Source organism: Rhinolophus sinicus, linkage group LG10 (genome assembly GCF_036562045.2).
Source record: "Rhinolophus sinicus isolate RSC01 linkage group LG10, ASM3656204v1, whole genome shotgun sequence".
NCBI lineage: Eukaryota > Metazoa > Chordata > Mammalia > Chiroptera > Rhinolophidae > Rhinolophus > Rhinolophus sinicus.
In genome coordinates, this window is record NC_133759.1 from 74,558,448 (window position 1) to 74,626,819 (window position 68,372).

The 68,372-nt window shown below is 38.8% G+C and overlaps 2 protein-coding genes across 5 annotated transcripts; one reads left to right on the plus strand and one right to left on the minus strand.

Moving 5' to 3' along the window:
- Positions 1–25,604: 25,604 nt before the first annotated feature.
- Positions 25,605–29,376, minus strand: HINT1 (histidine triad nucleotide binding protein 1). Its single transcript, XM_019756092.2, has 3 exons — positions 29,148–29,376; positions 27,092–27,196; positions 25,605–25,926 (listed from the first exon to the last, which is right to left on the minus strand). Exons 1-3 carry the CDS (start codon positions 29,256–29,258, stop codon positions 25,762–25,764), a joined length of 381 nt encoding a protein of 126 aa, XP_019611651.1. The 5' UTR covers positions 29,259–29,376; the 3' UTR covers positions 25,605–25,761.
- Positions 29,377–33,322: 3,946 nt separating this feature from the next.
- LYRM7 (LYR motif containing 7) lies at positions 33,323–59,737 on the plus strand. Of its 4 annotated transcripts, none has more exons than XM_019756094.2 (5): positions 34,209–34,365; positions 38,863–38,935; positions 40,478–40,545; positions 44,438–44,519; positions 56,404–59,214. In XM_019756094.2, exons 1-5 carry the CDS (start codon positions 34,348–34,350, stop codon positions 56,472–56,474), a joined length of 312 nt encoding a protein of 103 aa, XP_019611653.1. In that variant the 5' UTR covers positions 34,209–34,347; the 3' UTR covers positions 56,475–59,214. The 4 variants fall into 4 exon arrangements, with proteins under 4 accessions (XP_074169565.1, XP_019611654.2, XP_019611653.1 ...); XM_019756093.2 differs by having other exon boundaries at positions 34,210–34,365; positions 40,475–40,545; positions 56,404–59,737; XM_074313464.1 differs by lacking the exons at positions 44,438–44,519; positions 56,404–59,214 and adding an exon at positions 40,728–44,431 and having other exon boundaries at positions 33,323–34,365.
- Positions 59,738–68,372: the final 8,635 nt, after the last annotated feature.

The window sequence follows — 68,372 nt, forward strand, 5'->3', positions numbered from 1 at the left end:
CAGCTACCATTGATATGGCTTATGAATTAGGCGCCCTGTGCAGACCTCATAACCAGTCTCTCTGATCATAAATCCTTAGCCAGAGAGCTCTGCGTTTTGATAGTCTTCCTTTGGGATTAGAGGGGATAACCCATGGTTATGGCTACAAGCATCCAGTCTGCAACAGGGTCATATAGTGCTGGGGCCCGAGGTCCCGTTGGATGCCCACCCATACTGCCTTAAGCAATTTATTGGAAGGATATTGGCATTTGTCATAAACTCAAAGGAAGAGCTGCAGGAACTCACACAGCTCCAAGAATCTCAGCAATTGGAACTAGAAACCAGATACCTCAATAGTGTTCTTTTTCTGTGTCACTCTTTCTCATCCTATCTCTAATCTTTGCTGATCTCTGCTTGGTTGAAACCTCTACAATAGCAAATAGGCTTTTGCCCCATGGCAGGGGGTGGGGAAATGAGTGCCAGAAATTCTGGTATCACATCCTCACAGCTCAAAACCAAGGAGAGGAAAAAATCCCCTTTCCCTATTTTCTCTGGTTAGAAGAATCCTGGGAAGGTCTCTGATTGCCCCCATTCAGCCCCTCTGGTCAGCCTGGACTAGTCATGGGCCCAGAGATTGGAGACAGATTGTCTCAGCATGTGTCATGTGTCTATCCATGGTCAGGATATGCTGGGTCTGTTACGAGAATAAATAGAAGCCAAGTTTGTTGATTAGATATCCTAAAGATGCTCCCAACACAATGACTACAAAAGCTAAATTGTACATAACAACCACCATGTTAAGTGAGTTGCTGAGAAGGCAAGAAAGGAAGGAATCTACAAAAGTCAAAAACAAAGTGAAAGAAGGAATCTCAGGGAGTGATTTAGCCTGAAAGAATCTGTCCAACCCAGGTGACCAAGGGCTTCAAGGTTTATCTTCAAACAAGCATACAGGGTTACGGGAACAAAGGATTGCAGGAACCCAGACTACCAGCATCAGAGCTGTTGTAACTTCAAAAGGTTGAGGGAGGGAAAGATTACCAGAACCCAGAAAAATAAAGAATCATAAAGAGTAGGCCACCTCGAGAGAAGGAAGGATTTTAGTTGAGGAACACAGCCTGTTCAGAAAAGAATCCAGGTGAGTAATTAGCCTATCCTCACTCTCTTTCTCTGCTCTCCAGCTGAATGTTGGTCAAACCCACACCCCAGAGGACATGAGAGCCCTGTTGAAGTAATCCATATGGATTAGACACTGAGGACAGAGTAGAAGGTGAGTCTATAAGAGCAAACAGAAAACACTCAGCACATATATGTCCTAACTGGCTTGCTTCTGACCTTCCCCCACCCCCACCTCTTCACCGCAGCCAGAATGATCTTTCAGTATAAAATCCAATTCCCGCCACAACCCTGATTAAAACCCTTCAAGTCTTCCCATTCCACTTAGAGTTCCATAATAAACAATCTCCTTGTCCTTCAGGGTTCTCTCAACATAATTTGGATCCCACACATCTCTCCAACTCATTTAGTGTCACTTTTCCCCTTTTATAAAGTAAGGTCTTTATACTTACTGTTCCATCTTTTTGGGCATCTCTTCCTTGACTTTTCATGTGTCTAGCTTCTTTATATTCATCCAATCTCAATATAAATGTCATCTGCTCAGAGAAGTCTTCCATGACCACCCGATTTCAATGCTTGGTTATTTCCTTAATAACATATAATACAATGTGCAAGTATCTATTGACTCATCTATCTTGCCTACCAGAACATAAGATCCATGAAGATGAGACATTTTCTTATGTTGTTCATCATTGTATTGACAAGTACTAACATGGTGCTTGGCACAGAGTAGGTGCTCAGGAATTGATTTGTTGAATGAATGAATGGTTCCTAGTCAAAGAGTCATCTTCAGTATCCCATACTGTGTGTCAATCATTTATTAACGTACTAATTTCTCAACAATGTGCTTCAGCCACCATGGTGGTGCTGTTATTTAGTCATCTGCTTAAAACTGACCAAGACTCACTAGAAATCACAGCATCTTAGAATCATCAAAGACTAGGAAATGTAGGACAGTTCGAGAGGGAGTAGTTTTGGAAGGGGACACTGAACAAGCACAGTCCTTTGGCTTGGGCTTTAAAGCAGCAGAAACAGAGGCTCAGACATAGTGCTCTTCAGTGAACTTCCTAAGAAAAGGAGAAACAGAGTAGTATTTGCTGACTCCGAATTCTTGCTACTGAGAACAAGGAAATTGTGTACATATTCTTTGATTATTATGAAATCCTAGCCTCACACTAAACCATCACCACAGTGTCAATAAAGCGTTCCTTTCCTTCCCAACAACAAGCATCTGAAAGGGGAGAGGACGTTCCTTTGGCTGCTGCATAGGAAACCAGTCATAGAAAGGTGGCATAATTAGAACTTCCACAAGTCAACTTGTTTGGTCAACAACCTGACAGATCCAAAGCAGTAATGATCATAGAAACTGAGCCAAGGAGAAATATCTTAACCATGTACACAGACAACTGGTTAGTAATAGAAGTAAGGTCTTTAGTCGAATTCTTCATGTCACTTTTGTGAACCACAGCACAATAAAACAATCAAAATAAAACAAAATAACTTTTCCATATTTCATCATGCTTAAATTGATAGTTACAAAATAGTCACAGGGATGTAAAGTACAGTCAAGGAATATAGTCAATAATATTATAATAATTGTGGTGTTAGATGGGTACTAGATTTATCAGGGTGATCACTTCATAAGGTATATAAATATCTAATCAGGTTGTTGCACACCTGAAATTAATATAATAAGGTATGTCAACTGTAATTGAAAAAATTTTTAATTATTTTTAAAAATATATTTCATCATGCTTACTCCATACAAATATACAAGCATATTATTGTCAGTAAAGAGGATACAGAGTGAGTTAGTCAGTTTCCCTCTCAGTCCCATTACCCATAGGAAGTTATTTAAAAGACCCTAAGTGCTGTGTGGACTTGAATGTGTGCTAATTTGAATCCTAAGGTAATTCTCATCATGCCATGCCCTTGGACACCTCTAAGGATAGAGCGCCTCCTACTGAAGCTGACAGCAGTAATGAGGAATATCTCACACAGGTTGGTGGAAATTTGTCAAAACCTGTTCGCTGAATGCAGAGGGATGCTTGGTGCCTTCATGGTAGAGGCATTTCCCAGAAGTCTGGGAAGAAGATCAAGGATTTGACTTTTGGTTTTCAATTTATTCTGGACAGGACAAAAGTAAATCTTGAACTCTCAGTTCTCTGTGACTGTCCTACAGTCTTCAAGGAATATTCAGAGACTTGAGGCTCGGAAGGACATAGGACTACAAGAGCCCTCTGGGCACTCCAGGAGAAATTTCCTGACTAATTTCCCAGGCCTGTAATTTCCTTCAGAAGGGCAGATGATATCTTCTTTCTGACTTGATTATAGTCCAGTCAAAGCATTTGGGAAGAACGTAATGCCGTTCTTGAAGTTTTCAGTGGTCAAAGTTATATGCAAGTCTTTGAGTCCAAGTCAGCTTGGCCTATCTTTTCATTCATTCTCCATTTACTAAATCATTCATTCATTTGGCCAATCAACAAATGCATACAGAGAGCTGCTTTATCTGCAATAGGAGATACAGACTAATGGACAGCCTCCATTTAAATGGGAGAATTATAAACATCATACACACAACAAGGCCATATATGAGCACAGACATTGCTGCTGATTCAGCCAATGGAGGGACCACTGTGTGTAGAGCAGTCAAGGAAGAGTTAACTGAAGAAAAAAAGATACCAGGGCTCAGCTTGCACAGATTATTAACTCTTGAATACAGAGAAAAACAGCAGATAAACAAGATGTGGAAGAGTGCTGAGGCACGAATGCAGTGCCAGACCTGCTGCAGAGGGTCCTGATAAGGGCATAATGGAGGACATCATTGGAAATGTGTGTTGGAACCAGACTGGAAATCCTTGAATGCCAATTTGGGCTTAATCTTCTAAATAACAGGGAAGTTCTCAATGTTGTTGAGTAATGAAATTATATATTTGAACTAGAAATGCCTTTAGAGATCTAAGTCATGCTTTCAGAAGATTAAGATTAAGATGAAAATGGTGGCTGGCTAGATGAGAAGATGGAGAGCCTGAAGGTGAGGAGGTAAGGCACAGGTGATAAGGCTTAAGCTTAGAGCAATGGCTTCAGAAGTCAAAGGAAGGAGGCTAGTATGAGAGAAATTACGAAGTAAGAATTGACAGGCTTTAGTGACTGATCATGAGATATAAGGAAGAATAAGGATTATAAGATAACTCAAAAATTGCAACCCTAAGTGAACACACAATGGTAGTACTTACCATTAGAGAATTCTATTGTGGGGAGAGGGATGTAGATAATGATGACACTTAGGATTAAGTTCAGCTGAGGTGAGCAGGATATACAAATGCATTTCCACAAAGTGGTTGAGTTTTATGACTACAATTCACAAGTGTTCAAAGCTAGGGATGTGGATTTGGAAGTCATTTGTGTAAAGGATTCTGCCAATATTGAAATTACGGTCTGAGAATAGCCACTGACTTCTGAGAAGCCACAGATATTGTGGCTCTTTTATGTGGACCCACAAGAAAATCATTCCCTATGTTTTTGTTATCCCGAGAGAGAAGAGTAGGCAGAATATATTCCACAATTAGTACTTTTCCTTAGATCACAATAAATACAATCAAGTCAATATGCGTAATGTAGAATAAGGCCTATTATAATTTATCTTTGCATCTGCTGTGTCTTGCACACAGTAGGTTGTCCCCCAAATACTTTTTGATTGAATTAAAATGAAAACTAGCTTTTAAGATGATTAATATATATTTAAAAGACATTGGGAGGAGTTTACAATGCTCAATTTTTATCCTAAGTACCTTTTGTTGAAAACATAGTAAAAAACCCACAGAAATTGGAAAAAATCTGGTTATGTTTTTTTACCAAAAGAAATGAAAAAGATAAGAATTCTTCCTTTTGTACCTTAATTTATCATTAGTAACAGTTTTTGGAACGAAAAAATCACCCTTGAACCATTATTGTCATCATAAATTTTCTGAGGCAGTACTTAGAGCTATGCCATAAAATTTAGCATCTGGTTATGTATTCATTTTCTCTATCCTCTAAATCATAGAATCAAAATTTTAGAACTGGAAAAACATTAGTGGTTATCCATTTTCAATGGTAAAAATTTAAATACTAATAGTTGTTTAACATCTATAGGTCTTATCTCCTATGCTTTATCTCTCAACCCAAAAGGGTACATTCATAACGTCTACTTTCTTTTTTTGTTTGAAATCCCCCATGTTTGCAGAGTGTTCAATACATGCTGTTTAACAAATACTTGTTGACTTGTATGCAAGTCTGCCAAACAAGCCCTAAACACACACACACACACACACACACACACACACACACACACACACTACATACACTATTTGCTGAAAATAGGGGTTAGAAAGTCTTTTTTTTTTTTTTTTGTATTAATTAAAAAGATTGGTGTCCATGAAAATCCTAGACTATGGAGAGCAAGGTAGCAAAGCAGATGCTATCTTTCATGGGAACTTGTCTGAAAGCATTGCCAGGATTGAAAAGAAAATTAATAGTAAGTGATTAGGGTTGCAACTAAATAGTCATTGGAACATTTTGCCCTTATATGTTCATTTACTATATTTATTTTTTATTTTTTAATCTACCAGTGTCTACACAAGCCCTACCTACAGATTAGTCAGGATGCAAGGAAAACCCCAACAAAATGTCTAGGTCCCCGTGTGTCAAACAGAGCCTGTGAAGATAATGTGTAAGCCTTGGATGCACTCATGCGTAATTTCGCTCCTCTACTTCAGGAGTGAAAAAACCAGCAGTAGCTTCAAGTTGGTAGTTTCTCAAAAGGATATTCAGTCACAACAGCAAAACCTGTGGTTGTCTCAAGCACAAGGCCAGGTTTCTCTTACCTCCCATGGAAGAACACATCAGACAAAATGACAGCCAGTTTTAAAACGTTCAGTTGTTGTCCTTTTGATTATTTTGACCCAACATACACACAAGGAGGACATGGAAGTTCTTTAGGAAGAACCGGTAAAATGAATACGCACAACTTCAAGCAAAGCACTCACAGAATCCAGGAAGGCCAACGCGGTTGGGCAGCTCCCCCGACTCATGTTCGTTTTGTGGTGCTGCTCTGCCCTGCTGTGGGCACACTGGGCAGTGCACGAGAAGACGGTGCTCAGATCCAAGAATCAGCTCAGATAAATAAATGCCTTTACTCAGAGAAATAGAGCACAAATGAAAAACAGAGGCTCCTCTTTTAATAGGAAATCCATACTGAATATCCATATTTTCTGAGTATAGTGTTACTGGATGCAAAAGAATAAGATAAAAATGACTAAGAGAGCAAGAAGTTTGCGAATGTCAGATGGTTTTTAATTCGTTCCCTTGTAAAGTTGAATTTAATGTTCCTACATACTTCTATTAATAATTTTTCCAAGGTGAAATGTTTGCTGGTGTAGAAGACATAGTATGGGTTTAAATGTGAAAAGCAGGGATAACAGTAATAATAATTAACATTAATTGAGCAAGCACTGTATGTCAGGCACTAGGCAAATATTAATTCATTTAATGTTCACAACAAACCCATGAGATGAGTACTAGCTCTTTATGCTTTGTAAAGTGCTTGCACACAGTGTTTCCTGTTGCTTCTTACACAGTGCTCTGAGGCAGACAGGGAACCTCGTGGTACACAGGACACCTGGAAGACCTGGCAGTCATTAAGGAGGAGCCAAACCACTCCTCCAGTGAGAGTCAGAATCTGAGTCTACGTATCCTAACTCCCAAGGCAGCATTGATTTTACCTACAAAAAGACACTTGGTTTACACCCTCAAAGAAAGTAAATTTACCAGCCTAATCTTGATGAAGAAATGCCTATCAAAACTGAATAAGCAGATTGGATTATGACTGCATCTGACAATTATGTTTTCTCTCTACTGTTTTTAACATTGGAAGGAAAAGGATGATGACTAAATTACAAAAACAATAAAGCATAAGTGTTTATTCCATTTTATATTAAACAGGCTTGGTTTAAGGTAGGTTAATTAGCATTAAGTCCCATCTGAAGGCCCAAAGTGAACTTGAACTTTCCCAAAGTTTTTGTTTCCTCCATCGATCTGATCTACTCAATTAAATCCTGTTCCTAAAACCTAGACATCTGTATGAGACTTCGCATGGGCTAATATGGCTTGGTCTTGACAAGCTATCCGTTTTCTGTCTGTTTTGTTTTGTTGTTTTGGTTTGTTTTGTTTTGGAGTTGCTTTGGGGCTAACAATGACCATCATTTAGATTTGTAACCTTCAGTCTTGTGAATTATATCTGAAAACTGTATCCTGATTTTAACTTAATTTCACTAGCAAGCTCCTCAAGATCAAGATATTTTACATATATTTTATATTTTCAAAATTTAAACTCCCAACTGCAGCCTGTGCTCAGATGACAGTTTACAGCTATAACCAGGGGTTAACAGACGCGAGGACTAGGATCAAAGTAACTGGACTTGGCACAACAGGGCTCCACATGTACACGTGGGTTATAAAAGTTTATTTGCAAGCTAATTGTATGGAAACTGTGATGGGTTTTCCCATTTAAAAGTTAATACTAATAGCATTTGTTTTTAATATAGCGATTTTTGTTACAAAATTCTTCATCATTAGACCCCTGTGAGAGGGACCTCTGCTAGTTATAAACCTTCACGCAGCTCACCCCTCTGCAAGGGGCAGGGATGTGCCCACCGAGAGTCTGCCCCCTTCTACCGTACCTGGGCTCCCCGGTTCACTGGGGGTGGGGGTGGGGGTGGAAGGGTCCTTTTCAGGGAGATGGAAGGAGTGTGGTTGGGAGAGCCAGAGTATGGGCACCCTGTGCACTGCCTCAGGTTAAACAAGGAAAGAAGGTGGTGGCCCATGGCCTGGAGCTGGGTTGGGGGCCACCCTCCCTACAGTGCCACATCCTAGAGAAATCCCATAAGAACCTGAAAAGTTCAAACCTCACCTTCCAGGTTCTTATGAAGGTATATCATCCAGAAAGGAGGCCAGAACAGAATATTTTACTCAAATGTTTGTTAACTAAACTTTTTTAAACAAAAGGAGCAAAAAACTTCTCAAAACACAGAACCAAACAACATACCTTAGAAGCACCAATAATAGTTACTAGTATATAAAATGTGTCAATCTGAGGAAAATAGAATGCAAATCAACCAATGAGACAACTTTTCTTCCTATCAGATTGACAATAATTAAAAGATTGACAAAAGGCAATGTTGGAGTGGAAATACCACGTGTAAAATGGGGAAAAGTATTTGCATACCATATATCTGAGAAAGGACTTGTATTCAAAATATATAAAGAACTCTTACAACTCAATAGTAAAAAGACTACCCAATTAAAAACGAGTAAAGTATATAAATAGACATTTCTCCAAAGAAGATATGCAAATGGCCTAAAAGCACACAGTGAAAAGATGCTCAACCTCATTACTCGTTAGGGAAATGCAAATCAAAATCACAATGCAATGCCACTTTATACCCACTAGGATAGTTAGAATAAAAAAGACAGACAATAACAAGTGTTGGTGAGGATGTGGGAAAATGGGAACCCTCATACACTGCTGGTGGGAATGTAAAATGGTGCAACCACTGTGGAAAACAGTTTGGCAGTTTCTCAAAAAATTAAACATGTACTTTCCATATGACCCAGTAATTCCACTCCTAGGTATATACCCAAGAGAAACAAAAACATATTTCCTCAGAAAAAACTTGTCAACTCTTTACTAACAGTTGTCACCCCAATAAACTTTAATTAAAAAACAACAAACAAACTTGTCCACAAATGTTTATAGCAGCATTATATTCATAATAGCCCAAAAGTGGAAACAATGCAAATGTCCATCAGTCGATGAGTAGATAAACAAATATAGTGTATCCATTCAATGGAACGTTATTCAGCCATAAAAAGAACTGAAGTGCTGATCTGTTCATACAACATGGATGAACCTTGAAAACATTATGCTAAGTGAAAAAACTCAGACACAAAAGATCACATGTTGTATAATTCCAGTAATGCAAAATATTCAGAATAGGCAAATCTATAGAGACAGAGTAGATTAGTGGCTGCCTCTGCTGGGAGACCAGGAGTGAGGGGCGAATGGGGGTTGACTACTAATGGGTACAAGGTTTCTTTTTGGAGTGAAAAACATGTTCTAAAATTAGATTGTGGCGATGGTTGTGCAATTCTGTGAATATACTAAAAAGACATTGAATTATATACTTTAAGTGGATGAATTTTTTGGTATGTGATTTATATTTCAATAAAGCTATTATTTTTTCCTGTAAATTAATATCTTTAATACTTGTACTTATGTACAATTTCAAGTTGTATTTTATTTGACTTTTTTCTTGATCCTATTTGACAAAAGTCCAACTGTTTTATTATTCCTTTCAAGAAAAGTTTTATTGAGTTTACTGATTAAATTAGTTCATCTGGTTTGTTTCTTTATGTCTTCAATTTCAGCTTTTAAATTTCTTTTTTTTTTAATTTCTTTTTTTAAATTAGTTTCAGGTGTACAAAACAATGTAATAGACATTTATCATTTATATCCCTCACACAGTGATAACCCCTTTCCCCCATCTATTACCCCTCTGACATCACACACAGCCATTTCATTTCCACTGTCTCTATTCCTAATGTTGAACTCCACTTCTTGTATATATATATATATATATATATATATATATATATATATATATATTCACACACATATAAAATTGTAGTTGACATTCATCATTGTTTAACTTCAGCTTCAGGTGTACACTGCAGTGGTCGGCATCTACATCATCCCTGAGGTGGTCTCTCTAATGGGACAATCAGCTTTTAAATTTCTTAATTCCTTTCTTTGTATTATTTTAGTCACTTTCTAGACTCTTGAGTAGAATGATTAGGTGTTTTATTTATTCCTAGTCTTCCTTCTTTTCTTTTTTGTTGACACTCAATATTATTTTATATTAATTTCAGGTGTACAGCACAGTGATTAGACATTTATATAAGAAGTGATCCCCCTGCGAACTGAGGACAGCTGCCACTAGTACCAGGCCTGGGATAACTCTACAAAAAGCCAGGATACCCAGAGGCCTGCTGCCACCTGCTGGCTCCCTTAAGGTGCAGCCACTGATAAAGCCTCATGCAGTACATGAGTTAAGTGAGGCAGGGTCTCCGGGAGTCACTAGAGTGGGAAGAGTTGTGGTCACCAGGTTAATGTTGACTCTGATTTGGTCCCAGTGCTGAGCCTGGAGGGACTCAGCAAAAGTCTCAGAGCACACCAAGGCCAGTCACCACCTGCCACGGGCCGGTAGACTCTAATAGTTTTCCTAGAGAGAGTGCAATGGGGGCGAGGCTGGCTGCTCATGGAGAAAGTTCTTCCCAACAGAGCACAAGTTGGGTGGGGTGGGGTCCCAGCTGAGTCAACAAGGTGGAGCTGTGGAGCTCACCAGGCCAATCAGATTCAGATTTGGCCTGTGGGAGGTCTCAACGTAGGAAAGATGGCTCCCACCTGCTGGCTGCACAGAAAGAGGACCCCTCACCGAGAAAATGCCAACTGTCCTCCAGTCCTCTTCCTAAAGTCACATTCCTTGTGGGGACGGAGTCCTGGAGAGCAGTTTCCAGGCTCTCAACCTCACGTGGAAAGGTGCTGTCTCAGGTAGTAGATTGCCATCAGCTGTGACTAGTTGGCCATCAGCTGTAACCAGTTAGCCATTGGCCACTGATATAACTGTTGTGGCTGAGCTTGCAAACGTGGATTGCAGTTAGCAAGGGGTTTGTTGGTTGGCAGAGAAGTGGAGGGCGGATTGCAGCTAGCAAGTGGGGTTGGTTGGTTGGCAGAAAAGCAGACGGCAGGCTGCGGATCATGTGGCTCCTGCTTCCTGTGTCTCCAACCCAGCCGCCAGCAAGAATATAGTGGTATGACTCCCCTATCTTTGGCTCCATAGGTGTTCCTTTTTGGCCACACTATATCCTGTGTTCTTGTGCAGGGAGCAGGACTAGAGTCCCTGCATGATACTCCTCAGTCTGCCTTCTGTGTGCCTCCGACACTCCCCGAGTCATTATCCCACTGCTGGAGCACAAAGTGAGTGGCTGTGAGCAAATGAATCTTATGTGTAGGCCGTTTAAGAGGACGTCTGGTTTTCCTGCAGCCTTCTGTCCCACCACAATGGTCGGAATTTCCACTGTTTTTCACAGCTAGATCTTATGGGGTTCTTCTTCCTGGCACCAGTACTCTGGGCTGGGGAGCCTAGTGTGGGTGTCTGGGGTCCCTTGCTCCTTTGGGGCGAACCTCTGAGACCAAGGTATCCCTCCTGATTCTCAATAGCAACAGAGAGGTTTGGGGCCCATTCCATGTCTCCACCCCTCCTACCAGTCTCCATGTGGCTTCTTCTTTACGTTTTTAGTTATAGGACTTCTGTTTGGCTAGACTTCAGATGGTTCTCCAGGTTGACTGTTCTATAATTTAGTTGTAATTTTAATGTGTTCACGGAAGGACGCAGGCACAGGGTTTGTCTACTCCACCATCTTGGCTCTCTCTCCTGTATAAGCTATTTTTTTTAAAATGCAATTTTGGTGATCACACTGGATAACAGATATCCTCATATACCACTATAAATGCACAATCTTTAAAAAGGGCAATTTCTCTTTCAATATGTAAAATATATGTGTGTTTTTACATAGAAATTCCAATTATAGACATTTCTTCTATTTGCACATATTTACCAAAAATATATATACAAAGATGTTTGTCACAAGATCTTGTAATAGTTAAATATAGAAACCAATCTAAATACTCATCAATAGGAGAGTAATAATACTATATAATATTATGGTACTTTCATACTACTGTTAAAGAGTGAAATTTTGTATTTTGTTTTAGAAACTAAATCAACTATAGATGCCAATTTTTTAAATTTGTTCAACTAACAAGAAGAAAAGGATATCTATGATTTTGAGTCCAGTATTTTCCATTACCTGGCAAGATGATTTACATAATTTATATATTGATGCATTCATTTTAAGAAAATGAGTGAGATCATATTAATGGTTAATTATCACAAGGTCGATGAGAATTTTTTTTTTCTTGAACAACAAATTAAAGCCTTTATTATTCTTCACACATATTCCATATGTGCCTAATTAACACATGACATTATACAAATGATTCAAATTGGTGCATCAATAGTTAAAGGTGAAAGAGTGCATTTCTTTTCTTAAAAGACTTATAATTTTAAAAATGTTTAGACCTATACTTTTAAAAATGGAAATTAAAACAACAAAACAAAATAAAAAAAATAAAAAATAAAAAAAACCCTTGAAAACAAAATCCCAGGTGAAACTCCTAACTTATTTACGAAAAGGTAAAATTTCTTCTATAGTTACAGAAATGGAATTGCTGAGTTTGCATATTGCATGGATTCTATTTCATGCAACCAATAGTCCTGATTAACACAGTAACAAGTTAATAAAGGTGAACAATCATGTTCTCTGAGGGCTTTGGCTCTGAATACAGGTTGGGAGAGAAACCCAATTTCTGATCATTTCAGCTTTAGCATAGGAAAATAGAATCATCTTCAGTTGTTCAGGTGTATTGTAAGTTAGAATGTTTGAGATGTCCCATGTATGAAGACAAGCCCTGGAGAAGGCGTGAGATACTGGGTCTCTAGCAATCCCCAAGCAGATCTCCACTGGCTCTGGTTTCTCCTCCAGTGGCTCTAGGACTTCACATGTCTCTCCTCTGATGAAGGTAAAACAGCAGAACTGCAGGGCAGAGGAAGTTCGTCTTTCAATAAATGTTCACAGCTGCTGTCATGCAGGGCGGCATGCGGAGTCTCTGGTCCCACTCCCCACATAAGCACGCAGGATATGGTGAGGCCAAACAGGAACACCCACGGAGCCATAGGTAGGGGAGTCACACCATTATAGTCTCACTGGAGGCTGGATTCACATGACGTGCGACCTGCTGTCCGCTTTTCTGCCAACCGACAGACTCGACTCCCCATTTGCTAGCTGCAATCTGCCTCTCTGCAATCCACAATCCACACTCCGCTGCTTGCTAGCTCAGCCACCACCTTCTTGCTAGCCCCCATTTAGAATTTTTTTTTTTTAATTTGGGAAGGGGAACAGGACTTTATTCAGGAACAGTGTGTACTTCCAGGACTTTTTCCAAGTCAAGTTGTTTTCCTTTCAGTCTTAGTTGTGGAGGGCGCAGCTCAGCTCCAGGTCCAGTTGCCATTGCTAGTTGCAGGGGGCGCTACCCACCATCCCTTGCAGGACTCGAGGAATTGAACTGGCAACCTTGTGGTTGAGAGCCCACTAGCCCATGTGGGAATCAAACCGGCAGCCTTCGGAGTCAGGAGCACAGAGCTCCAACTGCCTGAGCCATATGGTGGGCCCGGTCAGTGAGAATTTTTAATTTCCTGAACAAATATAATTGCCTAAGGCATATTACAGTCTATCCTGTATTTACTTAAGTTTATAGGTTGTAACCTTTAGTTGCTGGCTATCACACTTATCTAAATTTAAAAGACAGTATAATCATGCTTGAAAGAGAATATCTATAAAATTAAGCTTAAAATCTTTGTCTTGTCTCTGAGCACCTCTCTCTATAGTAGATGGGATTCTACCCAACTCACAAATCATTCAATAAAGCCAATCTTTAAATTTAAAAACAAAACAAAACAAACTCTGTCTTGGCTACAAGTTTTGTCTGTTGTGTTCTTAAGATTATCAACTCTAAGCATACTTTAATTTTCTTCTTTTGGAATTAACCTTGTAAATGGCTTCATCTTTTTTTCCTCAAGATTTTTTATTAAATACCATTGAGACTTGGAAACCATGTTTTGTTTTATTCTTATTTTAATCAAAGCTTAACTTTGAAGGTATAAGTTACTTGTGACTAAACCAACTTGACAGGACTCTTGCTGAAATTGGGCAATTCAAGAAGGACATGGAAGTCCAAACGTCGGGACCTAGTTGAGAAGAGAGTTCCAATGAGCCTGACTGAAATGTGGTCAGGGAGGGACTCTTTTAGTCTGAGAAAAGAGTATGTTTCCTAAAAGCCTTGCATTCTGAGGTACACCATGAATAATAGGAACTTCCTGTTTTCCTTTACCAAAACAAAGGAACATCTTTTTTTTAAATCAAAACTGACCTAAATGCAACTAATTAGAATTGTTGACTGCCATGTATTGAGCTACCAATAGTTTGTTCTCTCAATTTAGTGAGTCAGCGCACAATGCAAAGGGAAAAAAAAAAAACCCTTTAGTTCTTGCTGAAATTCATCTCTGAGGTTTTTTCTAATACCTACATAATATTCTTGAATGTAGGACTTCCTGCCAAGACCTGATCAATGCTTATGGAACAGGAAGCAATGTCTATTCCCTATGGAGAAACAACACATTGATAGACTAAGTGATAGGGATCTCGAGACAAATTTATTCATTAAATAAATGGTCAAGTGTCACTGGGGGGTGCATTTTGTGTAATCAGCAGAAGAAGCACAGGAACTCACACTCTTGTAAATTCACTGAAACGATTGGCAAAGGTACCAAGTCATAAGCAATACCTAGGGGGAGAGAGAAGTTCCCTTGTCCCCAAACTGCCACATAGTCCCTAGAGAAAAGGAGAAGGAAGTGAGCTTGGGCTGCCCTGCGTATCTCCCCAATGTCCAGGCCACACAAGCTGGCCAGCTGGCCCTGCACACCTGCCTTCCTGAGGTTTTCCCCTCTATTTAGTCTCTCACTTACGCCTCATAAAATGCTACACTTCTCAGCTTCTTCCCTGCAGAAAAATAGAGATTAATTACAACATCCTATCAGTTCTATGAATTTTTAAATGTATCACCTAAATGAAATTTAATGAGTCCCCAAAGTGGATGGCTAATGTTTGTGAATAGCACTCCAAAGTATGATTGTACAGAGTAAGTTGCCTACTAGAACTTCTAATTGTATGCTGCACTTGAAAAAAAACAAAAATTCACCTCTGGAAAATGAACACTCCACTACAAACCATGAATAAAATAAGGCCTGCTTTGCTCTATTTGAGTAGAATCTTTATTGTTTCCCAAGGGCCAGTCTTCCAATTTGCAGTGGGAGCAGAAATTCTCTCACCTATTTAGGCATTCAGGGAAACTAAAGCAGCCCACAAAGCCCGGGGATGGTTCCCTCTGTCCAGAGATTGGCATAGCCTAGAAGGGGAAATCCCTGGGGACAGTGTAAAGGACGCCTATCTCGTGGAAAGGCCTCTGAGATCACAAGAAAGCTGTGCTCTCAGGGAGCAGACACACCCTCTGCTTCAAGATAAGAGCTGGGAGCACAGCATTAGCAAGTCATACTCCTATAAAAGGGGGCAGGCATTCTGTTGTACATGTCACTATTGAGTACATCATTGCAAAAAGCAGAGATAACACTGGAGGACTAGAGATGCAGACCCAGCAGGAATGCTGGCTCCTCCCAAGATCGACCCCAAGTAGGTAGAGAAGGAAAGCTGGGAAGTGCTTTGAATGGGTTTGTGTAGGGTGGGGTGGCTTTGGCCTGGAACAGGAGGCAGCCCAGCAGAAGAGGACAATACGAAAGGGGAAATATTGGAGTTCAGGTTTTGCTTGTCCTCTGCCTCTGCCATGGAACAAATACTGCCCATTCCCATGCCTGAAGTGACTCAGACCACTGGTGTGCTGGAGCTGGTATGGTAGCCAAGTGTTAAATTGGCAGGAACTTTGTAAGCCAGTTTTTAAATATAGCCATAAATAAAAATTATAATTGTACAAACTTAGAATTTAAGTTATGTTAAAAACAAAAGCCAACACTCATGTTTATAGCAGTATTATGCACAATAGCCAAAAGGTAGAGGCAACCCAAGTGTCCATCAACAGATGACTGGATAAACAAAATGTGTATACTTACACATAATGGGATATTCAGCCTTAAAATTTTTTAAAAGGAAGGAAATTCTGATACATGCTACCACATCACTAAACCTTGAGGCAATTATGCCAAGTGAAATAAGCCAGACACAAAAAATACAAATACTGTATAATCGTACTTATATGACGTACCTAGTCAAATTCATAGACACAGAAAGTAGAATGGTGGTCACCACGGGTTGGTGGTAGGAGGAATGGGGAGTTGTTTAATATGTATAGAGTTTCAGTTTTGCAAGGAAAAAATTCTGCGTATTAGTTACACAACAGTTTTATTTGTCCATGTGTTATGACCATTATTATTCTTATGCTCAAATTGTCCCCAATATACCCACCTGGCGCCCCTTCAGTCCAATTCTTGTGTCCTTTTGACATGACCTCATCAGTCTTCAAGCACTCCCGCTGCCTGGAATCAGCATTCCTCAAGGACCCATTTAGTTGGAATGGTATAAACAATACAGAGCACCAAGAGCTGGGTGTTCTGTAGTATTTACTGTTCCTAGGCCTTTTACAGTGGAAAAAGCAAGGACTTTTTAAAATCATCAGTGTATTCCAAGAATTCTCAACTTCATGAAGTTCTTTCTCACCTTTCCCTGTGCCATGTCTTTATCTCCCTTTTCCCCGTTGATTCCCATTCACATCAATATCTTTACTCATTTGCTCTCTCCTACAGTAACACACAAAACCAGTTACACAATTGGAAGACCAACAACAACCCCATGAGATAATGTTCAAGGCTGCTTTGCAGATGTCCTTGTCCTTAGAATTTATCCTCATAAGGATGTAGCGTCAGTATGCTATGTTCAGAAGTAACTTGACTTATATTTTCTTTGTGTTTGTTTTTAATATTTATACATTGTTGATTTCATTTGGTTCTCCTTGCGTTTGATTTTAGGCTCTACTTTTTAATCTTTTTTTTTTTACTTTTTAGCTTTCTCCCTCCCTGTCAATAGTAAAAAGTGCTAGCTTTGCCTGGCAGCTTCTCTTTCTATGGTTCTGAAGATAGTCCCAATATACTGTTTAGGATCTGTTGGGATATTCTGATATATTATTGCAGAGGAAGAAATGTAAGAGGTGCATCGAAGGGAGGGGAGTAGGCCTGAGCCAGTTTCCTTTTCTGTTTAAAGAGTGAGGCACAGGAATAGCTGTAGTATATATGAGAAGTAATTGAGAAAGGGTCTGCAAACAGTCCAGAGGGGAGGCTGCTTCAGAGGAGAAGGGAGGCTCAGCAGGTGGAGAATTTGCAGTGGTCTGAGTCAGCCAAATCCTTCAATATAGCCCAACCCAAGTATTCAGATACCACTCTTTCCTGATCAATATCCTCACCTCCTCATAAGAGACTAGACAGGCTATGAACTGAACTACAAAAACTTGGCAACACTGAGAATCAAATGTTTATTCAGCTTACGACTGTCTGAGTTCTTCGGCTGCAAGAGCTTATGTCTTAAAAAAGAATCTCGCCTTTGGATTTCAATTGACAGCTTGAACTAATAATTAGAAATCTCAGCTTGTTCCTTCCTTGAGATGTTCAGCGATATTAGAAGCACTCACCGTACCTCCATACCCTTGAATCCCGCCAGCTCTTCATCCCACCTGTGGCAGTAGCACTGGAAGCCCAGAATCTTGCCTTCAGTTGACCTAACAGTACACGTGATCCACGGAATGATTTAATTAGCTATTTTGCTACTATTTACCATGGGCTGTGAAAATCCAGCTCCTAAGTGTTAGCTGGGTTCTCCTTGCCTTCATCTCAAACCAGGCCAAATAACACTAATCTCAGCTTTCCAGCCATCCCCACCCCTACCACCTCTCCCTGAGGGTCTATTGCCTACAGCTATTCCTGGTAAAAATTTCTCCAGCGGTTAATTTCTTGAAACATTACTTAATGAGTAGCTCACAGATTAACTGAGAAAGTAGGCAAGAATAAAGAGAAGCTATGCAAATAATACCACAGCCAAAAATAGAACCAGGGAGCCTGTCTGCTGGGGCAGTGCTACCGCTGCCATGAAACACCGGAGCCGCGGCTGGCACTGTTGTCATCCCTGGTATTCAATACTGGATCCGACCGTTGGCAACACAGACACTGTTGTGCCTGCCAACTGGATGCTGCTGCCACTGACACCAGAAAGAAATCTCTACTGTCCTTGTTTCTTTGTGTCATTAGTTTCAAATTCAAAATCCCAGATGAGTGCATCTGATTGGCAGAGCCCAAGTCAAGGGCCTACATCCCAGCTGGCAGAGGAGCTAGAATATTAGGTGTCTGTTCATTTCAACTTCTCTTTTGGGAGGCAAGGAATCCCTCAAATACGAAGAGGGTTCAAATGTCGGACATTAATAATTACAAGTGTCCGTTACACTTACAATGCTCTGAGCAAATGTCATGAGTTGTAATACATGTACACGGAGTTGTTTGGTTTTTAGCAATACTATTTTAATACAGACAGACAATTTAATTGCTATTAATACTATCATAAAACTATCATAATTGCTATCATACTCATGGTCATAATCAGTATTACAAAATGTCAACCTACAAGGATCAATGAATGAGAATTAAAAGAGAAAACAAGTCTCAGGTAGACTATAGAGACCAATGACAAAGAGGCCTAGATGGCCCCTCCTGATGCCATGGCACCATATAAGACCCTCCAGAAATTATGTACAACCCTAGGGATGGGAACAGGATACTCTAAACTGACGAAAATTAAGAATTTTCACCTTGATGGATCAGAGACTCAAAACAGAAAATAAGTGGTAGAAAATCCAAAAGAGGTATATGAGGTGTGATAAAAAAAATACAGTGAATGTTTAAATAAAAACAATTTATTACAGTAAAAGACACATTGCCATTAATCCCCCTCAAAATACTCCCCCTTGCTTCAAACACACTTATCCCATCATTCTTGCCACTTCCTGAAAGCAGTTCTGGAAGTCTTCTTTCATGAGTGTCTTTAGTTGTGCTGTCATGGCTGACTCCATGTCCTGAATCATTTTGACTCTGGGGAAGAGCCAGAAGTCACACGGTGCCAGATCTGGTGAATCATTAATTGGCAGATGAGGACACACGGTGATGTTTTTATTTGACAGAAACTGCTGTATACCAGAAGCTATGTGTAACACGGAGCATTGCCACTCACGAAAGAGGACTTCCAGAACTGCTTCAGAAAGTGGCAAGAATGATGGGATAAGTGTGTTCCAAGGGAGGGGTAATGTTTTGAGGGAGATTAATGGCAATGTGACTTTTACTGTAATAAATTTTTTTAAACATTCACTGTATTTTTGTATCACACCTCGTGTTGCTTGCCTACTTAATTATAGGCTAATATTTGTATACATTATAACTTTTTTCAGGTGCACTGTACCAGTCAAGCAAGGTTCAAAGAAACTGCCACACCCACTGTCCTTTCTATAAGAGTCTATGAGTTCTTCACACATTGGCTGCCATGGATACCAAGTTACCTCACCACAGTGAAAACTGATCAGCCATTTACGGGCTATTCTGCAGCCAATGAGGTAATCTGGCCCCAAGTGTATGCCTTAGGAGTCCTTGTCTTCTCTTAGGAAGTAAAAATCATACAGAGCTCCAGAAACAACTAGTCTTAATGGCAGGAGTAGAGAAAGAAAGTAGCTGGGCCAGCATAATGGTGCTGGGGTGAACCGTTTAATGGCTGTATCTTACCACAACCCCCATCCTAGTATGCACACCCCTTTACAATGCGACTTTTCTGCTTCTCCCATGCATAAGGGAAGTCTGTTCCTCAAAACCCTTGAATCCGGGCCAGCTTTTTAACTTGCTTTGACCAACAGGTTGTGGTGGAAGTAATGTTATTTGAGTTCTGAAGCCTAGGCCTAGAGGGGCCTTTGCAGTATCTGTTTTGCCCTCTTGAAATGCTGCCCTGAGAACATTAAGCTGTGAAGAAGCTTGGGGTTAAAGACCACTTGGGAAGAGGCCAAGCCATCCCAGTTGTCCCAGCTAAATCCACTCCATCTGATGTACGTGAGTGAGTCCAGATAACATAAGCAGAACTGCCCACCCAACACACAAAATCATGAGAAACAACAAATTGTAATTGTTTTAAACTCAGTTTGGGATTGTTTATTGCTGTGTGAACACCATGTAAGCTGGTCTAGCCTAAAGGAGAATAAGGAGCCATACAGAGGAGACTCAAAGGACCCCAGGTGACAGGCAATACCAACTGTGAGACATCTGAGTGGGGTTCCTTGGACCCTCCAACCTTCGGCAGAATACAGCAACATGAGTAAGCTCAGGCGAAGGCTGCAGGCTGCCCAGTCCATCCACAGAAGCTTGAGAAATAATAAATCCTTGACTCCTCTCTTTCTCTTACTTCCATATTTTACCCATTGGCAAATCCTGCCGGCTCTATCTTCAAACACACGGCTGTATTTGATCACTTCTCATCAGCTTCGTCACTATCATCCTGGTCCAAGCTCCCATCATCACCTCTTGCATGGATTATAAACTGGCCTCCTACCAAGTCTTTTTGGGGTGACTGAAATATTCTATATCTTGATTGTGACAGATACATGACTATGTACATTTTTCAAAACTCATTGCACTGTACAATTGACAAGGGTAGGTTTTACTCTAAATTATAAATCAATAATCTTGACTTTTGAAAAAGCCAGCCAAGCTTTCAGATCATTTTCAAACAAAGTACAATGAATCCATATTAAACCAACTGCATTTTTCCCTAGGAAAAGTGCAAAATAATCTTCAGTATGAAACAAAGAGTAGAAACTAGCTATAGAAACATCAACATTTACTCTACACAAACAAATACATGTACAAGTCACACTATTTCTCTTGAAAAAGCTTGTAGGACTGGCTATAGTTATAATAAATATACCCAGGGAGAAAACTTAATGAGCTATTATAGGCAAAAATCTCTTTATTAAATGATCCTGTATATTATAGAAATCAATTCAAGAAGCAATTACTGGGGCGGCTGGTTAGCTCAGTTTGTTAGAGCGCAGTGCTCCTAACAAGGTTGCGGTTTGATCCCCGCAAGGGCCACTGTGAGCTGTGCCCTCTACACCTAGATTGACACACACACACACACACACACACACACACACAAGCAATTACTATCGTCAGCTGGTGCCCTCATATAGTTTGCTTTACAGGTGAGTGAAGGAACTGAGATCAACTCACATAATTACAATACATATTTGAGAAAGGCTTAACCACTTTTTTTTCTAACTAAAACCCATGCTGTAAGAGAAGGGCTTTTTAAAAGGTAGCCACTTTGGGGCCAGTCCGGTGGCTCAGGTGGTTGGAGCTCCATGCTCCTTACTCCGAAGGCTGCCAATTGGATTTCCACATGGGCCAGTGGGCTCTCAACCTCAAGGTTGCCAGTTCAACAACTCTAGTCCTGCAAGGGATGGTGGGCTCCGCCCCTTGCAACTAAGAAAAAATAAAAAATAAAATGTAGCCACTTACTATTTTGTAAGTCATAATATGAGTAGAAAAAAATATATTGTAATCAGTATGATAGAGCACCAGAGATGGGTGTGGTAAGGAAGGAGCTTTAGTTGGAGTTAGAGTTGCCCCCACTGACTATTCACAGAAAATTGGGAGTGGTCAACAAAATGCCTCCTGGTCTTGCGTCAGTGTTGGAGAAGAGTGAATACAGCCAAACTGTGGCTACTTGGAGCAGTCTTTCAGCAGCTGGGCCAAGTTAGAGAATGCCCGGCTGCTTTTCCAGGCTTTTGAACCTGGCTACCAATGATGGAGCAGAGACCGAAACTTGTCTCTCCATATCTACTCTACTTTTATTCCCTTCTGGTTTTATTCTGGGCTGCAAAGTATTCAGCTTCTCTTATAACTTGAGATGGACAATGTTATGTTAGAGGGTGTCACAGACCTTTGGAAAAGCCCATTTAAAAAGGGATACAATTCTGGCATGTAACTTTTTTGGTGTTTTCCGTTCCTCTTTCTTTTTGATGGGAGGATCTGACAGCTAGAGCTGCATCAGTCAACTGGACCATAAAGTGGCTTTAAGGGTAGAAATCATGTACTAAGGATAGCAGAGCAGAAAGATAGGAGCCTGAATTCTTGCTTATATTATGAAGCTGCCAATAGAGCCCTGGACTGCTACCTTAACAGGGCTTGAGAGAAAAATAACCCTCTCTCCCATTTAAACCTGTTTTATGTATTATGTAGGCTAATTGTAACCTACACAAATGAAAAATACACATTTTAAAAAATAAAAGATAAAATCACTTTGTTTTTTCTCAGTGGCTTGCTCAAGGAAATTATCTCAGTGATAAACTAAGTCCCTTGAATGGCCTGAACCTGTCACTTGAGATCTAAACTGGAACATTTAATGTTCCCGTCTTTATAGGAGTCATTTCCCATTCCACCTCCCTCTCAGTCAGTTCAATCAAGCTGAGGAACCATGGTCCCCACAGAAACTGGCTTACTCTCTGCTTAGGAGCCCAGTTGCTGCCTCCAAGTTCTAACCCTGCTTACCCTGCACTCTCACCCTCCTCGCTAATTCAAAGGATAGAAGAACAATCAAATAGGATGGTGTCATTGTTAGAATCCCAAGCCACCTTATGTGGAAAAATAAGCACCACCACTCCTGAATCATAGACCTTGTATTAATTACAGTAAATTCTCTTAGCTGCTGTTACCTAAACCCTGAAATCTGTGGCTTAACACAAATTCTGATGTGGGCCCCGAGTAAGGAGAACTCTGCTCCAGTCAGTCATTCAGGGACTTAAGCTCCTTCCATCAAACAGCGGAGTGTCCTATGCTGGATCCTTTCTGCATCTCACCAATAGATAAAGGAAAAGAGAAAGCAATGGGAGATACCATGGGAGATTTCTCAGGGCCTTGAGATAGCATTCCTCAGTTCCTCACACATCTCATTGACCATACTACAAACCCCCACGTAGGTAAAGGCATGCAGGGAAACGCAGCTATATGCTAAGGAAAAATGAAAACAGCATGTTGTAATTTATTGCTATGTAACAAATTCTCCCAAACTTTAGTGGCTTAAAACAATAATTATTTATTCTGTCTCCCCTTCTGTGGGTCAGGAATTTGGGAGATTCACCCTGTGGTTCTGGCTTGGGGTTTCTCATGAGGTCACATGGTGACCAGGACTGCAGTAATCCGAAGGCCTGAGTGGGGCTAGAGGATCTACTTCCAAGGTGGTTTATTCATAGCTGACTTTATTGGCTGCTGGTGGGAGGCCTCAGCTCCTCCCAACACAGGCCTTCCCAGTGGGCTGCTTGAGTGTCCTCAGCCATAGCAGCTGGCTTCCCCCAGTGACCAAGAGACCAAGGTGTAAGCCAGAATGCCCTGTCCTAGCCTCAGAAATCACTTTTGTCATTACCCTTGGTCACACAGAATAGCCCCGATTCAGTATAAAGAGACTATACAAAGGCGTGACTACCAAAGGCAAGGATATCTGTGGGCTGTCTTGGAGACTGGCTACCATATAAGGTATAGTGAATATCTGCCACAAGTCTGTTAAAGACAGTATGGTATTGTGGCATATATATCTATATCTATATAATATCTGGTCTTTGTCCCCCTTTCTGGTCGAGCTCCAAAAACCCTTGGAATTATCCTAAGTGATGAGTGATGCAGATGTCTTATGTTAATGGAGTCTTTTGGAAAGCCCTTAGGTAACCTAAGGATAGGGGCTGGTTGCTAGGAGAAACAACAAGGTGATTAAAGGGTTGGAACTTTCAGTCCCAATGCCCCATCTCCAGGAAGGGGAGAGGGGACTGGAGGTTGAATCAGTCATCAATGGCCAGTTATTTAATCAATCATGGCAATGTAATAAAGCCTCCATAATACCCCTAAGGACAGGGTTGGGAGAGCTTACAGGTTGGTGAACACATGATTTGGGGAGAGTGGCATGATCAGAGAGCATGGAAGCTCTGTGCCCTTTCCCCATACCCTGTCCTATGCATCTCTTCCACCTGGCTGTTCCTGAGTTAAATCCTTTTATAATAAACCATTAGTGACCTAGTAAGTAAAATGTTTCTCCGTTCTGTGATCCACTCTAGCAAATTAATCAAACCTGAGGAGGGGATCCTGGGAACCTCTGATTTATAGGCTAGTTCGTCAGAAGCACAGGTAACAGCCTGGACTTGCATCTGGTAAGGGGGAGCAGTCTTGTAGGACTGAACTCTTAACCCATGGAATCTGATGCTATATCTGGGTAGATAGTGTCAGAATTGAGTTGAACTGTAAGACACCCAGCTGGTGTCCAGAGATCAACTTGGTGCTATGTGGGAACCCCACCCACTTTACACATTGAAAATTGAATCTCAGAACCATTTAGGCAGAAAAATCACAGACACAACCAGCAAGACAAATTTGCAGTTTGTCTACCTGATTTATTAGCACTGGTTTGACTAAATTAGTGGGAAATATGCCTAAAGCAAGCAGATTTGACCTTCTTATACATAATACAGATGCTTATCTCATTATTACATTCTTTATAGTGGCACAAATCCCTCCAAAACTCTTCCCCAGAACTTTCCCTATTTAAAAAAAGCCATAAAGTACATAAAGCCATAAAAGTATTAGGGAAAGAAATAATTTTTTTAAATCCTCCTGTTGTGGAAATGGCTTTTTAAAATATGGACTAAAAATTGATACATTATACAAATATTTTAAACACTATAAACAAAGTAAAAAATGAAAATTGGGAAAAATTATTTGTAAGACATAAGTGGCTAATTTCCCTAATTCCCACCCCTAAAATATTTTAAAATCACAAACAAAATTAAAAATTTAGGAAAACAATTTTCAATTAAATGTGTCAAACTCTACTAAAGTAGTCTTCTGAGAGATTAAAAATGGAAGGAACCCATAAGCACATAGAGAATGAGAAGAGACAAAAGCAGACAAGAAGTATCAAAATTTGGAAGCTATAAAAGTGCCTGCATGAAGGAAAGCCAAGAAGCAAAACAGTTTGCCATGCACAACCTTAGGAAGGCTAGGGTGTATGGCAAGACTGAAAACAGAGTTTCATTGTCAGTCTAAATAAGAACTCAGACCCTGATATTCCCCGCCCAACTCCATACCGCCAGATTCATATACAACTTAAAATATTTTTGCTAGTGTGCACAGACACATTCAAAACTGTGTTTTCAATTTAGAAAATTAATGCTAACTAATGTTTTCAAGTCTTTATAACTTATCAATCTATGGCTTCATACGGTCATCAAAGATTCTGTGACAAATCTATTTTCATTCCTTCCTAGTTATCCCAACAGTCCAGGGGAAACATGTAGGGTGGACAAAAAACATTGTTTCTAAACCCAAAACTGTCACTGTCTTGACCAGTCACATCACATACTCTTTTGTTCTTAGGAAATAAGAGAATTGGATTAGAAAATTTTCTCTTAGACTACAAGGATATTTCTAAGCTAAAGCTAAATTTATGAACTCTTGTAACTTGTCTTCAAAGACCAGTCACACCATTGTAATAATGTACATAGGTTGCATCCTCCTTGGGGAAAAAAAAACAAGATACCTCCTCCCAAATTATGAACTCCACCTTCATACATCCCAACATATATATTTTTTCATAATAAATCAAATGCAGAATTCAGACCATGCAACAATGTCGTTTATTATGTATGGATTTTTCAAATGATTTCCTCAATCTGTCCATACACAGGGAAAAATAAGTGTACTGTTTAACATATTAGAACTTGCGAAACTGATCACTGCCCAAGAAGGGAAAATTATCCCTAAAACATGCTTAACCTGGAGGCCAGTTCATCTGCCGACCACCAAGAACATGGAGATGGACATGATAGACAGACTGTCCCCCATCTGAGCCTTCATTCACCACCATTCGATAACCCTTCTTCAGGCCCAGATCAGCAGCACATTTCTTGCCAACAATCATTAAATGTCCAAGAAGCTGGAAAAGAAAAAAGTTTCTTAAGCACAGGGAATTTACAACTTCTTGCCATTAAATAACAAACTACCAAGGTGAAACATTAAATTAAAAAACTGCCAACATACTCCTTTGGGCAAATATTTGGAAACTCTTTTACTCCTAATACAACATAATTTACAATGAAAAACCCAGTAAGATTAGGTATTTATTCATTACTAATTTCAACGAAAAATGAGAGACATAAATCTGCTCAAATAAAACAATTTTTAAATCATATTCCAAGTGGTATTTAATTTCTTTTAATAAAGAAAGACATCTTGCTTTCTTGTTATGGGGGAGTATATCAATCAGGGTAGGTTTGGTTATGCTGTGGTAACAAACCACCCCAAAATCTGGTTTACAACAAAGAACTATTTCTTGGACTTACTACATGTTCATCAGAAGTTGACCAGACTCAATTTCTACATCTTTTTCACTTTGAAACCTAGGCCGATGGACCAATCTCTGTGTGATCATAGTGGCAGAGGGAAGAGAGAACATGGCAAACCAGGTGCTAACTCTTAAAAGTTTCCACTCAAAAGATATGTATCACTTCTGCTTGCATTCATTCATCTGCCAAATGGAGTCATATAACCAGGCCTGACACCAATGAGGCAGGAAGTATAATGCACCCCTAAAGAATAGTGAATATTTATGAACGATTATACAGTCTACCACAAAGAGCACTAGGAAAAATTTTAATTGAAGCCTACACCTCCTGGCAAAACCAAGTAACTATTTTTCTTTCCTTTAATAGTATTAACAGAAGAGTCCATGAACCTTCTCCTGTTTGATATACTATTTCTTTGTTGAGGAAAAATTAGTCTCACCAACTAATCCTTATGTGGAACCCTTTCTGCTTAAGAATTTGTGGTGATAGACATTAACTAGAATTACTGTGATGATCGTTTCATAATAGATGTATGTACCGAATCATTGTGTCATATACCTAAAACTAATATAATGGTATATGTCAATTATACCTCATTTAAAAAAATCACAACAATTTTACAATGCATTGAAGCCATAATGATTTTGTTTTCCTTAGTAATGCCCTTAGGAAAATGAAAACATAACATCAGTTTAAGGTCAAAATTTAGTCTCCCAATTTAAAAAGAAAATAAATTGTGCTAGTAAATTTACTCACACTTTCATCATCATCTTCCGCTACAGAAATCTGGGATATATGCTTCTTGGGTATTACCAGAAAATGTGTTGGTGCTTGAGGGGAAATGTCATGAAAAGCAAGACACTAGGGAAAAGGGGGGGAAAAAAATCAAAGTTTAGTATATACATCTTATTCCTTTACACTACCCCACAGGAAACACTATAGTAAATGCTAGGAAATTAGTAGTGTACACAATACATGTGGTCCCCTGGTCCTGTTCATGGAACTTACAGTCTGATGGAAAGATGGACAAATAAAAATATAATTAACCAAAGACCCTACATGTTATAAAGGAAAAGTAAAGGGTGAAATAAATGATTATCAGAGAAAAACCTGATGTAGATTGGGTAGAAATTAGGCATGTTAATCTTTGTCCACCTTTTCAGTCTGATCTCACATAACTCTTCCTGCTCTAGTCACAGCTGCCATCTCTCTCTACCTTCAGGGTTTTTTCAACTGCAGTTTCCTCTTACGGAAATGATCCTCTCCCGACCCCACCCCAACTTTTGTCTAATTTAACCTGCCATTCATACCACAGCCACCAGCATATATAACCTTTCTGAGGATATCTTCTTCTCTGATTCTCCTCCCCACCTTTCCTACGTCAGGAGCCCTGGTTGTGCAATTTCCAGTTTTTCCTTTACTGCAGTGATCAGTTTTGTAGTTATATATTTATCTGGTATTTGACTAATACCTATTTATTTTTCCCTATTTTACTTCTGTGTAGAAGTGAAGAGGATAAGCAACATGTAGACAAATGACATACTACAAAAGTGTTTATCTTTTGTTCTCTACTGAAGGTGGAAGCTGCTTGGACCCCCATCCCAGCTTACCTGTCCCAGAAGTAGTTCTACTTGGGAACTACTAAATGCTGTATCATTTAGATTGAATCATAATGTTATACTGTTGGGATTTCCCTGGTTCAAAAGTCAATATTTCAACGATCATTTATAAAAAAGCAACTGAAAATGTTTCAAAAAAAAATGTGCGTGTCCTAAAACAAAAGAACTTCCTTAACTAAACAAATGAAAGCATTTAAATAAAATTCACCTCGAGGAACCTAATTAAATCTTAAAGATTTGAATCTAATAATGCTCCTAGTAGCATAAAATGAATGTTTCGCTTAAATTCCATATAGCTCAATGTTAATATAACAAAAAGTTTACAGAACTTTTTTTATGTAAATCTCCTGCCCAGCTTTATCTGAGATCCAAACCCATAAATGCAACTGCCCACTAAATATTTTACACAGGATATCTGAAAGTGACATCGACTGGGCCTTTCTAAAACAGAATTTCACCTACAGTGAAGTGAACAAAAAGTACATTCTTAGTCCCTTGGCATAAAACTGCTTCCTGTCAAATATTATAAAAGGAACCATTCTTCCCGGGCGGGGCCGAAGGAAAGCAAATCGCGGAAGCGTGCCCACTTAGTTGGAGTCCACGGCCAGAGCGGGGTGGGGGTGCGGATGGGGGTGACGAATTGGTAACAAGCCGGCCCCGCGCGTCCGCACGCCCCCCGTCCCCCGCCGCTCCGAGACGCGTGCCCCGGGTCTTCTAGCGCAACCCGGCGTGGAGTGGCTCCGGGATCGCCCGGCAGGCCGGCTGTGCGCGGGAGATCGCGGAGATTGGGCCCGAGTCAGGGCGCGATCGGGTTTCTCCCTGTCAGGCAGAGCGCTGGCGAGATTGTGAGATTCCTGACACAGGCGAGGTCCCAGGCAGCCGGGGAGCCGGCGGGAGCCCACGCGGAGGACCTGGCGCTGCCCGCCACAAGCGCCCAGACCCGCAGTGAGGGCCCCACGGGCGCCCGGCGGCCTGGCCCGTGCCCGGGGCTGATAACGCGTAACCGGAGCGCCGGCACGCGCCGGCAGGCCGCCTCGGAGCGGCCGCGGCCCTGCCCGCTGGCTGGGGGCCCGCGGCAGAGGCCATGCGGGGCGGCCGGGTCCCGGCCCTTCCCTTCCCTCCGCGGGAAACCGGCGTGTCCACGGGCGGCCGCCCGGTCTCAGCCCACGAGCGAAGTGGCGCCCGGTGCCTACCTGGTCATCCTCAAAAATGATTTTGGCTGGGATTTCCTTGCGAATGATCTTGCCGAAGATCGTGTCGCCACCAGGCCGGGCGGCCTGAGCCTTAGCGATTTCATCTGCCATCGCGGCCTCCCTCCCGCGCGGCCTTCCGACAAGCTCGGGAGGAGGGAGGAGCTGGGGGAGCGGGCCGAGGGCGGGAGCGCGCCGCCAAGCCTGCGCTGGGACCGCTGCTCGCGCGGCTGAGCTGTTCTGCGCGTGCGCATTGGCGACCTGAGCTTCGGGTGCGGCGGACGCGTAGGAGCCCGAGGGAAACCGCACCGCGAGACCCGACGGGAAAGAGGTTCTTGATCCCCGGATTCAAGGAGCCGCACCGGGGTCGTTCTTTCTTCCTTTCTTCTTTCTCGGCGAGTGGAGTTTCTGGTATAAGCCGTTATTCACTTGCCTTATGGACCGTTGTAGGAAAATCTGGATACTGTAGGTGAAAAGATTTGATAATCCAAGCAGGGCTGGCCATGTTTGCTGGCTCTAGCATGTAAGCCCTCCTAGCATCTTTTTCAACTTCTAGCAGTGTTTCTCAGCCTCGACTGCACATTAAAACACCTGGAGAGCTTTTTAAAAATCCTGGTGAACCTAGTCGCACCCCAGGTCAATTAAATCAGACTCTCTGGGGGTGAGAACCAGGCATCGGTAATTTGTAAACCTTCCAAGACTTTTCTACAATTACTTTTTCTCAGCAGTAATCAACATCATTAACATGCCCCACCTTAAAGGAACAAAACCTTCCTCAACTCCACATCCCCCTCCATACCTTTGCTCCTTTTTAGTTTTCTATATAAAACTAAATGAGTTGTGTCCACCTACTCATCTTTCTTTTTTGAGCCCGTTTTCATCTTGTCAAAGTCACCAAGGAGCTCTATTTACAAAACGGTGTAGGCAATTCCAGTTCTCATCATGATAGACCTCTTGGCATCATTGGTCACTGTTGACCACTCATTCTCTCTTTATAGTAGTAATCTTCACTCTCCTACCTCTCTGGGTGCTATTTCTCCACAGTGAGCCTCCTGCTGGAGGCCTCTCAATGGATTCTGTTCTTGGCCCTGTTCTCTAGCTAACAATCTCCAACTGTCCTTATTGAGAAAAATTAACTGTACTTCCTGGACTACCCTATATGATTATATTTTACCACTTTGTCTTGGCAAAATTACTGATAGTGATCCCCATTCATATCAAAAGTGTCCCATTTGGTACTTTTGCTATGAAAGACATCACTGGGATAATTGATGAAATCTAGATAATGCCTATAAATTAGATAATAGTTTTGAAAGTCATGTTAATTTCCTTACATATCTACGGCAGAATTATCAAAATGAGTTGATCAATGGTGAAGTCCCATAACTTAGGTTTCTAACATCAGCTGCATCATTCCAGCTGATGCAGTTGCTGCTGGCCCTGGACACATACTTTGAGAACCACTAACGTAAGAGAATGTCTTTTTTATATAGGAAATAACCCACTGAAGTATTTAGGAGTAATAGGTGTATCATGTCTGCAACTCACTCTCAAACAGTAAAGACATACCAAAACATACTTCCATGCATAGGTAAGTAGAGCAATAGAAAAGGAGAAAGCAATTGTAGTAAAATGTTAACATTTGGAGAATCTGAGTGAAACATACGTGCAAATTCTATTTACAACTTTCCTGTATGACTGAAATTGTTAAAAAGTTAAAAGAGAAAATATGTACTGGTTTGGATAATAAATAATATGGTCACCTTTCACTAAGGCTGAGGCTTTATCATCCACAGAGCAATGACTCGCTAGTATTTATCTCCTGATCTACCTCTCCCCTTAATTCCAGATTGGTCTATGGTATATATTACTGCTCACTCACCACCTCCATTTGGATGTCTACTAGGCACTTCAAATTTATTTTTATTTTCTCCACAACAAACAAAAAACCTCCTGCAACATTCTATATCTACTACCCTGTTTCCCCGAAAATAAGACCTAGCCGGACCATCAGCTCTAATGCATCTTTTGGAGCAAAAATTAATATAAGACCCGGTATTAATTATATTATATTATATCATATATTTTATTTTATTTTATATTAAAGGCCCAGTCTTATGTTATAGTAAAATAAGACTGTGTCTTATATTCATTTTGGCTCCAAAAGATGCATTAGAGCTGATTGTCCGGTTAGGTCTTATTTTCGGGGAAACACGATGTTAATACCGTTCATTGACTTGCTCAAGCCAAAAGCTTTAAAATCATCCTTAATTCTTCTCTCTGTATTTTCAGCACATTTCATGAATCTAATCATTTCTCACCTCCTCTACACCACGCTAATCCAACCTAGTGTCTTTATCTTGTCTGGAGCACTTACAGGGCCTTCTGGTTGGCCTGCTTTCACTGTAGTCAATTTGCCATACAGCAACCAAAATGATTTTTATAAAATATAAATCATGACATCACTCTCCTGGTAAGCATTTCATCACAGACTTAAATCCAAAATGCTTACCTTGATGTATAGGGTTCTTACTTGATTGGACCCATGGCTGTTTCTCCTACTTCATTTCCTTCCATTTCAACCTTATTGACCAGCTTCATTCTAACTGGGTGTGGTAAGCAGAAGAGGCCCATGTCCTAATATCTGGAGGCTGTGAGTTGTTACTTTAGTTGTTATTTTACATGGTAAAGGGGATTTACAGATGTAATTAAGTGAAGGGCCTTGAGGTAGGAATATTCCTGCATTATCCACGTGGGCCCAATATAATCACAGGGGCCCTTGTAAGTGAAAGAGGGACACAGGAAAGTGAGTCAGAGAAGGAGATATGATGGAAGCAAGGGTAAGAGCCAAAGATTGAAGATGCTCTACTACTGGCTTTTTTTAAGTTTTTGGTTTTTTTTATTGGGGAAGGGGAACAAGACTTTATTGGGGAACAGTGTGTACTTCCAGAACTGTTTCCAAGTCAAGTTGTTCTTTGAATCGTAGTTGTGGAGGGCCCAGCTCAGCTCCAGGTCCAGTTGCCATTGTTAGTTGCAGGGGGCAGAACCCACCATCCCTTGCTGGAGTCGAACTGGCAACCTTGTGGTTGAGAGCCGGCGATCCACCCAACTGAGCCATCTGGGAGCTCAGTGGCAGCTCAGCGCAAGGTGCCGTGTTCAATCTTAGTTGCCTGGGGCAGAGCCCACCATCCCTTGCAGGATTCGAACCGGCAACCTTGTGGTTGAGAGCCCACTGGCCCATGTGGGAATCTAACCGGCAGCCTTCCGCATTAGGAGCATGGAGCTCCAACTGCCTGAGCCACCAGGCCGGCCCTTTACTACTGGCTTTGACGATGGTAGAGGCCACAGCAGATAGCTGTATGGAAGTCAGAGTTCCAAATTAGGCTTCCCGGGGCTAAAATTATGGTGTCAACAGGGCTGCATCCTTTCCAGAGATTCTTGGGGAGAATGGTTCCCCTACCTTTTCCAGCTTCTAGAGGCCTCCTGCATTTCTTGCCTTGTGGCCCCTTCCTCCATCTTCAAAGCCAGCAGCAGAGCATATTCAAACCTCTCCCTGACTTGGCATCCTGCTTTCACTTATAAGGATCCTTATGATTACCATGGCCCTACTCGACCATCCAGGATAATCATCCCATTTCAGAATCCTTAATTTAATCACATCTACAAAGTCCCTTTGTCATTTAAGGTAACATATTCAGAAGTTCCTAGGATTTTGGAGGCCATTATTCTGCCTACCACATAGCTCCATGAACTTACATGGTGAACATGTTGGAATTTCCTGTTCAGTTCTGGGTCCCACACTTTGAGATGTGAACAAACCAGGACGTGTTCCCAGAACAACCAGAGTAGTCACCTCATTTATGGAACAGCTGAAGGAATCATACAGATTTGTTTAAGAGAAGAGAAGCTTCAGGACTGAAATGATTGGGCACTATGGGAACTGTGATTTCAAATATTGCCAGATGAGGGGTTTTGGTTAACTGAATAAGGACCCTCGTTAACCAGAAATTATAACAAAAAATTATGAATTTTCAGGAAATTGGGCTATGATTCTAAACTAGAAATAAAAATAAGCATCTTTTAATTATCCATTAGCAGTCAGAAGGCATTACAATGCAACATCACAAGATCAACTAATTTATTGTTTCCTAGATAAGACAATACCCAGTAAATCTGGTTTGATTGCTTGATTGTTAAACACTCTTCTGCAAATCTAATGAATTTTAATAAAAAAAGCAAAATCAACTATTATCCTGCTATTCTCATAACTTGCAATGTTCTTTAAAATGACATAAATCACAGAAGGAAAAGGGTCTTGGAGATCCATTGGTCCAAATCTCATTCCTAATAAACAGTCAATTTTACCTAAAAGTTAACCTGAAAGGCTGTGGGAGAAGGGAAGGCAAACAACAGTTATGTAATGGGTACAAGGTTGAGATTTTTCTTGAGGCTTGCAAGGTCGTAAGTTAAAATGTACTTAAATGTTTTATGATTGTTTATGATCGTGATGCTGCTAATAAACTATCCATTTCTCACTTCTTGACCAGCAAAACCAAGGAATAGGTCAAGCTGCGCACCCAGGATGTGCAGAGCGTAAGACTAGGCTTTGAAGTTAGGAATAAGGATTTGTATCCCAGACTTCCATTTGCTAGCCCTGTGGTATTAAGCAGGTAACTCAACCTCACCTTCTGGGAAAATCAGCGTTTGAATCAATCAACGTCCGCTGTAGTTAGGACTTGGTTCTTATTTATGCACGTTTGCAAGGAGACAATCGCAATTGAGAAATGTTAAAATAAGGGTTCTTTAGTAAATAAGCCCAACCCCCAAACAGGAGGTAATGAAAGGCTGTAGATGCCAAAGCTATCCGTTAAACGTCAATCCACTCTGCCACAAGAGGTTGCCTCAGAAAGGACCGGAAGTGACTTTGCCCCTAACCAACATGGCGTCGATGTGATTTCCGCTCTCCTCTCCAGTAATTGGGCGCCTCCGCTTCTCGAGGTTTTACCGGAAGGCTCCGCTTCAAGCAGCTCCCTAGTGTCTCCGCGGAAGGCGGGGCTACGAAGGAGCTATTGCGTGATGATTGGTTGCGGCGCGTGGGGAACGTGGACACGGGAGTTGGACTGCGCACGCCAAGCAGTGATTGGTTGCCGAGAGGTGAAGGGACTCGACCGCTAGAGAGGTATCCACCGCGGTGAGGAGAGCCATGGGTCAGGCGGCCAAGGTGACAGGGCCTGGGGAGGGGTTGGGGGCGATGCGGCCGGGGAGGTAAGAGCGCGGCCTGGCGAAGGTTGTTTGGACGCTCTGTAGGGGGGGTTCAGGCCCTCCACGGAGAATATGGCTGTTGCCCCTGAGGAACCGGGTGATCAACCCAAAAGGACTGTCGAGGGTTTGTGCATGCGGAGGAGGGATGGAGGCACCATTGGTTCCTGCTGCTTTGTCAACCGGGATACCGAGTGTGTTCCGTGATGCAAGCCCGCGACTTGAGTTCTGTCCGCGTCTCATCTCCCCGCCTAGTATTTGAGCGACCCATTTGTCATCCTTGGGAAGTGTACGAGACGCCAAGGGCAGTCCTGCGCTCCACCCGGCCGATGAGGTGGAAGGTGTAGTCAGGTAACCAGAAGGAACACAGAAGTCTAGGGACTAAGGAAACCGAGTCCCGGCAAACTCAAATTGCCAAAGTGACACTCAGCGACACAGAGCAAAGACCTGAGTGCTCCGAATGAGCTTGGGAAGCGATAGCCCTGCCGGAGTCACATCCCTGAGAATCTGATGTCAGATTCATTTATCGTCAGATTGATGCACGTTACTGGCTGGTGCACACCTCTCAGCGAACGGCCATCCCTAACGTTAACTACCATCAGCATGGCCAGTTGGGACCTATCCCTGTCACTGGATGAAACATAGGCTTGGAAAGGGAGAGATGGCCAGCTGCCATATAGTGAGGAAAAGCAGTGGTTACAGTTGGTCAATAATAGGGAGCCACCAAAGACCGCCTCATGTACCACTGAACTTGGTGTTCTCAGTACATTTTAACATATGTCACAGCACCGATAGAAACAGGGTTTCTAAAGGGTTATTCATTCAAAACATTTATTTAATGGCCATAATAGCTGTTAGTAATACCTAATAAATGAGGAAGAGAAGACAATCTGTGACTTCCTTTTAGCTTTTCAATAAAAGTGTATTAACTCCAAGGTCAAATTAGCTCTAATAGCTCCAAGGCAGCAATGATGACCTCATTTTAACTTGATTTCATCTGCAAAGACCCTATTTCCAAATAAAGTCACTTTTACAGGTACTGGAGATTAGGACTTCGACATGTCTCAGGCAGACACAATTCAAGCCATAACAATGTGACTGTACCACATTTTATTTACCCACCCATGAGTTGATGGACATATGGGTTGTCTCTACTTTTTGACAATGACTGTTATGAATAATACCACTATGGACATTCATGTATAAGTTTTTGTGTGAATACATGTTTTCATTTTCCTTGGGTATGTACCTAGTCATGGAATTGCTCAGTCTTATGATAACTCTATGCTTAACTTTTAAGCAACTGCCAAACTATTTTCCAAAGCAGCTGCACCATTTTACATTCCCACTAACAATGTATAAGTTCCAATATTTCCACATCCTTGCCAACATTTGTTAGTGACTATCTTTTTGACTCTAGCCGTCTTACTGGAGTGAAGTAGTATTACTGAGATTTAAATTTGTATTTCGCAAATGGCAAATTACGTTGAGCTTCTATCCATGGCCTTAATAGCTATTTGTCTATCTTCTTCGGGGAAATTTTTTTATTGTTGAATTGTAACAGTTTTTTATATGTTCTAGATAACTAGCCCCTTATCAGATATATGATTTGCAAATATTTTCTCCCACCTGTGCAATGTCTTTTCTCTTTTTTGATAGCGTCCTTTCCGTTTCTCTTTTTGAAATAAAATTTTTCATTTTTATAAAGGTGATAAATGTGTAAAGTTTAAGAAATAGTGTTGCACAGAAACCAGTAGGTGTCTCCTTCTACATACTCATAATTCCTGCTACCCAGAGATAAGAGCTTTTAATCATTTTAGCTATTTCTTCTGATATTTACCTCCATGTTTAAACTGCTATTTACTTATTTTCTCTTTGGAGATTTTATTTGTTGACTTTTAACTATGGAGGTTGAGGACTAAGCTTCCCCTTATACTTTATTCCTCTAAATATACAAGTTTTGGTGAATCAGTTTTTATCTCTGATATTATTTGACTATATAAAGCTCACCTGCAGCTGAGCCCTCTAATATAAATATATGATTACGTTGCCTTTATGTTCTAATTCTTAGTTTTTCTTGACATTAATAACTGCCTTGTTTTTATAATTGGTTAGTTTCCCTACATATCTATTTCCAAACTCTGAACAAAACTGAAGTCTACCAGTTTTATTTTTTACCTAGTAAGATCTTTTCAGAAGCAGTTCAGCCTTTTCTTAGAGTTCAGACTGGTTTCTTGGCTAGTTGCAGAAATGCTGACCTATATTTGTCCTTTACCGTTATCTCTGCCTCTCCTGTGATGGATCACCCATCTTCCTCGTTCCTGTGCTTTTTTCTTTTGTGGTTCGTCCTTGTTTTTATGGAGCACATTCTTCTGTAGCATTCCAAGAAAGGGTATATGGCATATGAGAGACTTTGCATTTCTGAAAATGTCTATTTGCCCTTGTAGTTAGGTGATAGCTTGGCTATGTATGGTGTCCTACATTTTTTCCCCAGAACTTTAAGATAATTACTCGGTCATAAAAGAGTGAAATCTTACCATTCGCAACAACAGGTGGACCTAGAAAGTAATATGTTAAGTGAAATAAATCAGAGAAAGACAAATACCATCTGATTTCACTTATGTGTGCAATCTAAAAAACAAAATAAATGAACAAATAAGACAGAAACAGACTCAGATACAAAGAACCAACTTATGGTTGCCATGTTTGGAGGAAGGCTGGGTGAAAAAGGTAAAGGGATTAAGAAGTACAAATTGGCAGTTATGGAATACTCACAGGGATGTAAAGTACAGATAGAGAATATAGTCAATAATATTGTAGTAACTGTATGGTGTCAGGTGGGTACTAGATTTATGGGGGGATCACTTTGTAAGTTACATAAATGTCTAAACACTGTTCTGCACACCTGAAGCTAATATACTGAATGTCAACTGTAATTGAAAAATAAAAAATAATTTCTTAAAAACTTGAAGATATTATACCATTGTCTTCTCACAATGATGTTATTTAGAAGTCAGGTGCCGTTCTGATTTTTCTATCCTGTATGTATGTGAACTGTTTTTCTCTCTAACATTTCTTTTTATGAGCATTGTGCTGAACTGACGTCATGATGTGCTGTGGTATGGATTTTGTGTTGGGCACTTGGTGGCGCCCTTTCAATCTAGTAACTGCCTGAAATTTTCTTGTTTTAGTCCCCTTTCAATTTCTGTTTTCTCTGTTCTCACTTGTTGGAGAACTTGTTAATTTAACTGTTGGGCCATCTAGACTACTCCTTAATTTTCTTATCTTTTCTCTCCTCAATTTCTATCTCTGAAGTTTTATTCTACTTTGTGGGCAATTTTTCTCAACTTAATCTTTGCTGTCACTCATTTGAGATCCAAGAGCTTTTGGGTGTTTTCTGAATGCTCCTTTTAAAATTTAACTTCTTTTTGTTGTTATTCCGTTTCAATAACTTGTGTTTCTGAGGAGTTCATTGTAGTTGTTTGTTTTGTTTTATTTTTATTTTGTGCTCCTTGTTTCTGTTTTGGTGTCTGCCTTTGATGTTATAGGTTTTCTAAAATATATAAAATACTTAAAACTGTCCCTAGCACACAGGATATACTCGATAAATATTAGATGATATTATCTGGTGAATGGACTGGAGGAAAGGAGGGAATGGTTGTAGAGTGAAAAATCTTTGTAAGTATCTGAGCAAGAGATAGTTTTGGGGTATGGAGAACATACAAAGGACTAGACATCCTAAAGTTTCCATATGAGGAGTAAGGTAGATTTAAAGAATGACTTAGAGATTTCTGGCTTGAGAAATTCAGTGCCTTCCATAATTGAAACTAAGAAGACAGGAGAAAGAGCGATATTGGGGGGAATAATATTCAGTAGCTTTGTGTACTTCAGAAGGTGAGGTGGCCTCAGCCTATCCCTAATGCTTCTTCACAATCTCTTACCAAAATGCCAGGCTCTTTTCTCTTTGTTTTTTTTTAGCACAGTCTTAGAATATTCAAAATCTCCGTATTCTACTTATATTTTGAGAAATCACAATTAAAATTGCCTAAATTACCTGAAGCATCTTCCTTCTGGGCTCTCTGGAGATGTAATAAATTCATGAATTTGTGTATGTGTGTATGACTTTCAGAGCAAATGAAGGGCTCAATATGTTAAGCAAAATGGTAACAAAATATACTAGACTGATAAAGTCGTTTACCTTAACAGGGGGACTTTTAACTTTTAACCATCCTTATATTGTTTCAGTTAAAAAAACTTTGTATTGTTTTTAAGTAAAGCTATTTTTTTTAATTTAAAGATAAATAAACTGGGTAAAGTTATTTTTGGCAAACCCAGGTTTTTATCAGCTATTTTGAGAAATAAGTCTAAAAAACAACAAAAAATACACTGTTTAACACTTATAATTATGTAAAATGTGAATTTTTTTCTTTTGAGGTCTGAATTCTGATTTTCTTGATAGGTTTTGCAGCTCTTTAAAACATTGCACAGGACCAGACAACAAGTTTTTAAAAATGATGCCAGAGCATTAGAAGGTAAGTTACTTTTTGCCCTTTTAGAGGAAGTCCATTCTTCAGATGGCTGCTACTGTTTCCGAGGGACCCTGTATAATAAAGACTCATTTCAGGGAATGATCTTCACTTCTCTTCCCTAATGTGGGTATGTTTTATAGAGATTAGTTTATGTTACAGTTCTTTGAGGAGTATATACTTAAATGTTAAAAAGATCAAGTTTTTATAAGAATCAGGAAAAAAAGATCAGAATTTCAATGTGCTTCACTGCTTACCTTATGTTCAATCTATTAAACTCGTTTCTCTATTATATAATCAAATTTTCACACTCTGTAGGACAAGATACTACCATATTGTTAATGCCTTGTGCCATTCTAGAAGTGACAGCAGCTATGAAAGAGAATCAGTCCCAAACAATTCCCAATTCAGTATTTCACTGTTTTAGGTAGTGTCTGTTATCTGGCTGTTAGAGCTCTAAAGCTTCAGTTCTGTGTTGGTCGTGTTCAGTGCCAATCCTAATACATTTCTAAACCTTTAAGGGGCACCTATTTAGTGTTCCCACTGTCTCTAGGAATTCAAGTTTTTGTAATTCACTGAAAATAATTTCTTGACTGTTAAAGTATATGCCTCATATTGTATGTACTTTATACAAATTCTTCATTTAATTTTTATAACAGCCCTGTGAGTTAGTTACGGTAATAATTTCTATTTTTTTTCAGATGAGAAACTGACAAAATGTGAAAGGATTTGCCCCCACATTATGCTTAGTAAGAGGTAGAGCTGGGATTCAGCCTAAGCAGTCTGGCTCCAAAGCCCAAACTCTTAACTACCTTACATATTGAAATGTATAAAGCATAGAAGGGAAGGTTTTATGGCTATTTTCCATCAAAATAACAGTTTTGTTGCTTTAAATGTTTTTTTAAGTGAAATAAGTATAAGAGTAGCTAACACTGAATATTTCCTAAGCACTTTACATGGATTATTCCATTAAATGTTCACAGCAACACAATAAGGCAGTTTGTCAATTAAACTAAACTATGCAGTTGTAGTGATGCCAAAGTCTCAGTGGTGTATGTGAACAAAAGGTTTATTTATCACTCACTCTGCATGTCAGCCAAGGCACTCGGGCTTCTATATCTTTATTTTAGTGTGTGTGTGTGTGTGTGTGTGTGTATAAACATGCTTGTATGTACTGAGTTTTGCCATCTAAAAAATAGCATTTTAGTTTAAATCTTTAGATTTATAGAAACAAAGCATTACATTGGACTTATTAGAACCTAATAGCTAAAGGTACACAAATGAAGTTGAAAGTAAAAAGCATGAAACAAAAGAATTAGAGTCCTAAAGATTTATATTTGGTTTAATTACAAATTTGCCAGCCTGTTAAAAGCTCTCCAAGAGACTTCTTTAATAAATTTCTTATTTTTATATTTTGTTTTACATGAGAAAAAACTATTTCCTCTACTAGAGAAGTAGTCATGCATAATAAATAATATGTAAATTATTGGGACAGGAATTATAAATTAGAAAAGCAAATAACCATATATATTTTCCTTTCTCTAGCAGCCAGAATAAAGATAAATGAAGAATTCAAAAGTAATAAAAGTGAAACTTCTCCAAAGAAAATAGAACAGGTACAGTAATTGAGTTTTTCAATTACAATAAAACTCTTGTAAATTTTCTTAACAATGAGGAAATGACGAAAATAGACAGGTTATGTACAACTATAAATCCTGATAGTTAAAGCCATCATAACTATAGACAACTTTCACTGGTTTGGTGTGGCTCACCTCTGGGTCATCTGCCCAACCCCAAGACAGCAAGTTGCCTGGTGAAAGAACATGAATACAGCCATGGTCAAAGCCAAGAGAAGCTGAACCAATCCAGACACCCACAGAAATGCTATCGTCACCCAAGGCAAGTGACTGAAACTAAGGAGAATGAGTGTTGTAGTAACTCACAACTGCAGAGGGAACTTCTACTCAACTAGACAGATTTTTTTCTTTGATTCCTATCTTCGCAGTGGAAGTTACTAGCCAGTTTGTATACTATTCTTGATTTGCCTTCTGTATTTGCATTTTAGTCACCTGCTGTAGTTGAAGAGGGTCTACTGACACAAGTCTGTGAGCGCCTAGCACTCCCAGTCCATGTTCATTGAAAAAAATGCACAGTGATTTGTTTCCCATATAAAATCATGCAGCTTATGTACATTGTCTCCATCTTGAGTGGTTCTGTATCTAACATTGTAGAAATGTAGGGAAAGGACCCATAGGAAGAAAATGAAAAATGGAATATCATTTGCGTGGGTAGTTATGACTCCAAGAATTGGTTTGGTAAAGAGGAAGATACATATTAGAGAATTTGTTTATAAAAATGCATTTATATTTAGAAAAATGCTGTTTTTGAAATAGTAAATATCTTTTATAATCAAGTTAATGAGACAAAATGAGATAGCCTAAGTATTTCTGTCCCTATAATATAAAGAAAAAAAGAACAATTTCACTTAAGCATATGATGGGACAAGCAGGGACTACGTAATTGTTATTCATGCAGAAGTTAAGATAATGTTATAATCAACTAATGACTTGAATCGAAGTTAAAAGTTACATACAGAAGTTTGTACTGTTTGCTGTTCAGTAGACTGTTTAATAATAACAATTTGGTAATTATTTTTAAACTTTGAAATCATGATTTAAAATTTTTAAAGTTGTTGTCTGTCTATATGAACTAAACTGGGAAAATGAACACTCTCCCCCAAATTCATTTTACGTTAGAGCACTAATTTAACATTAAGCAATCTGGAAATTAGGTATTTGTTATATACAATATGTGTTTTATACTTTCTGTAACTCTGCATATATTGAATATTTAATAGCTTTTAGACAGTTACATTGTCAAGTATTAGAGGGTTCATTAGTCTTGGCACCAAAGGGAAGCTTCAGTATCCTCTGGACCAGCAGGTCTCAGACTATTTGGTCTCAAGACCCCTTTACCATCTTAAAAATTTAGGACCCTAAAAAGTGCTTTTTATGTTTTATACCTGTCTGTATTTACCATATTAGAATTTAGAACTGAGAAAATTTTAAAATATGTTTTGATTAAATGCTCTAAAAATAATAAGCCAATTACATATTAACAAATAACATTGTTTATGAAAAATAACTATTTTCAAAATAATTTAGTGAAATGAGTGTCATGTTTTACATTTTTGCACATCTCTTTAATGTTTGGCTTACTAAAAGTCAACTAAATTCTCATCTGCTTCTTCATTCAACCTGGTGTGATGTGTTTTTCAGGCTGAAGGATATGAAGAAAATTTAGCCTCACACAGATAAGTAGTTGGAAAAGTGTAGGAGTATATGATAGCCTTTTCAAACAGTTGTGAATAGCCTTTGATACTTTACATCAAGTGGTAAATTTCCTTAAAGGTTAGTTGCATTGTGGAACGCTATTACCTGTTAGACCAATGGAGATATATATCCATTTTTGTTTTTGTTTTTGGCTCCAGGATGCATACACACCATCTCTTGCTCATTCCCTCTGATCTCCCCTACTCCCTTGTTCCTCATCTAGCCTTGTTCCCAGCCTTAGACCTAGGACTCCACCCAGTTTATGCACCTCCAGCGGGTGAGGAGGCCCATTTTTTTTCCTATGTCTACTCTGCTCTGCCCCTTCTCAGGTCTTTCATGATGTGAAGCTTTGTTCTTCCTTCTCCATGTCCGTTAATGGCAGTTCCCTCCTTTTGATGTTCACACCGAAAACCTTGGTGCTCTCTTTCTTGATTGCTTTCCTTCTCGCACACTTAGATCCAATCTGGCAGTAAATACTATCGGCTTAGCCTCAAAATACAGAGGGTGCCAAAAATTTGTATACACATTTTAAGCAAGGGAAAAACTGTATTAAAATTGTAGTAATATATACCAATAACAAAAGATGAATACAAGTCACGTTTGACTTCTGCAGTTACAAGAGGTGCTCAAAGTGGTTACCATCAGCGTCCAGACACTTCTGATTACGGCGAACTACTGCTTGACCAATGTTGACCAAAGTGTCCACTTGTATATATTTTTTTGGTACCCCTGGTGTTTCCACATCTTATCCTCCCCATCATTATCTCCTGGTTCAAGCCCTCATCATCTCTCACTGAATTGTTACAACAGCCTTCTAGTGGACCTTCTGCTTTTGCTCTAGCTTCCTACAGCCTATTCTCAATACTTTTAAAGGCAGGGTAAGCCTTTTAAAATAAGGCATATTCTATCAGTCTCCTACTCACAAGCACCATGACCCCTCATCCCATTCGGAGCAGTATCTGAAGTCCCTACCTCCATGACCTCTAAGACTTTATCATCTGACGCCTGTGAACTCCCTGCTTCAACTCACCACACCCTGCACACTCTTCCCGTCTCAGATCCTTCTTTGGGGGTGCTGGGATTTACCAAGGACTTTCCTGTCTTAGGACATCTGTGCTGTTGCTTCTTCCTAGGACATTCTTCTCCCACATGCCCTCAAGTCTACATTTAGTGGACCAATAGATTTTAATCTATCTTTCCCTTTGAACGGATGTTTTACCCATGCATTATTTTGTAACATGCACTGATGGTTTGGAAAATACAGGTTCACTAAGCAATGCTTAGCTTCCAAATGTTGATGTGGTTCAATATGTAACATTTTAAAATTACATCTATTAACATCAATATCCATATCATTAGAAAAACCAGTACAAAAAAAGTATTGGGAAGCTGTCAAGCTCATGGTGGTAGATATGTTCTCCAGAATTCTAATTTTTGCTTGAAAGCTTGAATTTTAACATTGTCAGCAAAAACTGTCAGTTGTTTTCTTGAAGTAATCAACTCACTTCACTCATTTTCAAGAAAAAAGTCTGCCAAATACCCAAGTCTAAATAATCATTGTTTGTCTGTCAGTGGTTCATTAAAAAATGACATTTCATAGAAAAAGCTCTACGACTTCTGCTCAGCACTCCAACAGTGCAGAAGGCTCTAATATTATGAAAATTATTTTGACTTCATGGGTCCCTATAAAGGGTCTCAAGGTCCCTCAGGAGCTTTGAGAATTGCTATTCCAATCCAGTTCTTCATTTTGCATTTGACGAGGTTTCAAACTCCGTAGATTATTAACCCAAGGCCATAGACTTAAGGACATAGCCAGAGTTGGAGTCCAAGTGTTCTACTCCTAATCCAATACTCTGTAGTGTTCAGAACATCCAACTCTATAAAAGAAAGGTTCAATCTCCCCAAAAAGCTGTGCATTTTATACACATTGTAGTATATGTACAACAAAAAATACTCTAAATCTGTTTTGGAACAAAATGTGGAATGGATGGGTGAAAGTTAAAAGTGCACCTATGTCTGAACTTTCTATGAATTTGGAATGTTTACAAAAACTTAAAGGCAGTATTACCTAAAAGGAAATTTTAGTAAACCTATAGTTTTTAAAAACAATCCATTCATGGGAACCAATGAAAAAACACCTGAAGGATTTATTCTATTTGTTTGGTTTTCTTCACAGCTAATAAAAATAGGCTCCGATGTTGAATTGTTACTCAGAACATCTGTTATACAAGGTATTCACACAGACCACAATACATTGAGTAAGTAAAATTGAAGAACAATGTTTTCTGATAGCAGTGTGGTTTAAAATATTGAATATTTGCAGTGCTTTTAATATTGATTAGTAAAACAGCTTAATTTTGCTAATGTTATATATATTGTATACATTTATGAGGATACCATTTAAAAATGCTGAATTATGAAACTTTGTTTTACCAGATTTTTTTCTTTTTCTTTTACATTTTTTTCTTTTTAATTGTAACTGATGGTTATATTACAAAACTACAGTTATAAAGACAGTATGATTTTTTATCATATTTATTTTGGGTTCTTAATATTTCTAGTATCATTTATTACCTACCTAGACTAAGTCTGTTTCTTTACCTTTTATTCTATGATTAATTTAAATTCAGAAGAATTGGGATTATAGGAAATGGAAATACAGTAGGGGATCCTCCATTCTACCTCTAGACTCCTGGTGGGGCTTCAGCAGAATCTCCTTTCACATTATATTTTGTTTTTATTCCTTAAAATTTCTTTGGGGATGATAACAACAACAACAACAACAACAGATGACATTAAAAATTTTTGAAAGGCTTTTTTTCTTTAAACTATTGAAGTGTAACAGAAACAGAAAAGTGCCCAGTTTATAAGTACATAGCCCAGTGAGTTTTCATATTCATAGTGACATACTCACTTAACCAACATCCACATCAAGCTACGTAATATTGCCAGGATCCCCAAAGCCCCCTTCTGCCCTGTGTCCCTCCCAGTCACCCCCTTCCCCGCAAGGATCACCACTGTCCTGAATTTTAACACTATTGAGTTTTAACTCAATAAAGTGTTTGAACTGCATATAAATGGAATTATATAGAATTGCTATTTTGTCTGCTTCTTTCTCTGAACATTATGTATTTGTGAGATCCATCTATTTTTTTGTGTAGCAACATTTCTATGAAGATTGTTTGACTATACCACAATTTATCCCTTCTGTTGTTCGTTTGGGTTGTTCCTAATTTTGGACTGTAATGAATAATGAGGCTGTGAACATTCTTCTGTGTGCCTTTGTTTTAAAAAAAATACATGTGTGTGCGCGTGCGCACACACATACATATGTAATGTATTTTCTTCAGTGTATGTGTATCTAGCTGTGAATTTCCGGGTCATAGGGATTATGTGTTTATGCAGCTTTAGTAGATACTGCTAACCAGTTTTCCAGAGTGGTTAGATTAATGTACACTCCAGCAGCGGTGTCTGAGCTCCAGTTGCTGTACATCCTCACCAGCATTTGGTACTGTGCGTCTCTTAAATTTTAGTCTCTCTGGTGCTTGTATAACGGCATCACATTGTGATTTTAATTCGCATTTCTCTGGTAATTGATGAAGTACTAGCACCTTTTCAGTTGTTTTATGGTCAGATTTTTATGATGCGGCTGGTCAAATCTTTTGCCCATTTTTCTAAGTGGTTATCTGCCTTTTCATTATTGATTTGAGGGAATTCTTTATATATTCTGAACACAGATGTTTTGTTGGATAAATGTATTATAAGAATCTTCTACTCTCTGGCTTGCTTTTTTGTTTTGGCAATGTTGTCTTTTGATGAGAAGTTCTTAATTTTAATGCAGTCCAGTTTATCCTTTTTTTCCTTTATGGCTAGTATAGTAAGTCCTTAACGTCACCAGTAGGTTCTGCGACTTTAAGTGAAGCAACATATAAGTGACTTTAACATATAAGCAACACTTTTACCACAGGCTAATTGATATAAACAAGAGTTAAGTTCCTACGTATCTCATCCAAGTTACAACAAAACAAGGATGAACAAAACAGCATTATTTGAGGACCTGCTATCCTTTTAAATCCTGTTTAAGAAATCTTAAAGCAAGTTCATGAAGAGATGCTTTCTTCCGAAAGCTTTATTGTTTGGTCTTTTCCATTTGGTTGTTTATATCAACTAGAGTTGATTTTTATATGTGGTATGAGATAACGGTCATAATTTACTTTTTACATGAGAATATTCGATTGAGCCAGCATTTATTGAAAAGACTTCTCTCTCCCTACTATACTTCAGGGTCACCTTTGTCTTAATATCAAATAACTGTATATGTGTGCATCTGTTTCTGGACTTTATAATCTCTTCAATTAGTTTGTTTTTCTGTCCCTGCATCATAAACCACAATGTCTTGATTACTACAGTCTTGTAATAAATCGTGATATCTAGTAGTATAAGTGTACTTTTAAAGTTACTTTTAGTTCATGAGAATTTATCAGAAATTATTAGATCTGAGTTACATTTATAAGGGCAATAAACATAGTCAATCCTAAATTGAAAATTTGTAGTCATTAACTTTAATCTTAATGATGATCGTTAGAGTTTCTGTGTAGCACAGCCAACATTTTATACAGGTAATCACAAGTAAATATTTGTATTATATTATAAAAAATTTAGGTATTTCAAATAACTAAATTTGATATCTGCATTTCAAATGCCTGGTTTTAGAAATGACAGTATTGATTTAAATTTCTTTTTATCTTTTGGTTTTATGTATAATTTTTCCACAGGATTGAAAAATTTTACTCTTTCCTGACTATATTTGTATATAATGCTATATTGCCTTAATAATGGCCTTATTTTTTCTATTAAGATGTAAATGGGTCTCTTTTTCCTACTTTATGCCCATGGGTCCAAGATATAACAAATTTGATCCTTTAATTTGTGATTTTAAAAGGTACTTTAAGCATAATTCCTACATATACTTTAGCAGTGTCTATACTGACATATAGAAATGAGAATTAAAATTCTCCTTCTTGGCTACCAAATAGAGTTGTGATTGTGGGTTTCTAAAAAATACTACATAATGTCCCAACATGAAAAATAATCGAAAATGAAATTCCATCTGCAAAAGTAATCACCTTGTATGCATGAATTCTAAATCCATCTCTTTTTTCCTTCTCTTCCAAATAATAATTTACAGTGGAAATTAAATATTGACTCAAGAACTTTTTTTATCCAAAGTTTCTTATTTTTTCTTTTAAAAATAATCGCTTCCCTTATCCTTGCAGATAATTTCAACATTATTTATTATAGAGACAATAATTTCATCATTTGGGAAAAACTTATTTTTTAAAATCTTTAAAAAATATTAGGGAAACTATTTTTCTTTCTAAATATTCCCTACTTTTCTGTATTTTTTTGGTATGATCTCAGGTGCATGACTTTGGGTTAATCATAATTTTTTATTCATACCATTCTTTTCATCGGTACAGCCTAATCTTCCTGGGTAGTCTATAGAAAAATAATAACTATGACTTAGAAAAATACTGAAATTAACTCATTGTTGTTCTATACTTGTTTTCTCATTGATTATTGACATTTGCTTAAGCCCTCTTTCTAATATGGAAATGGCCAGGTGGTTTTAGTGTTGCCCTTTATCCAACATATCTTCTATGGATAGTAACCAAGTTTATGAATAAAGATGGTACCAGGAAAACTCAGGACTTCTGGTGGCTATATGTTACTAGTACTTAGTTTTCGAATAGCATTATCTATATTTTTTACTTCCCTGCTGGCATGTATGTAAGACAGACAAAATAGGGACATATTTCTGGAATGTGTGATACGTTTTAAAAAATGAAAGCTCTAGAAAGCTATTCTTTATTTCAGTTGTGTTTTTAAACTTCTATCCTTTGGTTTTTATACCTGTCTTTGCCTGAAGCTCTCTTACGGTTTGTATTCTAAGAAAAGTTAATGTGGTTCAGCAAACATTATTGAATGCCTATTGTGCTAGACAGTGAGAATACAACATTGGACCGGACAGATCTGGTTTCTGTCCTTATGGAATTTAGAGTACCGTGTAGAAGATGGACAATTAAATGTTCTGTCACAGTGCTTTGGGTGCCGTGAGAGAGGCAGAGGTGTTGTTGAGGCATAAGGCAGACCTCTAAATCCAAAACTTGGTAGGTCAGGAACAGGTTCTCAGAAGAAAACAGTTTTGTGTTCAAGCTCTTTAATTGCAGCTTACTTATATTTGTGTGCTTGATATATTTAGAGATGTCTTCTGTAACTGCAGAGTTAACTAGTTGAATGGCCTATAAATTATTTATATCCTAAATGTCTCTTTGATCACCATACTTTTATAAACCATGCCATTGATAGATTTTTTTTTCAGATTGAGATATAATTGACATATAACATTGTATTAGTTTTAGGTGTACAACACAATGATTTTATATATGTATATATGGCAAAATGATTACCACAGTAAGTTTTTAGTTAATATCCATGACCATACTAAGTTACTTTTTTTTTCTTGTGATGAAAACTTTTAATATTTACTCTCTTAGCATCTTTCTAATATGTAATACAGTGTTGTTAACTGTAGTCACCATGCTGTACATTACATCCCCACGACTTTTTTATCTTATAACTGGAAGTTTATACCTTTTGCCCACCCCCGTCCATTTCACCCACCCACCTCCATCCCCTGTTTCTGACAACCACCAATCTGGTCTCTGGATCTATGGGTTCAGTTTTTTATTGGTTTGTTTTTTAGATTCTACATATAAGTGAGATAATATTGTATTTGTATTACTTATTTCACTTAGCATAGTGTACTCAAAGTCCATCTATGTTGTCACAATGGCAGATTTTCTTTTGTGGCTGAAATATATATATATATATATATATATATATATATATATATATATATATATATACACTCGTACACACACACCATCTTCATTCATTCGTCATGGACACTTACTTTGTTTCTGTGTGTTGGCTATTATAAGTAAAGATGCTACAGTGAACTTAGGGGTGCAGATATCTTTTCAAGATAGTGGTTTCGTTTTCTTTGGATAAATATTCAGAAGAGAAATTGCTGGATCATATGGTAGTTCTATTTTTAATTTTTTGAGTAACCTCCATACTGTTTTCCAAAATGGTTGCACCAATTTATATTCCCACCAATGGTACACAAGGATTCTTTTTTCTCCATATCTTTGCCAATATTTGCTGCCTCTTTTTGATGATGGGCATTCTGACAGGTATGAGGTGATATCTCATTATAGTTTTGATTTGCATTTCCCTGATGATTAGTGATGCTGAGCACCTTTTCATGTTGTACCTGTTGGCCATCTGTATGTCTCCCTTGGAAAAATGTCTATTCAGATCCTCTGCCCGTTTTTTTTTTTTAAATTGGGGAAGGGGAACAGGACTTTATTGGGGAACAGTGTATACTTCCAGGACTTTTTTCCAAATCAAGTTGTTGTCCTTTCAGTCTTAGTTGTGGAGGGTGCAGCTCAGCTCCAGGTCCAGTTGCCCGTTGCTAGTTGCAGGGGGCACAGCCCACCATTCCCTGTGGGAGTCGAACCGGCAACCTTTGTGGTTGAGAGGACACGCTCCAACCAACTGAGCCATCTGGGAGCTCAGCAGCAGCTCAGTTCAAGGTTCCATGTTCAATTTTAGTTGCAGGGGGCGCTGCCCACCATCCCTTGCGGGACTCGAGGAATTGAACTGGCAGCCTTGTGGTTGAGAGCCCACTGGCCCGTGTGGGAATCGAACCAGCAGCCTTTGGAGTTAGGAGCATGGAGCTCTAACCGCCTGAGCCACCGGGCCGGCCCCTCTGCCCATTTTTTAATAGGATCGTTTGGTTATTCTTTTGGTGTCTTTGCTGTTGAGTTGTATGAATTCTTTATAGATTTCTGATATTAGCCCCATTAGATAAATGATTTGCAAATATTTTCTCCCATTCCACATGTTGCCTTTTCATTTTGTTGATAATTTCCTTTGCTGTATAGAGGCGTTTTAGTTTGATGTAGTCCCAGTTGTTTGTTTTTTTGTTGCCTTTGCTTTTGATGTCAAATCCAAAAAATCATCGCCAAGACTGACATCAGGGAGCTTACTGCCTATATTTTCTTCTAGGAATTTTATGTTTTCAGGTCTTTTGTTCAAATCTTTAATCCATTTTTAGTTAATTTTTGTATGTGGTGTAAGATAGGGGTCTATTTTCATTTTTCTGCATGTGGCTGTCCAGTTTTTCCAACATTATTTATTGAAGAGACTGTCTTTTTTCCCCACTGTATATTCTTGGCTCCTTTGTCATAAATTAATTGACCATATGTATGTGGGCTTGTTGCTAGGCCCTGTGTTCTCTATTCCTTTGATCTATGTGTCTGTTTTTATGCCAGTATCATATTGTTTGGATTACTAGAGCTTTGTAGTGTAGTATAAAAGGAGGAAGTGTGATGACTCCAGCTTTGTTCTTCTTTCTCCAGATTGCTGTGGCTATTCGGGGTCTTTTGTGCTTCCATGCAAATTTTAAGATTATTTGTTCTATTTCTGAAAAAAATGCCATTGAAATTTTGGTAAGGATTGCCGTGAATCTGTAGATTGCTTTGGGTAGTATGGGCATTTTAACAATATTAATTCTTCCAATCCATGAGCACAGAATATCTTTCTATTTATTTGTCTCTTCTTCAGTTTCTTTCATCAATGTCTTACAGTTGTCAGTGTGCTAATTAAATTTATTCCTAGATATGTTATTCTCTTTGATGTAGTTATAAATGGGATTGTTGTCTTAATTTTTCTAGTTGGTTGTTGTAGAAACAGTTGATTTTTATATATTGATATTTTTATCCTGCAACCGAATTTATTCTAGCAGTTTTTTGGTGGAGTCTTTAGGGCTTTCTGTGTATAATGTAATGTCATCAAATAGAGACAGTTTTACTACTTTTGTTCTGCTTTGGATGTCTTCTATTTTTTTTTCTTGACTAATTGCCCTGGCTAGGACTTCCAACACTATGTTGAATAGAAGTGGTGAGAGTGGGCATCTTGTCTTGTTTTTTATCTTAAAGGAAAACTCAGTTTCTCACCCTTTGTATAATGTTAGCTGTGGGCTTCTCATCTATGGCCTATATGATGTGGTACGTTCCCCATTTTTTATAATAGCCACTTTGTTGAGCTTTTATCCTGAATGGATTTGAATTTTATCAGATGTTTTTCTGCATCTATTGAGTTGATCCTATGATTTTTATGCTTAATTTTGTTTATATATTGTATCACATTGATTGATTTGTAGATGTTGAAACATTCTTGCATCCCTGGAATAAATCTCACTTGATCCTGGTGTATGATTCTTTTAATATATCGTTGAATTTGGTTTACTAATATTTTGTTGACGATTTTTGCATCTATGTTCATCAGGAATATTGACCTGTAATTTTCTTTTTTGGTAGTGTACCTGTCTGGTTTTGGTATCAGGGTTATGCTGGCCTCATAAAATGAATTTGAAAGTGTTTCGTGCTTTTCTATTTTTATTTATTTGTGGTTTTTTTTATCTTAACTTAATTTTTGATTTGGGGCTATAATTGAGTTTAAGGATTTTCATTTTAAGAAATTACTTTTTAAAAATACATTTAATATTGCCATAGTAGATAAAGTTTCTCAGGGCCTAAAGTGTGGGAAATAAACCATGATCTTAGTGTAGTTCCTTGCCAAGATCTGGCAACTTCAATAAACTAATGTTGTTATGGTACTTTGATATCTATTACATAGAGCAAAGTCAGGGGTTTTGTAATCTATAAAACAAAATTACAGTGAAAATAGTATCCTACATGTAAATATACTTATAACATGTTTGGCCTAATTAAAATGTTAGCAATTAATGAATACAGGAAAATTCAATTGTAGGGTGCCTATGATTCCAAAGATTACCTAATAATAAGGTGAGTTATGTGAAGGGAGGGAGTAGTGAAATTTGGCAGGTTTTCTGGTTATGTCCTTGTTTTGTTTCAGGAATGTTTTCTAAATCCCCAAAAGAGAATCTAGAAAATTCAGTTCCTCAGTTTCCTGTGCAGCTGGGCACAGACATTTGATGTGGGCGTAGCACACTCATCCATATCCAGAAATGAGCTTGGCACACAGTCTCTTTGCTGGCAGGAACAGCGTCAGTAGTTGAAAGTTAAGTTACCGATCCAGAGTGGCATTTGAGTGGTGGCAGGAACTGATGTAGTAAGGAGCATTTGAAGTGTAGCACCTTGTGCTCCATGGGGGTAGGAAGGGTGGCAGTTTCTTCTAGTGCCCATAAGCAACAGTTGTCATCATCAGGCCAGTTCTGTGGCATGGCTTTGAACATTGTTCCTGGAAGCTTAGCTGTAAGCCTGCCTAATTTTTAAGCCCTCGAAACAATTCCGTGAGTTAGACCAGTAACCTGTTTTAAAAAATGCCTATTCTGCCTAATGAGTCAGTCAGCTTCTGTTGCTTGTAACTAAGAACAGGAGTTGTTACCAGGAGTGAGGTACTGAAAATTACACAACCTAAAATGCAAATTTAGTTGAATTGAAGGCAGGGATGAGGGGATAGGTGTGATTATCATGGACCTGACCATTACAGGCTTTAAGCTGATGATCTTGTTCTATAGTGGGGAAATGGAAGGTCAGTGCCTCCTCCTGTTTCATGGCACACAGACCAAGTACCAGCTGAGACTGTAGTAATAGGGGAAATAATCAGAATATCAATGTGTGCTGGTTATTTCTTCCTTTTTCAGCGAAATATTGAAAAAGAGGATGAATGCAGGCTAAGCTAGTCAGTAGGCAAAGCAAAGATGGAAGGAAATACCGCTTTGCTAGCAGCACTCTTTCCACATTCTGAAGTCTAATTGAGTGAGAGTCCTATAATTTAGAACTTTGCAGGGTTGAAAATCCCACTTGCTCCTTGCTATCCACTAAAACTAAAGCCTGTGCAAGAAAGGGGCTTCTGAGCTCTAACATGAAATAAGATCAGTGTCCTAAGCCTTCTCGTTTGCCAAACAAAGATCAGATATTGGATGCATTTACTCACTTTAAGTATCCATTAAGCTAAAGTTTAGGGGATTCAGCAGAACATAGAGGCCATTACCAAAGGATGAAAATCTTCATGCTTAAAAATTGTGTCAGCATGTTTGCCTTTGGTTACTTGTACATGGAAATGACTGGGGAGGAAAAAACAGATTCAAAGCTTATAAAGTTTTTGAATGAATTGTATTGCTAAGAAACTTGGCTATGTCCAACTCTTAAGGCCATCCTTAGGCCCCTGAACTCCGTCTCAATAGGAAGTGGACTATGAAAGCTTCAGAGCCTCAAAGAAGGGCTTCTTCCCCAATATCCCCACCTCCAGACAAGCAGGATCCCCCAGAGGACAGAACCGGGAGCCTTGAAGAGCAGTGGACAGAGAGAGTCTTTGGGTCTCAGAAACCAGGATTAGGTGTTGCCAGATTGGCTGACTAGGAAATTTATTGTTTTGCCAAAAGCAAGGAGACCTTGCTCTTCCTGTCCACTGGGATTTAGGATTTGCTGTAGAGTAGTGACTGCCATGTTTTTTATTGCTGGATCCTGTTTATTGTGTACTGTGGCCTAATAGGTATCTACCATGTGAGCCACCACTGGACGTAATGGAAAGGCTAGTACATCCGACAGAGAGCCTTGATTTGAATCTGGGTGAGACCTTAGGGGTCAGGTAGTAAATGCACATATTCTGTAAATGGGAAGAAGGGGGCATATTCATGTTGTGTAGCTAAAAGGGCGGGCTGCTTGTTGCTTCTCCAGTATCCATTCTTTCTTATGAACTGAAAAGCTGTGTTCAGGGTGCAGTGTGTCACCCCACACACACACCCCAAATAAAGTGATTTCTCAGATCTCGTGACACCTTTCTGGTCAATGTAAGCAGCTGTCTATTGGATGTTGTTTCCAAGAAGGCTATTGTTTTCCTGTTTAAAAGGTATAGGCCAAGCTAGCACTCTCCTTTTGCCCTTTTTCCTTCTCTCTTCCTGCCTGGGGTGCAGATGTGTTGTGACAGCAGCAGTGAAGACTAAAACCACACATGAAGGGTGACAGAACAGGAGAAAAAGAGCCTGGGTCTTTAATGGTACTAAGGATCTTCAGTAACCCGGGATTGCCTTAACCTGCATTTCTTGATATATGAGAAAATTAAATCTCCTACTCATTTAAACCACTGTTTGGTGGAATTTGGGTTAATCTATTTGTCTTTCTCAAGTAGATTGTGACGTCAATGAAGCTGAAGAGAGATACATTTTTTTATTGAGGCAAAATTGACGTATAACATACTAGTTTCATATCTACAATATAATGATTCAATGCTTGTATATATTATGAATTGCTCACCACAATAAGTCTAGTTAATATCTGTCCCCATACATAGTTACAACATTGTTTTTTTCTTGTGATGAGGACTTTTAAGATCTATTCTCTTAGCCACTTTCAAATGCACAATACAATATTATGAACTATAGTCACCATGATCTACTGAAGAGACTGTTGCATTCATCTCTATATCTTCACTTCTTGGTATAATGTCCAGCATAAAATAGACACACACGTTTGATAAACGGCACAATTTACTGCCTTTGTAATAAGTTAAAACCTCAACTATAATCTGGGGTAGGCTCCAAAGATTTGATAAAAGCAGGTGAGATATAAACAATGGTTAGATAATACTTATTTAACTGGTTTTCATTTCAGTAAACCAGATTTACCAACTGGCTCATAACAGCATTATTTTTAGTCAGATCATGGAAGGAGAATTTCCATTTTCTTTCTGAATTGAATTTGCTTTATGATATCTTTTAAAAAAATTTTTTTAATGACTCAAATTTACAGAAAAGATATAAGAAAAGTTGAAGGATATGGCAATTTCCTTTATCCAGATTCCATAAACGCTAACATTTTACCACATTTACTTTATCATCCTCTCATTTTTTTCTAAACTTTCTGAGAGTAAATTGCAGACATAATGCCTCTTTTCCCCCAAATGAGTATTTTTAAGAATCATGACAGCCCACTTGAGTTTAGATCTGGAGAAATACTTTAGGGTGTATTTCTTAAAAATACTCTAGTGTGTGTTTCCTAAATTTACAAGGATATTCTCTTATGTAACCACAATATAATTATCAAAATTAGGATATTACCATTGATATAATTCTATTATTCAAATTTTTCCATTTGTCCTGACAATGTCCTTTTATAACCTCAGAAAAAAGAATTTCCCTCTGGTCTAGGAGCCAACTGAAGATCACACAAATGGCGTTTAGTCATTATGTTTTCTTAGTCTTTCTTAACTTGGAGCAGTTCTTGAGTCCTTTTTCATCTTTCAGGGCCATGATGTTTTTGAAGATTATAGGCAAGTTATTTCATAGAATGCTGAATACCGTGGTGTGAGCATTTTTTGATCTTGACAGTTCACCTGGATTCAGCTTTTGTGGAGAAAAACAAAGGAGAAATCATGCACCTCCTCAAAATTTTGTATCCTAAGAGTTTACTTCAATTGACTTTGGCAAGATGCCTTAATTAGGAATCAACATTTATTTTTGTTGTTTAACTATGTTTCTCAATGGGGCACTATTGGTGTTTTGAACAGGATAGTTAGTTCTTCACTGCATCAGACTGTCCCACAAGGCCCTGGCTTCCGCCCACTGAAGTCCAGTAGCATTGTTCAGTTGGTGTGACCACCCAAAACACCCCCAGTGGAGAACCACTGTTATGTAAAATTTGGTATCTTTAAATTGGGATAGCAGTCTTGGTTTTTGTATAGTAGGTAGTATAAAAACATTTTCTTATTGATGGTTTTAATTATCAGTAATTTATAATCAGATGGCTAATAATGTGTTTTAGTCTAATTCTGTTCAGTTATTTAGTTATATTTAATAAATAAATGATAAAGGGTTAAGTTGGTCATACATGTTTTTATATATGAAATAAGAATCCTGCAATCCCCATTTAAAATCAAGGACTCCACCTTATGAGTGAACTGAAATAAAATATCCCTGGAAGATTTACCTTAAAACTCCATATTTTACTGTTATAAATTTTAGGGGGAAATGAGCATTTGTATTGAATTTTAGACTTAATGATTCTCTCTTTTTTTTTTTTCTTTCAGAATTGGTCCCTAGGAAAGACCTTCTTATAGAAAATGTGCCATATTGTGATGCTCCAACTCAGAAACAGTGAATTTTCTAGGATAAAATCAAGTCTTTGTAATTTTTTATCTTAAAATATATAACTGGTGAAAGTCCTGGAAATGCAGATGTTTTTCTCTGAACTGGCATATTGAAAATGAGTGAATTAAAGTATTGTTTTATAATTAAATTTCACGTTGAAAGGACATTGCTGAAAACTACAGACCATAGTTAAGTATTTCTAAAGAACATAAGATATTTCATTTTCATTGACAATCAAACTTTATAAAATGAAATAAATGCTTAGAGTGGTATATCATATTCACTTCTCTTTGACCTTGATGGATATTTTGGTCTTACCATAACTACTGTATTTTGCTGTGTATAATGCACACTTTTTTGCCCAAATTTGTGAGGGAAAAATAAGGATGCACATTATACATGGGTAGTACTAAATCCGTATCTATATCAATGTTTTTAATTCTTTTATTTATGCTTCTGAGTTAAAAGTGTAACTCTAGAAATCAATAACGATATCCGTATCCAAAATAATCGGTTTTGTTGAACTTGGAACGAAAGCAATTTCGGCCAACGATTCAATGAAATGAAACAAAGAGCAATGTATTGTTGTCCACAGAGTAAGTGATTCTGACTTGATCAGATAGGTGATGCCAACTTTATTACCAAAGGGCGACATTTTTCTTCAGACACTTTAGGCAGGAGCTAGCAATCTAGCTGATATTTTTACGAAAATTATTGGAAAATGTCAAAACGATTTTCATACACTGCAAGCTTTAAGCTAACAGTTATTAAATTTGCGAAAGAGCATGGCAACAGAGCCGCCGAGAGACACTTTGGACCTCCTCCCACAGAGAGTGTCATCAGATTGTGGAGGCAACAGGAAGAAAAGCTTCTTCAGATGCCAAGACAGAAGAAGGCAATGCGAGGGAAACCTCCAAAGTGGCCGGAGGTGGAGCAGGAGGTGAAGACCTGGATTCTGGAGCAGCGTCAAACTGGGATCTCTGTTTCGACCAAGATGATACAAGAAGAGGGTAAGAGGATTGCACGAGAAAAAAACATTGACGATTTCTCAGGGACACCTAAATGGTGCTTCAACTTTATGAAGAGAGAAGGTTTGAGCTTGAGGACACGAATGAAACTTTCCCCAAAACTTCCGGCAGCCTATGAGAATCAAGTTTTGGAATTTCATTCTTATGTTATCAATCTTCGAAAGACTTACAATTTTGAGCTGTCCCAAATTGCCAGTATGGATGAGGTCCCACTCACATTTGATGTGCCATCCAACAGAACTGTGAGCGTCAAAGGAGTAAATACTATGGCTGTTAAAACTAGTGGACATGAGAAAACACATTTCACTGTTGTTCTAGCCTGTTGTGCAGATGGGACAAAGCTACCACCTATGATCATCTTCAAAAGAAAAACATTTCTGAAAGAAAAGATTCCAAGTGGAGTTATCGTTCACATGCATGAAAAAGGATGGATGAATGAAGAAGGCATGAAAATCTGGTTTAACAAAGTCTGGTCACGAAGGCCTGGAGGATTACTTAAAAAAACAGCTTTGCTTGTTTTCGATCACTTCAAAGCCCATGTTACACAAAGTGTAAAAGCAATCGCAGCAGACTTGAAAACCCAACTTGCTGTGGTACCTGGTGGGCTAGCCAGCCAACTGCAACCTCTTGATGTGTCAGTAAACAAGCCCTTTAAGGCCTTAATGAAGAAAGAGTGGATGTCATGGATGCAGTCAGTTGGTAATGATTTAACACCTACAGGCAGAATCAAGAAAGCGTCCATCACCCAGGTTTGTGATTGGATCCTAAGATCTTGGAACGGTGTCAAGAAGGAAGTGGTTGTGAAATCGTTTAAAAAATGTGGCATCAGCAGTGCAATGGATGGAAGTGAGGACGATGAAATTTACCAGGATGAGGAAAGTGACTCTTTAGAAGACACTGGTAATGTAAAAATTAAAGAAGACAATACTTCTGATATTGACAGTGAGGAAGAGTTCTTGGCCTTCTATGACACATAAATACCGTAAATTTGTTACTGGTACATAAAATTTCTTGTACCTTGTATCTGTTTTTGTATTTTGTAATTATTTGTTACATAAAATTTCTTGTACCATAATGTGTTAAAAAATAAATGCTAAAATTCCTTTATAAGACAAAAAACAAATACCTAAATATAAACAAATAAAAATTTGAATTAAAAAATTTAAAAAAAAGATTTTTTCCCCCTGAAAGTTTGGGTCAAAAACCAGGGTGTGCATTATACACAGCAAAATACGGTACTTGAGAATACAGTGTTTTGACAAGTTGGAGGGTTTTCCTCCCATGTGAAATGAAACTATTAGATTAAAATTATTAGATTAAATTAATGTTTAGTGCCCAAAACATTAAATTGGTCAAAATATCACAGAGTATGCCAACTCTCCATAGAAGGTGGCCTTTGTTTTCTAAAGCACTGAAATTACTGTAGCTAACAAATAATAGTTTCTTTTTAGAGATAGAGAGTATCTCTGTGTGCCTATAAAGACATTTTTAAATCAGTCTTCTGAAGATAGATGAATAAAATATCAAAATCACCTAAGATCACTGTGTAATAAAGAATCCTAGTTTTTTTTAAAGAAGTAGTGGCCCATAGTCAAACTGTATAATCTAACCTTGGTAGAATTAGCTGTACTTAGACCACAGCTAAACTTCTTTGTAAAAATGTAATCTATGACTGCATCCTCCTCATTTTCATCAATAAAACTTAAATAACTTTTGTTCCTCCGCATGTCCCATCCCTGACGAGACTGGCAGTATTATATAACACCTTGGCATTCTACCATCTAATGGTAGGAACTGTAAAATTACATTTAATATTCTTCTTGTTTCTCTTTTATCTGTGTATCTTTATCATTCTGTTTTTCTCAGTGAAGAGTGTGTTTTCTCCTATTCAGTGATGACACAGGGTTTTTAATTTTTATAAGATTCTCAATGCAATCTTTGTGTGTTGGCAAAACATATTGGTATGTCTATACAGGATATAAAGTTTCACACTTAAAAACAATTTAATTTTAGGAGATCAACACATTATCAAAATTATTTACACATAGTACACTTAATATTAAACCAGAGATTACCCTTAATGTCTCCTAATACTTTTGAGGAGATTAGTTAGTAGTATGTGAAATGGATTATACATGTCAAAAGAGTTTCAACGTAATTTTTCACCTCCCATGTATATTTCTTATGTATATGGAAACTATATCTACATAAAAATTAAAATATAAACACGTATTCTGGGTACTAATCCTGTGTTGGATATCTGTGATGCAAGTGTCTTCTTCTAATACATGACTCATCTTTCAACTCTGTTATGTTAAACCTGTAGTATGGGAGTTTTAGTATATCCATATTTTAAAATCTTTTCCTTTATTGATTTTGCTTTTTTATCTTTTTAAGAAATTCTTTTCTACTCCAAAGTCATAAAGATGTTCTAACACATTTTCTTCTGAACAGTGAAGTTTTGCTTTTTATGTTGGGGCCTTTATGACATCTAGAATTTATTTTTGTTTATGATATAAGGGAGGGATCTAATTTTATCTTTTTTTTAAATGGGAAAACAATTGGCCTCAGCATTATTTATTGAATAGCCCATCCTTTCCCTGATTACATGTAAAGTGATTCTGATCATACCCCAAGTTACTATACAGCTGACTCTTGAACAACACAGGTTCTAACTCTGTAGATCCAGTTACACATGACTTTTTCAAAAAATTCCTGTACTGTTTTTGGCCCAAAGTTGGGAGTATGTGGATGTGGAGAGCAACAGCATACATTGACCTGTGCCATTGTATGTAGGGGACTTGAGCATCCAGGTTTTGGTATCCACTGGGGAGGTCCTACAACCAATACCCTTTGGATTTTGAGGAACACCTTAATTTTGGGGTGAGTCAAAAGTTATACACAGATTTTTGTGTGAAGGGTTGGCACCCTTGTAGCTATTCAAGGACTTTGCTTCTACAGTTATCCCTCTCCTCTGCCAAATATTTTTCCCCCTCTCTCCACTAGATTGTTTTCAATAGCATTTAACATTCTGAAATATTTCCCATCTTAAAAAACGGCTTCTTGAAACCACCATCTCCCTCCGCCCTCCAGCTGCAGCACCATTTCTCTGCTCTTCTTTCTTCTAAGAGGTTTCTGTACTTAGTGCCTCCACTCCCCATTCTCTCATGTACAGACCCCAATCAAGATTTAACCCAAACCACTCCACTGAAAACCTTCTCGTCTCAGTTACTAGTGACCTCCACTTGGTAAGTCCAGAGGTCAAGTCTCAGTTCTTGTTTTATTCATCCTTGCAGTAGCTGTTGGCATAAATGATTGTTCCCTTTCTTTCGAACGGAGACCTAGGCACTCGTTTATTGTAACCCTACGTAAGTAGGATGCAGCCATGAACCAAAGTAACCAAAATGTGTGCCTCATCTTCTGTTGGTCATTTTAGACCCATTTTCAGTCCTCTGGACCCTGCTCTCAGCCTTCTCTGGAAAGACTGGCCTGTGCAAACCAGTTTATATGCCTCCTGTACTGTGACTTTTAGTCAGTTCAGCCAGTGGGGACACTGGCCAGACAGCAAAAGAAGGGAGAAGAGTGAAAGCAGGTGTTTATTTTCCTGGCTCTATCCCTGAGAGGTCACATCAGGCTGGCAGTGTCCCTCAAATTTTCTCTCAAGGTAACCTCTATACAGTTCTTTCTTTCCAGTTTGGGAAGAGCTTTTCTCTCCTCCTCAGGTTGAGGTAGCAACAGCTTGTTTGCTACTATCCATGTGAGTCCCCCTACACCCACAGTTTTTAAATAGTCCCTTTATAAATAAATCTTTCTCAAACTACCATATTTTAAATGCATCATCAGTTTCCTATTGGTACACTCACTAATTCACTTCCCTGGGGAAACTTTCTAGAAATGAGAGACAGACAATAAACGTAATTAAAAAGTAAATACTGTGATCAGGGAAGGTCTCACTAAGTGATAGCTGAGCAAAGATGAAGGATGGGAGGGATCCAGCCATGCAGACCTCTAAAGGAAGAGCTGTCTAAGAGCAAACAGGTAAGTGTTTCTGAGACAGGTTCATGCCTGCTGTGTTTGAGGAGCACCGTGACAGGAGCAAAGTGATTTACAGGGAGAGGAGTAGGAGACGGAGTCAGAGGAATGATGTGGTGGAGGGACGAGGGTAGTGGCTGCCAGTCATGTAGGAGAGTACAAGGTCTGCAGTTTTCACTCTAAATGAAATGCAGAGCCATTAAACGATTTTGAGAAGAGGAGTGATATGATCTTATTTTAGGTTTTAGAGACAACTATTGTGCTAAGTATAGACCATGGTGGCAAGGATGAATGCAGGGATACCAATTAGAAGTCTTGCATTATTCTGGGTAATAGATGATAGTGGCTTAGACCAGAGTGGTGGTGATGATGGTGAGAAGTGGCAAGATTCTGGATATATTTTGATAGAGCTCATGGGTTTCCTTATGGATTAAACATGAGGTGAGACAAAAAGAAAGGAGTCAGGGATGATTCCCAAGGGTTTTGGCCTAAGCAACTGGGAAGATATTGTTGCCATCAGTTGTGATGGTGAAAACACACTAGGTGTGTGAAAAACATGAGTTTAGTATGGGACATGTGTTGAAAGGCCTATTAGTTATCCAAGTGGAGATGTTAATAAGACATTAGATGTAACATCTGTAGTTCAGAAAGTGGTCTGGGATGGAGATATAAATTTGGGAGCCATTAATATATATAAAGTACTTAAAATCATGACATTGGATGAAATCACCAAGAAATTGGTTATACATAAAGAAGGAAAATGGTTGAGTCCTGGGATATGCCAGTGTTAAGAGACTAAGGAGATAAGGAACAACAAAATCAAGAGACAGTTCCTGGTAAGGTAGAATGAAAATAGGTAGAATGTAGAGCAGAAGTTGACAAACTATGGCTCTGGGGCCAAATCTGACCCACTGCCTTTTTGTGTAAATACATTTTTATTGGAACACTGCCACTTAATTCATTCTTGTCTATGGCTGCTTTCATCCTGCAACAGCCTAGTCAGGTAACTGCAGCAGAAACGAAGCTACAAAGCCTAAAATTGCTACCTAGCTTCCTTACAGAAAAAGTTTGTTGACCACTGGTGTGTAGAGTCCTGGAAGCCAAGCCAAAAGAAGTGTTTCATTGAAAAGGGAGTGATTACATTGTAATTACAGTTAAAATTACAGTAGGATTTAGAAAAATGGAGGTGACTTCGGTGATTTTCCAACTACAGTTAAAATTGCAGTAGGATTTTTCTGAAGAATGGTTTAAATTAGGGAGTGTGCTTCGGAATCAGCCCTGGGAAGGAGAGAGGGAAGCAAGATGGAGCAGAGGGAGCTGTTGAACTGTGATATGGCTGCACAGGAGTCCTGGGGCTGAAATGTCCTCCGATTGTGCTGCGCTGACGCAAAGGGACCGGGCTTCAGTTCCTGGCATCAGCAGTGGTGGAGGGCAGGCCGAGCCCAGGAAAGAGGCATAACTTCGGGCAGCTCCTTCCGGTGGGACAACTAGAAAGAGCAGTAGCTGCAGACCGTCAGCAGCCAACAGTCCCAGGAGCAAGGGAAACGAACACCTTCCGAAGGGGATCCACTAACCCAAATAAGCGTTTCCTAATTAGCTCTACTGCTTGGGCAGAAGCACAGCTTTAAAGCGGGGTGTTTCTCTGATGGGAAGTAAGTACCCCAGCCACAGTTTGTTATATTCCAACCAAAAGAAGAAGGTAGGCCCATTAGAAAATAGCTAATTAAGAGTTGAGATTCAAAGTGAGTTAATGAATGGGCTCATTCATTCATTCATTCATTCAATAAATGTCTATGCAGCATCACCTGGAGAAAGATCCACTAGAGAGGGAGCAGGAGACTGGGTTCTAATCACAGCTCTGTCGCTGAAAATAGAGTCTTTGAGCAAATCATTTATCATCCCTGGACTTGTCCTATATAGTGAGCAGTGTGGACTAGATGATGTATTAGTTAGAAATATTGTAATTATATGTAGTAGAAATCTCCTTTAACTAGCTGGAGAGGAAGAGAAAGAGAAAAGGAATTGGTTTAAAGAATAAATGTGTGTCTCACAGACTCTGGGCTTCAGGGCCAGACGTGAGTGCCATAGGCCACTGCCTCTGCGCTGCTGCATTCTTCACTATTCTGCAGCCCAGTTCACTCTGTTTTTCAGTTCACATGAGGAAAATAACTCTAGACAGTAGCTCCTGAGTTTTTATCTCCTCTATTCAAGAGAGCATTCACACTTAGGCTAAAATCCCTTGGTCCCAATTCCAAATTGTCTTAGGAGAGTTTATTGGCCTTGTTTGGATGAAGGGAGCAACCTCTGATTCAAACAGCTGTGTGTAGGTGAGGCACTCAGTGAGGGGAGAAGACATTTCAGAAAAGATTTGGGAACATTCTCAGAGGCAGCCAATATGTCTACTGCTGTTATCTCTAAAATCCTATGATTTCATTAAGCAACTACCTAAGTAAAATTTGATTCACTTCTCACAGATCCTTAAATGATGCTTTAAACTGTATCATTTTTAAATTTAAAAATGATAGTTAATTAAAATACATAAATCACAAATGGAAATTTGACAATTACATGAGGGAGGCTGAAGTCTAAAACCTTCAGCAAAATGCATAGACAGCTTCACTTTTCTGTTTAGATCCAATAACAAGCCTGACTGCTTACTTGGTGATATCACCTTCTGCAGGGGAAGATGTTGAATGTCTAACCACTTGGATTACAGATGGTTTTTTCTTATTTGCAATTGGTGTATGGCTGAGATCAATTTCTGATGTCCACTTACAATGAAGGTTATATTCTGTAACCAGAAGTGTAGCTGCCATAAGGATTTGTAGAGTGATTGACAGAAACAGGCCGTGGGCAGTGGCTGAGGATACAGTCTTTTTAAATTTAGGTGGAGGACACATCTCATCTGCACCAGAACAGGGGAAACAGCAGTGTTTCCAGTCCTCCATGCAGACTTCCCTGATCTTCAGGTCCTCACAAAGATGTCCAGTCGCCAATGAAATGACCTGACTGGGTTATTAACCAGTCAAGTCCTCCCAGAAACACATTCCCTCTCATCAGGGAGCTTTATACCTCATTAATCCTTCCCAACCATTCTGGAGACTCTTACTACATGACTGCCCGGGGATGATTCACTGGAGAAGTTGATACTGATTCAGTTGGTCTTGCCACAGATACTCAGGACAGAGGTAAGGTGGCTTAGACTGGGTGAATCTATAGAAACCCCTGTGAACGATCCCCCAAGCAGGGTAAGGCTACCGGTCTGCCTACGGCCTGTTTGTGTATCGGGTTTTCACTGATTCAAGGAAATAGAGAAATGCATAATATTTAGTAATTTGGTGACAATCTAGAGCAGGAGCTGGCAAACTATGGCCATCAGGCCAAATCCAGCTTTCCACCTGTTTTTCTAAATAAAGTTTGATTGGAATACGACCATGCCCACTCATTTATATGTTGTCTATGGCTATTCAGACAACAGCACACTCTGGCAACAGCAAGTAGTTGCAATAGAAGCTGTATGACCCACAGAGCCCAAAATATTTACTGCTCATTCTTTACCTAAAATGTTGGCCAACCCCTAGTCTAGAGACAAATTAAATTTCTTACATTATCTCTATTGGCAATTTAGAGCATTCCGAATTTGGCACATAATTATGTGCAATTATACTTTTAAAGGCTTATGTTTTCTGATGGTGCCTTCTTGTTTCAAAAGCATGATTTAGAAAAGATGTTTTTTCAGTAAATGGAGCAGGTGAATAGGATATCAATATGAAAAAAATCTTAGACTGTATCCCACACCATACTAAAAAATCCATTTCGAGTGTCATGTAGGTCTAAACATAAGACGAAAAAACAGCAAAGCCTCTAAAAGGAAAACATAGAAGAATATATTCATGACTTTGGGGTAGGCAAACCTTTCTTAATTAGGACACAAAAAAAGCATTAACCAGAAAAAAATGATTAATTGGGCTCCGTTAAACTTAAGAGCATTGCCAAAGACACATTGAGAAGTGAATAGGAAGCTACAGAGTGGAAGAAGGATTTGCAACACATCCATCTGATTCATATCCAGAATATGTAAAGATATCATCCAAATCAACAAAAGACATTAGAAAAATGAACATGTGACTTGAATAGACATCGTAAAAGGGGATATCTAATTAGCCAATAAACCTATGAAAAACGTGTTCAATTGTATTACCATGGAAATGGAAAACAGGTGCAAGGCAGAACCACTACACGCCGTCCAGGATGACTCACAGGTAAATGACAGATAATACCACAAGTTGGCAAGTGCACAGAGCATCAGGAACTTTCCTATATTGTTGACAGGAATGCAAATCGGTACAACTTTGGAAACCTGTTTGGCAGTATCTTCTGCAGCTGGACAGATGCATATGCTATGGCCTAGCATTTGTACTCTGAGCTATGGAACTGTGTTTACCAAAAGACAGGTACAAAAATGATCATGACATTACTGTTTGTAGTAGCCCAAACTGGAAACAAGCTACTAGGGTATTAGGACAGTTCTATATTTTGATCTAAATGGGGATTTCACAGTGTTCACTTTGTGCAAATTTATTGAGCTTATACACTTGCGATTTGTGTGTCTTTCTGTATATACAGAAGGTGCCAAAAATGCATACACATTTGCAGAAAGGAAAAAACTGTATTAAAATTGTAACATTCAGTGTATACCGATAACAAAAGATGAATATAAGTCATGTGTATACATTTTTTGGCATCCACCCGGTTTGCATATTATGCTGCAATAAAAATTTTTATTTAAAGAGAGTATGATTTATGTTAGATTGTTAACTTTTCTTGGGGGGGGGGGAAGGGGAACAGGATTTTACTGGGGAACAGTGTGTATTTCCAAGACTTTTTATTGGGGAACAGTAGTGTGTTTTTCCCAGGACTCATCAGCTCCATCCAAGTCAAGTTGTCCTTTCAATCTTAGTTGTGGCAGGCGCAGCTCATCTCCAAGTCCAGTTGCCATTCGAACTGGCAACCTTGTGATTGAGAGCCTGCGCTCCAACCAACTGAACCATCTGGCCATCCGGGAGCTCAGCGGCAGCTCATTGACTTCATTCTAGTTGCGGAGGGCACAGCTCACTGGCCCGTGTGGGAATCGAACTGGCAGCCCTGTTGCCCAGAGCTTGCGCTCTAACCAACTGAGCCACCCGTCCGCCCTAGATTAACTCTTATGTGTGATCTTGGCATATTTTTTGGGGGAAAAAACAAAAAACCATTTTTGTTATTATAATTGTGTAGATTGCATCAGTAAGTGGTAAGCCTACAATCCTGTTCTGTTTCAAGATTTAAAAATCATCAATTACCGTTTATTTAAGTTTGGCACTAGGAAGCCCCTTGATCACCCCTCTTGTATATGTATAAGCCCACATTTGTTGCTTGTTTTGAACTTGTCTCAGTATTCTTTTCAGAAGAATACAATTCTGACCCTCTACATTAAAAATAAAGTCTGGCCATTTTTCCCAAGGACTGTAGCACTTTATTACTTCCCTCCACAATAGTGAACAAGTAAGACTGAAAAATACAACTCAGTGAGATGGATTATTAACTATTGCACTAAGAACTGGGGCTGCAATAACATCATTTAAAAAAACATCATGTTACAGATTTGATACACACATTTTTGATGCAGGAAAAGAAAAGTTGTGAGTTGCCATAACAACTGTAATGTAGGTGTCTATTGGAATAACGTTTTGATTATTTCTGCTTATGATCACTCTAATTCCTCTACATTTTATATCAATATGGCTGAATAATGGTTGATACAGGAATTACTTAGAACTATTGAATTTCTATAAATGTAAGTTGTCAGCACATAATGCTCTACTCATACATTTGCATTTAAGTATGTCATTTGTTTTAGGAATAACCCTGTTTTAGAAATACTTTTGACTTTTTCTCAGAAAATATTTCCTGGCAAGCAGTACAAAATGCTTATTTCCATCTGCAACAGCACATTTAGCTAATGTGACTCTCTGGCACCTTGATAGAATATCCTATTAATAGATGTAGAAAATGAGGTAGAATGTTAGAAGATAATAAATTATTTAAGATCACAAAGCAAATCAGGGCAGAACTGCTTACTGGAATTTTACTCAGGATGAGCCATTCACCAACGGGTATTTTCGTGAACCGTTTGCTATGGCCTTACTAGAGCATACTGTGTTTCCCCAAAAATAAGACCTAGCCAGACAATCAGCTCTGATGGATCTTTTGGAGCAAAAATTGATATAAGACCCTGTATAATAATATAATATAATACCGGATCTTACAGTAAAATAAGACTGGGTCTTATATTAATTTTTGCTTCAAAAGATGCAGTAGAGCTGATGGTCCGGCTAGGTCTTATTTTCAGGGAAACACAGTAGTTCTACATTATTGGTGCCTGTGTTCATTTGACTCTAATTTTCAAGTTACACACACTTGTTTGTGTGTCTCCAAGGCCAGAATGTTTCCAGGAATATCTTACCTGAGACTAAATGTTCTGTTAGTCCATTCTGTTACTCAAGGCATTAGAGTTCTCCAGAGAAACAGAACCAATAGATATAAATCTTTATATTTATTATAGCAATTGGCGCACACTGTTTATGGAGGCCAAGAAGTCCCCCAATCTGCCATCTCCAAGCTAGAGAACAAGGAAAGCCAGTGGTGTGATTCAGTCCTATTCTGAAGGTGTGGGAATGGGACTGAGGGTGGGGGAGCATGAGGGTATCAGTCCTTGTCAGTGTCTGAAAGCCCGAGGACCAAAAACGCCAATGTCTGAGGGCAGAAAATGGATGCCTCAGCTCAGACAGCAAATTCACCTTTTCCTCCAC

What these genes read in the sequence shown, in the direction of transcription:
- LYRM7 (XM_019756095.2), top strand. An exon ending in TGATGCCAGAGCATTAGAAG is followed by an intron (nt 38,936 to 40,474) that starts GTAAGTTACTTT and finishes TCCTTTCTCTAG; the next exon opens with CAGCCAGAATAAAGATAAAT. An exon ending in CTCCAAAGAAAATAGAACAG is followed by an intron (nt 40,546 to 40,727) that starts GTACAGTAATTG and finishes CCCAACCCCAAG; the next exon opens with ACAGCAAGTTGCCTGGTGAA.
- HINT1 (XM_019756092.2), bottom strand. Translation starts at nt 29,258, where the DNA reads ATGGCAGATGAAATCGCTAAGGCTCAGGCCGCCCGGCCTGGTGGCGAC. An exon ending in TCATTTTTGAGGATGACCAG is followed by an intron (nt 27,197 to 29,147) that starts GTAGGCACCGGG and finishes CCTTTTCCCTAG; the next exon opens with TGTCTTGCTTTTCATGACAT. An exon ending in CGGAAGATGATGATGAAAGT is followed by an intron (nt 25,927 to 27,091) that starts GTGAGTAAATTT and finishes TTTCTTTTCCAG; the next exon opens with CTTCTTGGACATTTAATGAT.